The sequence below is a fragment of the Gossypium hirsutum genome, chromosome D05, assembly GCF_007990345.1.
Source record: "Gossypium hirsutum isolate 1008001.06 chromosome D05, Gossypium_hirsutum_v2.1, whole genome shotgun sequence".
In the NCBI taxonomy this organism is placed as follows: Eukaryota; Viridiplantae; Streptophyta; class Magnoliopsida; order Malvales; family Malvaceae; genus Gossypium; species Gossypium hirsutum.
The window spans coordinates 35929277-35990224 of record NC_053441.1 but is presented as its reverse complement, the minus strand read 5'-3'; the positions used below and the strand labels follow the sequence as shown (position 1 = coordinate 35990224).

At 34.4% G+C, this 60948-nt stretch overlaps 1 protein-coding gene and 1 long non-coding RNA gene across 3 annotated transcripts; both read right to left on the bottom strand.

Annotated features, from left to right (window-relative positions):
* Positions 1-2295: 2295 nt before the first annotated feature.
* Positions 2296-3111, bottom strand: LOC107902965 (uncharacterized). The gene is made up of 2 exons (XR_001685651.2): positions 2972-3111; positions 2296-2703 (listed from the first exon to the last, which is right to left on the bottom strand). It is a non-coding gene; the product is annotated as an uncharacterized lncRNA (long non-coding RNA).
* A 22862-nt stretch (positions 3112-25973) lies between these two features.
* Positions 25974-29262, bottom strand: LOC107902365 (uncharacterized). 2 transcript variants are annotated; one of them, XM_041092920.1, is made up of 5 exons: positions 28778-29262; positions 28123-28396; positions 27180-28016; positions 26894-26983; positions 25974-26700 (listed from the first exon to the last, which is right to left on the bottom strand). In XM_041092920.1, the coding sequence occupies exons 3-5, from the start codon at positions 27890-27892 to the stop codon at positions 26547-26549; spliced, it is 957 nt and encodes a 318-aa protein (XP_040948854.1). In that variant the 5' UTR covers positions 27893-28016; positions 28123-28396; positions 28778-29262; the 3' UTR covers positions 25974-26546. The 2 variants fall into 2 exon arrangements, with proteins under 2 accessions (XP_040948854.1, XP_040948855.1); XM_041092921.1 differs by having other exon boundaries at positions 27180-28035; positions 28123-29262.
* Between the last annotated feature and the right edge of the window lie 31686 nt (positions 29263-60948).

The following is a 60948-nucleotide window of genomic DNA, read 5'->3' as shown; positions in this document are numbered from 1 at the left end:
GAGAAGAAAATTCACTATGTCGAATTTGAATTAATTACAAGAGGAGTAGACTATGTCTATTTATAGGCTTGTAAAACCATATTCTAATAGGAGTGAAACACCTTATTCTAATCAATATCAAATAGATGGAGTTTAAGAAGGTTTAAAAAACCTTATTCTAAAATAAAATAAAAGAAGTATAATTCTATAGGGATTTTACTTTTATTTTATTTTACCACAGTATTTTATTTAAATAAGGATTCAGGCCACTTAATTCTAATAGTTTTCGATTATACGGTAATATTCCGTAACCTTATTTTGATGACGAAAATGGGTTAGGGGTGTTACATAATAAATGTAAATGGCATGTCATTGTAAGGTTAAACAGATGCAGAGTCGTGGGTGTTTAAGGGAAGATGAACTTAGATTACCAATGATTACCGAGATTTCACCGGTGCTACCGAGTTAATCAAATTTGCAAAAAAGAATCATAAGACATCACTCTAATTCGTGTTGAATAGAGATCTGTGAATTCTTTTAAAGTATCCATTGAACATAATGCCTTCGAAATTTCAAACGTAATTCCAAAAAGGATTATTGAGACAATAGTAAAAAATATGTTTAAGTTCCCAAATTGGTGATTGTGACAAGTTTTGAATATAGTCTAATCATAAACTAAGGTATGAGAATATGAGTAAAAGTAGGTATTGTCTAGAAGTAGAGATCATGAATCAGAATTAGTAAAAACTAATGGTATACAAAGAAAACTTTGAGGATTCTACAAATCACTTGAATTCATATATGGATTACATCATTGAGATTAAGGAAATAGAGTGCTTGCATGTATATTTATATATTGAAGTGAATCTGAACTGGATAAGTATGACTGTAACGTGAGCTTCCGATAATGTTTAGAAGTGATAAGAACATGAATATTGGGTATGATCCATGTTTGGATGTTGGATATGATGTAAGAATTTAAGATAATAATGGATTATTACAAATTCAATTAAAAAAAGTTTTGTAAGGATTTTTGAATGTTAATGGATTAATTATGAGATTGACGAGTGTGAACCGAAGTATGTCTAAGGCGGTCACCTAAAACTAAATATGAGCAGTATAGTAAATGACCAAGTGAAGGAGAATGCGAATGATAATTATGAAGTAACAACCTAAATGGATTAAAAAGATGTTTAACCAAACCATACTGAAATGAAACAAAAATGTTGCAATAACTTTTATAGTATTCAGATAGAGAGTAAGAATGAGACTACCTAGATTCAGAAAGTATTCAAGTGTGTTACTGATATTAAGTGAAGTTTAGAGTGTTGATATGAACATAAATTGAGAAGCAACTGAATAAGTGTGAATGAGAATATGAACTAATTATACTATGAGTAAAGGATTTAAATACGTTGAATAATTAATTTATATACGAGTGCGTCAATAATTGGAAACTTTCGAGAATTGTGTTTCAGGTAGCCTAATAAGTATATCGTTCTTGAAAAATAGTTGTAGGTCTAAATCTATAAAAATATTATGAGAATGCACCATCAACTGTAGGAAATTTCATAGTGTTAAATTGAAGGTATGATTAATGATATGAGATTCAATATTAAATGGGATATAATTTTGGATATCGTGAGTGAGATTTGAATAAGAATATGAAAATTCTAGAATTTGTTTAATTAAATTCAAAGACGATAGATGGAAAGACAATGAAAGATTGATGTGAAGACATATGAGACGAAGTTATGAGAGGTATATATTTGAATTCAAGGTAAACAGTGATCACTAAGGAAGGAATTAATAGACATATGTGAATAAGTTAGTGAATAAACGATATCATTGAGTTCCAAATGTTGTTATCCGTTTAGGAAGCTTAGTAGGCAACACATGTGGGAGACTAATAAAAAAAAGTTAGATTGGTATTGGAAGCTAAGATGTGGTTGTATTAAAATGGTAAATGAAGTGAGATTAAGCAAAGGATATAGACAAATTGATCATGTAAGATTAAACTAAAGGAAAGTTAGACTAAAGATTGAATTAGTTCATAAAATTGTAGAAACATCGAGGTAAAGAAGTGTTTATCATGGGTACAATATGAATATGGCAGTAATCTTCAAATCATTCTTCAGATCACATTGCTCCAAGCTCCATTAAAAGCCATTAAAGACTTAAACTGAGGTTAGAAGTGAGAATAATTGTAGTCATATTTGGGATAAAGATTTATAAAAATAATACGATATGAAATATGATTTGCATACAAGAATCATCAATTAAGTTCATCATTTAGTAAGTGTACTAGAAGAAAGATTAGGAATATAGTTAGTTATATATATCTTGAAGCACCAATTAAAGGTCTCTACAAAGTGGTTGGTATATTAAAAATCATTTATCTATTGCGAGATAAGAACACTGCTTCTTTTTTAGAGTAGTATTCACTAGATAAGAATCATGCCTAATGTAATAGGCCAATTTTGTCTTGGTTAAAAAAACAAATAACAAGCCCAAATTGTAACCCAATTACATTAGCCTAAAACTAAATTTAACCTAACCCAATAAAGCCCAAATCAATAACCCTGTACAGCCCAAAATTTTCAAAGAACAACAAACCCTAGCAGCAGTCTTCTTCCTAGCTTTGGCGTTGCAACAACCGTTTCCACGCACGTCGTTGCTCGCACGTTCAGCAACCCCGACGCACCCCTTTCACGATCTCCATACCTGCGGAAAAATAGATCCAAATAGGAGTACAGACAGAAAATTGTAAAAAGGGATAGGGGATATAAAAAGCGGATGGATTTATGTAATGGGGGTTAGCAAAATTTTGTATTGAAAATTAAAAAAAAATTACAGCAGAAAAACTTATTTTTGAAGGTGATAGATTTTGTTTTTCCTTTTGTTTTTTACTGTTTTTACTTTGTTTTTGTTTTTCTTTCGTTTATAAAAACAAAAAAAAAAGAATAAAGAAAGGGAGTAGAGGGAAACTTACCGGAGTGGCGTCGTTGAAGCCCCTTCATTTCGTTGCAATTGGAGCAGGGGAAGGGTTTTGAGGGCAGAGATACGGCGCAACTTCAAAGAAAGAAAGAAAATGGTTTTTAGGGTTGGAAAAGGGGTTTTATTTGATTTAAAAAACGGCGCCGTATTTGGTGTACCTGAATGCCCGTATGACCTGACCCAAAACCCGATTAGATCCGCATGTTTTAAGTTGATGGGTTATTTATAATTCGGGCCCTTCATGTTTCTATTATTTTCAAAATCGCTTCTTTTTATTAGTTTCAAAATTTTTCATGAAACATTATTAATGTTTTGATTTAATCCAATGTTGCGCAATGCTTTGGGTAGTTTGGGTAAATTGTTTTTTGGGCCTCCTCCACTTATGCATGTTTTAATTTGCTCTCTTTCTTGTTTTTTTTTTTGTTTTAGGAATTTAACCTTTAAATTCTGCCTTTTTTTTACTTAACCTTTAGTTTTTTTATTTTAGTTTTATTTATTTATTATTATTTTTAATACTGTTTATATTATTATTACTGTATTGTTATTAGTTTATTATTATATGATATATTATTATTATTATTATACTTATTTATATGCGCATATGCATATTAATACAGATTTATATATATTTTTTTAAAAACGTTTTAAATATATATTTTATATACATATTTTATTATTATTATTTTTACAGTTTTTTATATATAAATATACACATTTTTATTTCATAATATTTATACGTTTCCCATATTTTATAATTTATATATGTTTTTTTTATAATGTGTACATATATATTTTTATACTCTATTCAAAGCTATTATAAATATTTTCCATGTTTTTATATTTACTAATATATTATATTTATACTTTTTTTTTAAAATGTATGAATATATTTTATATGTGTTTTATTATTGTTTTATTCTTATGACTTATGTATTCATATAGATATATGCATTAACAATTTATAATGCTTATGCATTTTTTTCTCTCATATCCATATACATATTTGCAAAATTCATTTATATATCATACTTATGTATACATATAATTTAAATTAAAATTTTTGTTTCATATTGCATTCACATTTTTAACATATCTTTTAAAAATATATTTGATTTTGTCAAAACATTAAAATCATTTTTTATTTTTATTTTATTTTATTCAAAGGCTTTTAAAATATAAATGATATTCAAAGTTAGGGATTTTTGAGAAAATTGAGCCCTAATGTCTTGGGTTCCGATTTTATTCGTTAATTCCAAATAACCGAATATATTCATTATTCAAAATGCATAAGTTTAAAAATCATTTTCGGGAACTTAATTTGTGGTGTCCTAACGTATTGGGCAGACATTTTGCTTTCTCGAAATGAAGATTTTCTTTAAAAAACTAAAAAGTGATATTCAAAGTTCGGGGGTTATGAGAAATTGTACCCTAATGTATTGGGTCTCGATTTCTTTATCCAGCTTGAACAATTGATTATCCTTTTCAAGTTTCATCATTTGAGTTTTTTTTATGATATTTTTAAATCCTCGACACTAAGACATTAAATAATCAATTTGGTACCGATTTTTGGGCGTCACGAGGGTGCTAACCCTTCCTCGTGCGTAACTGACTCCCGAACCTATTTTCTCAAATTTCGTAGGCCAAAACTATTTTTTAGGTGAACCGATCACACCTCGATAAAGGATCGGTGACGACTCTAGTTTTTGTTTTTAAAGTCGACAACTAAATTTTTGTTTTATCAAAAAATGATTTCGACAGCTTGGCGACTCCACTGGGGACTTTCGAGAGTCGAGCCATAAATTGATTAGCTTTTGTCTTTTTGTCGAAAAGGTTTCAAATTTGTTTTAAATCACGATTTCCTCTTTTGCATTCCTTGATTTTTATCATGATATGTTTGTTTAATTGGTCTAAGTTTGTTAGTCTATTTGCATTTTGCATTGCATAGACGATTTTACCCCTCTAAGTGGGAGTGAGAAGCTATTCCTTCGTGAGGTTTTCACCTCTGTGTAGGATAGTGGATTACTTTCGGGATACATCCGTACTTATGTCTTCGTGAGATTTTCATCTCCGTTCAGCCATAGGGAAATGTATTCCCCTGAACCAAACTCGGTCCATATGAGCCTATAATGGGTTAGGATCGAGGAATTTACTGGTTCGGGTACCTTTGCTCTAGAAGCCAAACCTCATATAGTGAACTTGTAGGAACTCACCTTAGGTAGAATTACTTTTAACCTTAGTAGATACCTGACTAGGAGTTTTATTATTATTATTTATTGTATTGTATTGGATTTAATGTTTATACCTAATACTAACTTGTTGTGATTTGCTTTGATTGCATGACATTATGACTGCATAGCATTTCATCCTAAAAGGCGTTGATTCACGTTCAGTTGCTAAATAGAGAGCTTTTCATAAGAAAATAGGTTTCTTGATAAAGTGGATGACATTATGGTTGTCCGGATATGGTCCAAGAAAACGTGATAAGAGAAGGATGATAGTTTATGGAGGACTACACGATTCAAGGATATGGTTGTGACCCGGATATGGTCCGGATATGGTCCAAGGATTCAAGTTGACGAAGATTATTCAAGAGTCATCAAATGTCCCAACCTTTCTAAAAGAAGTTAATGAGCATGAGCGAACAAAGAGTTGTGACCCGGATCAAGCAAAAAGGAGTTAGTAGTGGCATCCATTGGAAATTTGTGAGTTTTATCTTAAACATGCGAATGAAGAAAGAGATCAATGTTTCTTAGAGTATAAAGGCGAGGCCGTATATATTTTTGCTTTATGTAAAGAAATTTGTATTCTAGTAAAGTTTTCTAAATGCAATTGAATCAGAATCAACGTCTCTTTTATGCATTCATTTCATGCATTTGCATTGCATGACATCATATGCATTAAAATCCATTAAAAAGCCCTAATTGGTTAAAATCATTCCTCAGTTAACCTGGAAACTAACCAGTCAACCCAACACCGTTATGGTACAAGAGCGAAATCAAAGAATATGGATCAAAGGTTGGAAAAGCTCGAGCAGTTCCAAAAAGAAATACAGGATCAACTTTAGCAGAAAATGCAAGAGCAGTTTGAGAAGATCCAGCAGAAAATGATGAACAAAATGGTAGAATCTCAAGGGAGTATGATATCACAGTTAACACGACTGTTGACTGAAGGAAATGATAAAGGAAAAAGCCCTATGGCTAATGTCGAAGAGGAAGGTGATGGCGGACCCCTGTATCCTCCAGGCTTTACTTCCCCACATGTGCAGCCCCAAACTGAAGTATACCCATGCAAATCTTCTGTCACCATTAGGCCTCAGCAGTTTTAGGCTGATGCTTCAAGGTCAATGAATTTCCAAGCTGGATCAGGCTCTAGCCCTGAGAATAATCTTGTCAACCCCATTATCCCTGACTTCGATGAGGCGGTCGAAAAAGGAAAGACAAAAGAGGAATTACCAAAACAACTAGAGGAAAGGTGGAAATAGATTGAAGAGAAATTCAGGGCGATGGAAAGCACTAAGAGATATGGTGAGATTGATGCTAAGGATTTGAGTTTGGTTCCAGACTTGGTGCTCCCTTACAAGTTCAAGATGCCAGAGTTCGAGAAGTATAACGGGACCAGTTGCCCTGAAGCCCACATCACCATGTTTTGTACGCGAATGACTGGGTATGTCAATAACGATCAACTATTAATACATTGCTTCTAGGATAGCCTCACAGGAGCAGCGTCTAAATGGTACAATCAATTGAGCCGTACCAGGATTAGTTCTTGGAGATATTTGGCACAGGCTTTTATGAAGCAATACAGTCATGTAGCAGAAATGGTTCCTGATAGAATTACCTTGCAAAGCATGGAGAAGAAGTAGAATGAAGGTTTTAGGCAGTACGCACAAAGGTGTTAGGAGATCACCGTCCAAGTTCAGCCACTGCTCTTGGAAAGAGAAATGTCAATGCTCTTTATAAATACATTGAAAGCCCCGTTCATCACACATATGTTAGGAAGTGCCACAAAAAGCTTTTCTGACATAGTCATGAATGGTGAAATGATTGAAAGCGCCATAAGAAGCGGAAAGATTGATGCTGGAGGACATAGCAGAAGGCAAGCCCTAAAAGAAAAAGAAAATGAGGTGAACAGTGTGAATTCGTTCAGCAAATCGATTACGGTGAATCAGCCAAGAAAGGTGGTTGCTAATCAGTAGGGTTCATCAAAACAAGAATCAGGTGTGAAGTAATATATTGAGAAGCTCCAGTTCACGCCAATTCCAATGTCATATAAGGAGCTGTATCAAAGCTTATTTGATGCACATGTTGTTTCCCCTTTTCATGTGAAGCCTCCACAGCCTCTGTACCCCAAATGGTACAATGCAAGTGCATAATGCGATTATCATGCGGGAACTACAAGGCACTCAATAGAGAATTGCACTACCTTCAAAAGGCTAGTTAAAAGAATGATTAACATGGGTGTTGTCAAGTTTGATGATTCATCATCCAGTACAAAAAATTCCACTACCCAATCATGTTGATGTATGAGGAAAAGTTAGAAAGTGTTCGTATCAATGCCATAGGCACAACTGAAGGAGGGACCCTGTTAGAGATCTGCCCTTATCAACTTGGAGATGTTCTAAATAATTAAACTGCGGAGGAAATTCCCGTAGTTTTTGGAGCCTACTCAAAGTAATGTTCGGAACACACTTGTTGCTTTTAGCCTAGAGGCAATAAGAATTCCTTTGTGAAATAGGTTCATATCTGAATGTCGTTATTTTAATGAAATGCATCCTTGCAATCATTTTTGAACCAATATTCTTTCATTCTTTTTTGAATAATTGTTCTTTCATTCTTTTGGATTTGCTTCCACATCATTCTTTCATTCATTCATAATCATATTGTACAAATTCATACATTCTTATGTGTATTTTTTGGTGCCTACTATAGGTCTCCAGATATCAATGATGTGAGTGACACTGCTACAGATTTAGAATCTCCTTTTAAGCGAGACATGTTTTAGAAAGATTTCATGACTTTGGAAATGACGTAGATTGTAGCTTACTCTGGACTTGTTGAGGATAGTAGAGTAAGAAGAGGACAAATTTACCTCATGAGGAGTCAGTGGAGATCGTGACCTCGAGGGAACATGCATAACCGGAGGAACGAAGTAAGACCTTGTTAAGTTACTTCAAGAGTTCAAAGATGTCTTCGTATGGTTATACCAGGACATGCCTATGTTAAGCACTGATATTGTAAAATGAGCAACACCACAACGTCAGAATTTTGCAGTATGTTCAAGATTAACATCATGAACGATGCAGTCAGAATTCTTTGCCAGGGTAATACATTTTTGTTGGATTTCATCTTAATTGAAGAGGAAGATTCAAAGTTTTCTCGTCATAGTTAAGTTTTGCCCCAAAAGGCTCTATGAGAGAAACCTGATGCCAAATAAGATTTTTCGCATACAAAATGAAAGTGGAAGATCTTATGGGGAAGACCTTATCTGGAATAACATTGATTCTGATTGAAAGGGATGACCAGGACTTGCCTAATCCTATGAGTGCAGATTCAATCCAAACAAAACAAAAAAAACAAAAAAAGAGGAAAAAAGAGAACAAAAGAAGAACAAAAAAAGTAAAAAGAAAAAGAAAAAAAAACCTCCACCGGGGCAATGTCTTTCTCTCTAGCTTATTACGGTTTTTCTATTGAAGTTGAAATTTTTTTTCTCTGGGTATTGGCTAAGCTGAAGTAGGATGAAGATCAAATCTCAATACGATCAGTTGAACTTAATTGAAGGAAAAAGGCTAAAAGCTATTCGTCACGGTCAGATGTACTAAAAACGGATGATGCGAGCTTACAACAAAAAAGTTCGACTCGAAGAATTCCACGAGGGAGACCTGGTATTGAAAAGATCCTTCCTCTTCAAAAGGATTTTAGAGAAAAATGAGTGCCAAAGTGGGAATATCCTTATGTTGTAAAGAAGACCTTTTTCGGAGGAGCACTGATATTAAGTGAGATGGATAGTAAAAAACTGGTTTAATCTTGTAAACTCAGATTCAATCAAGAAATATTTCACTTAAGAAAGGAGAAGACTAAGGTAAAAACCCGCAAAGGACACTTTGAGTGAAAAAAAAAGAGAAGAGAAAAAAAGAGATGTGAAAAAATGAAAATGAAAAATGGAAAAATGAAAATGGAGAGGCTAAGGTGAAAACCCGCAAAGGGCGCCTTGAGACCAAAGGGGATTTGAGTTGAAAACCCAAAAAGGGCGGCTCAAATTTTGGATCAAAATGAGGCATTAGGTGATCAGAGTTACTCGAATGTTGATCAGAATGGGGCATGTGGTGGTCTTGTAATACCTGAATCAGCAGGAAAGGGTATGCGACATCTTGGGGCATTGACAGAGTACTGTAGATCTTCTAAACACATGTCAAACTCAGAATGATCTTCAGCAAGTTTGTACAGAAAAGTTCAAGCTGTGATATCTGGGGCACCTGATTTTCATACTATTCATATTGAATTGCTTGTTCTGGGAATACTTCATTCTTTTTCAAAATACAAGTCAATTCCTCTTTTATTCTCAATATTCTTGATAATTTGTTCATTGCAAGTTATGCTTTCAAAGTAATTCCATTTTATTCATAGTTTTGTTCTTTTTTGCAAGCGTGTTGCATTAGAATAATGATTAATGGACTAATAAAACTTTCACAAGGGAGGTTTTGCATATTACTCTAGAAGTTTTTAAATAATACGGAACCTGAAACAAGACTTTTGTTTAGAACGCACCTGGTTTAAAGGTTGGAAATCTGAGAAGGAAGAGTCTAATTAAGACTATCTCTTTGGATTTTGTTGTCAAAAGCATTGATTGAACAAAGTGACAAGATGTTGTGTTGGTGACAAAGCGTCAATGAAAAAACAAGCAATGATCATTTGTGCATGAGCATTTGGTATAACCTTGGGAATGGTGTAAAGGACCAAAGAATCTTACATTCTACATCCTTGAATTGTGATAGGAAAGGATTGAGAAAATACCAGATTTTTCTATCCTTGGGTTACAACGGGAGAAAGATGGTACAAAATTTTGCGTCCCAGTGGATTGAACTTTGAAGTTCACAGTAGGGGGCAATTTGATTAAGTGTTTTTTCAGAGATGCTAGTTGAGCAAGAATGCGTTATAGCACATCAATGATAAAGCCTAAATAAACTTTGAGTAATGACAACCTAAGCTTTAAAGAGGAATTATTCTCGAAAAAAATGACATTCTGCATTCATTCAAATGTCATTCATACATGTCTAGTTAAGAGTATTTGATTCATTCTGATCATGACATCCTAATCGCTAGGCATAATTAGGTTCATAAATTGAATTATATAGGTCATGTTCCCTAGAGAACAAACCAGTGAAACTTCAGCTTTATCTCCCTGAGTAGCAGTGGAATAGGTTGAAAATAGCAGATCTTGTCTTCCTGTATTGGCAGCGAAGTATATCAAAGATACTAGCCTTGTCTCCTTGGGCAGCAGTTGAGTAGGTTGAAAATGGCAGATCTTGCCTTCCTGTATTGGCAGTGAAGCAGATCGAAGACATTAGTCTTATCGCCATGACGTTGCAATTAAAAAGATTGAAGCCACAAAGACGGATCTTATTTCCTTGGCAGTCTAGTGGAGCAGATTGAAGTCACGACGGCGAATCTTGTTTCCCCGACATTGCAATTATAAAGATTGAAGCCACAACGACGGATCTTACTTCCTTGGCAGTGCAGTGGAACAGATTGAAGTCACGACGGCGAATCTGGTTTCCCCGAAATTGCGATTAAAAAGATTGAAGCCACAACGGCGGATCTTACTTCCCTGGCAGTGCAGTGGAACAGATTGAAGCCACGACAGCGAGTCTTATTTCCCCGACATTGCAATTTAAAAGATTGAAGCCACACGGCAGATCTTATCTCCCTGGCGGTGCAGAGGAACAGATTGAAGCTACAACAGCGGACTGGTTCTCTCGACATTACGATTTAAAAGATTGAAGCCATAACGGCGGATCTTACCTCCCTGGCGGTGTAGCGGAATAGATTGAAGTCACAATGGCGAATCTTGTTTTCCCGACATTACAGTTAAATAAATTGAAGAAAATAATCCTATACCTATGAAGTTGCAGTAGGTCGGATTAAATCCCCATGACAGATCTCATCTTTTTGAAGTTACAGAAGAGAAAATCGCATCCAGTCTTATCTCCTTGAAGTTGTAGTGGAGCGGACTAGAGATAGCAAATTTTATTCTTTTGAGAAGCTACAAGATACAACTCCTATTTCTTGTTGTTGCAGTGATGTGGATTGAAACACCAGTTCTTATACATCTGAAGATGCAGTAGGATGGAATGAAGCTACTTGAAGGAAAAGAGCCCCGAAGTCCAACATGACCAGGCAAAATTGGTCATTTTTAAAGTCTTTGCTCTGTTCTAGTTACACGATAATGGGCAAAGAGGGGCAGCTGTAATAGGCCAATTTTGGCCTGGTTAGAAAAACAAATAACAAGCCCAAATTGTAACCCAATTACATTAGCCTAAAACTAAATTTAACCTAACCCAATAAAGCCCAAATCAATAACCCTGTACAGCCTAAAATTTTTCAAAGAACAACAAACCTTAGCAGCAGTCTTCTTCGCAGCCGCAGCAACCGTTTCCATGCACGTCGTTGCTCGCACGTTCAGCAACCCCGACGCACCCCTTTCACGATCTCCATACCTGCGGAAAAATAGATCCAAATAGGAGTACAGACAGAAAATTGTAAAAAGGGATAGGGGGATATAAAAAGCGGATGAATTTATGTAATGGGGGTTAGCAAAATTTTGTATTGAAAATTAAAAAAAATTACAGGAGAAAAACGTTTTTTGAAGGTGATAGATTTTGTTTTTCCTTTTGTTTTTTACTTTGTTTTTGTTTTTCTTTCGTTTATAAAAAAAAAGAATAAAGAAAGGGAGTAGAGGGATACTTATCGGAGTGGCGTCGTTGAAGCTCCTTCATTTCGTTGCCATTGGAGCAGGGGAAGGGTTTTGAGGGCAGAGATACGGCGCAACTCCAAAGAAAGAAAGAAAATGGTTTTTAGGGTTGGAAAAGGGGTTTTTATTTGATTTAAAAAACGGCGTCGTATTTGGTGTACCTGAATGCCCGTATGACCTAACCCAAAACCCGATTAGATCTGCACGTTTTAAGTTGATGGGTTATTTATAATTCGGGCCCTTCATGTTTTTATTATTTTCAAAATCGCTTCTTTTTATTATTTTCAAATTTTTTCATGAAACATTATTAATGTTTTGATTTAATCCAACGTTGCGCAATGCTTTGGGTGGTTTGGGTAAATTTTTTTTTGGGCCTCCTCCACTTACGCATGTTTTAATTTGCTCCCTTTCTTGTTTTTTTTTGTTTTAGGAATTTAACCTTTAAATTCTGCCTTTTTTTTACTTAACCTTTAGTTTTTTATTTTAGTTTTATTTATTTATTATTATTTTTAATACTTTTTATATTATTATTAATGTATTGTTATTAGTTTATTATTATCTGATATATTATTATTATACTTATTTATATGCGCATACGCATATTAATACATATTTATATATATTTTTAAAAACGTTTTAAATATATATTCTATATACATATTTTCTTATTATTATTATTTTTACAGTTTTTTTATATATAAATATACACATTTTTATTTCATAATATTTATACGTTTCCCATATTTTATAATTTATATATGGTTTTTTTATAATGTGTACATATATATTTTTATACTCTATTCAAAGCTCTTATAAATATTTTCCATGTTTTTATATTTACTAATATATTATATTTATACTTTTTTTTAAAATGTATGAATATATTTTATATGTGTTTTATTATTGTTTTATTCTTATGACTTATGTATTCATATAGATATATGCATTAACATTTTATAATGCTTATGCATTTTTTTTCTCTCATATCCATATACGTATTTGCAAAATTCATTTATATATCATATTTATGTATACATATAATTTAAATTAAAATTTTTTTTTCATATTGCATTCACATTTCTTAACATATCTTTTAAAAATATATTTTGATTTTGTCAAAACATTAAAATCATTTTTTTTTATTCAAAGGCTTTTAAAATATAAACGATATTCAAAGTTAGGGATTTTTGAGAAAATTGAGCCCTAACATCTTGGGTTCCGATTTTCTTCGTTAATTCCAAATAACCGAGAATATTCGTTATTCAAAACGCATAAGTTTAAAATCATTTTCGGGAACTTAATTTGTGGTGTCCTAATGTATTGGGCATGACATTTTGCTTTCTAGAAATGAAGATTTTCTTTAAAAAACTAAAAAGTGATATTCAAAGTTCGGGGGTTTTGAGAAATTGTACCCTAATGTATTGGGTCTCGATTTCTTTATCTAGCTTGAACAATTGATTATCCTTTTCAAGTTTCATCATTTGAATTTTTTTTAAGATCTTTTTAAATCCTCGACACTAAGACATTAAATAATCAATTTGGTACCAATTTTTGGGCGTTACGAGGGTGCTAACCCTTCCTCATGCGTAACTGACGCCCGAACCTATTTTCTCAAATTTCGTAGGCCAAAACTATTTTTTAGGTGAATCGATCACACCTTGATAAAGGAACGGTGGCGACTCCAGTTTTTGTTTTTAAAGTCGACAACTAAATTTTTGTTTTATCAAAAAATGGTTTCGACACGTAAAATTACAATAATAAAGAATTAAGTATAAAATGAGCAACAAAATATGTTTGAAGCATTATCGTGGGATAGTGCATCAGACTATACAAGGTTATGGAACGAGTTAGACCTATAGCCTACAGATTGGCTCTTCTACCAAAATCAATCAGAATCCACAATGTATTTCATGTTTCTATGCTTCAAAGTATCGATCAAACCCATCACATGTAATTTCAGTAGAATCGATTGAAGTCTAATCAGATTTGTTATATGAGAAAGAATTTGTAGATATATTGACTTGAGAAATGAAAGAATTAAGAAACAAATGAGTTTCATGATAACTTTAAGATATAGAGTTATTTTATTACTTTTAAGCTTATATTTCAATCAGTATAAGAGTGGTTTATAGTGTTTTCGTAGTTATTTTAATTATGTTTATGTTAGGTAGTTAATTTTTGAAACTTTTATTTTAATAATGTATTTTTGCCAAGTAAGATACTGAAAATGTGAATTTTTATCCTTGAAGGTGGCTAGTAAAACACTAGAAATGTAGAGAAATGAAGATACTGGATTTCAACATTTAAAGCTCTAATAATTAAGCAAAACCATAGCATCAAGTCTGACGGGAGCGGATTGGAGACCCCATATTTAAAGAACACTACATTAGATCTTTGGCTTAACCCATTTCTTAGTTAATAGTTGATGATATTGAGAATAATAAGGAATTAGACTCTGCAAAAATTTAATGGCCCAAATACCCATAAGAGGACACAAATAGAATATAAAGGGGAGTTGACCTAGCCCTCACATCTTTTGGGGGATATAAATACCTCATTGTCAAAATAGAAAAAGGGGGAGAGTCGTTTGGTACAAACAAAGAACACCCATTTTCAGAAAAATAGAAGCTGGAAAAGAAGAAGATAATAAGAGGAAGAAAGAGAATAACCATTTGAGGAGAATCACCTTAATTGGCTTGAAATCTCTTCACTTTTCTCTTTACATTTTGTTTCTTTTCTTATTTGCATCTTGGACCATAGTTGGGTTTAACTTAATTGTTTTTAATTTGGTATTTATGGACTAAACTTTTATTAGCTAGGATAATTATGGAACCTTAATATGCGATTATTGGTGCTTTGCTAAGTATGCTTAATGCAATATGAGATTTATTCAATCAAATGTTATTCATGTTTAATGCTTGCTATTGCTGATAAACATTAGTGGGTAATTAAGTTAATACTAATTATGAAAAGGTTGTAATTAATGGGTTTAAAACTTGAATGATTCATGTTTAATTTCTTTGACTTTATTTTTTTAATGATACAGACATATATTTTTACCTTGCATAATCTTGTAGGAATGATGCTTGAAAATGTATTCTTGACATTAAATTAACATAGCCATATGTTAGTTTAATTAAAGGATTGAAACATAGTGACTTCAAGAAAAGCCTATAAACTGTTCAATTCTAAATTAATAAGCTGTCATATTGTTATAGCATTGCTGCAACATTGCTACTAGTAGTTTCATATTAGGGGGAATTAATTATTCTAGCTCATCATTTCATCACTATCAATTTGTGTTACTGTTATTAAATTGCATTGAATATTTCTATGCATTTAATCAAATTTGTATTCCCTTCCCAAATTGCCAATTGTTAACTTTGCAATTTATGTTTTAAAATCAATTCCTGTGGAGACGATAAATCTATTATTTACTATATTACTTGTTAGCAATTGTGTATACTTGCATATAATAAGAAAATTCATGACATTTCATTATCGCGACATTTCATTAATTAAAGTGCTAGTGCGTAGTCACTGTTGGATCTAGTGCCCTAAGTGTAGTATTTTCGTCAATATACACTTGTAATTTTTTAAACAAACTGTTTGATAAAACAAATTCATTTATTACATTAATATACTTTGTATAATTTTCCTCACATGTTTTTTGCTCGCAAATCAAAATGAAAGTGAACGTTGCTTATTGGTTGTCTAAATGTTTAACTAATACTAAGCGATATTACATGGTCGGATTGTAATATGGAAAGACAACTTGTATTAGTAGACCGACCTAAAAATGTCCTTAGTCTAATCGAAAATGAGCAAACCTATTGAAAGACTAATATGTCGTCTATTAAGTCCTAGGGGAGATGCCTTGTCTTGGGCATCGAAGCGGATGACTCCCAGAAGATAAAGACATAGATATGACTGACTAGACTTACAGTACATCGGATAGGACCCAAACAGAATAAATCCTAAATTCATATATGGATTTATTCACTGTAACATTCATAGTGTGACATACCTAAATCCTGAGTGGCTGGCGAATTATGTACGTGTGACTCGTACACTTTGATACACTTTGATGTAAGTAAACACCTGAGTTCAAATAGATAAGGAACTGAAAACTGGTGCGCTGGGTGTATGAACTCTATAGTATTTAGCATCATTCACAACAGTGGAATCCATGCCTAAAACATGGGAAAATGATATCCTCTCATTGGCATTACATGAATGATGAAAAGTAAACGTGGCCATGGGTCGTCCGTCTTTGTGATGGATGACTTGATCACTACTTGATAGTGGTTGACTTTCCAAGAAAGAAGATATAATGGTTACTATGAGATAAAATAGAATCATATTGGGAGAACAAATATTATCCTAAAGAGATCAAGGATATCCTATGAGTGTAACACATTATGACAAGGTCATTGGACGAGAGTAGTTACTTTCATAATGGTATGTTGTTAGGGAAAGCTTAGTCACGATACTATAGTGGAATGAATTCGTGACTAAATGAGTTTATAATTAATAGGCAAAAAGATGGAACTTACTTATAAATCATTTGAGTCTCAACTTCATATATCCAATCGGTCCCTTTGCTAGCTCGTAACTAGAAATAAATTACGCGCTTGAGTAAAAATGAACGAAACGAATAGAAAAAGAGAAATTGGAAATAAAAAAATTGAATCGGGTTGGATCACATTACAGAGTACTTGGTAAAAAAAGTCCACAAAGTACTTGTAATTGGGCCCGATGTGTGAAAGGCCCAAAGCCCTTATATAACATTAAGGGGGAGAAAACCCTAGTATAAATACAAGAGAGAGTCGTTCACCCCTCTCCTAATCTAATTAGGATGTTGTTTTTCTATTTAAAATAAACTTCTACAACTTTAAAAGGGTTCTACCTTTCTCTTTCTATAAATAGATGAAACTGGTATAGCTATTAACACAACTTTAAGAGATTGTTATTCTACCGAAAAATAGAGAATTTATTCACAACTGTTACATTTATATTTTTCTAGAATAACAATTCTACCAGTTTCTATTAAAGAAGAGAGATTTTCTATCTTCACCCCAAAAGGAAAAAAATTTCTAGTTCTGTGTTTTGATTCAATCGATTTAAGCTCACACTCGAAGCAGTTCGTGGTACAATAATAGCGAAGAGTATTGTTTAGTTGAAAGTTCAAAAACATCAAGTATCCGCTTATCCAAGAAAATAGGTATGAATTTGGTTAAGGTTTATTACTATAAATATCACAAACCGGGTTGATTTCCAAAAATTTAATTTTCTGGTGTGCGAGAAAACCATTTTCAAACCATGTTTTTTCTATAGTCACAATATCGAAAAGGTTACCTGGGAATCCGAGGAGACAATGCAATCACTATAATCATATCTATTTTCAGGTCAATTTCACAGATGGAATTTCTTAAAGAAGGGGAGAAATGTAACGACTGATTCTCTTCAATGTCGAAAAGCCCGGTTCAAGGTTGAATTCTTGAAAACCAAGCAATTTAAAATTTCAAACAGAGAAGTTAGTAAGTCGAATGTGTGATTAACAAATAGAACCGAATAGTAATTAAATAAATTAAGTTGTTTATAATTTTTATAGGGACTAAATCGCAAAGTGAGTAAAACGAGGAATTTTTATTGAAGCCTTGAAATAAGTCATTGTTAAACAATTAACCCTAAATAAATAATAAGGGAGTAGTGGCCAACAACTTTGAAAATCGTTGGATCCTACTATTGCTTGATACAATGTATATATGTTGTATTGATATTTTGATATCATATTGAATTGTGTTATGATGGTGATAAATATGATTATGCCCCCTTAAACGATGTTAGACGTAGTTTGGGTATAGTTGATATGCCATAGGGTTGTAGAAACAGTGAATTACTATCTCCAATTCCTTGAGGATCATGGGAAAATACTATAAGCAATTGTCGTCGAGCAACCCGAGATGACAAAATAAAACAGTCCAAACAAATATTGAAAGCCATCATTGTCGAGCAACTCAGGATTGCATAATAAAATAGGTCTAATTCCCAGAGGGTCATACAGTTACTCATTATATAGATCTAAGTATTCATCCTAATGTCTATTGTTGAATAATAAGGGCTGAATGACTAAGTAATGAAATGATGGTAAACTTTTTTAAATGTTAAAATAAATATTGAATATGAAAAATGTAAGTATTGCAGATGATGATGTTTGATATGTTCAGATATTAAATACATCATGATGTAAGATTCAGAAATATTGAAATTAGTGTTGAATGAGAAAATTTTGGAATTATATGATTATTAATTTTGTAATAGAGTAAAGTAAAGTAGTTAATGTTATATTTGTATAATTGCTTTAATTTAATCTTAATATATATTGAATTTGAATTATATTAGCAGCACTAAGTATTCAATACTCAGCAGACAGTTATGTTGGTTTCCGTGTGTAGGTCTCGAATAAACGTTGTCATAAATTTGAAGCGGTTAAGCATCAAAATCAATAGCTCAACTCGAAAGTCAACTTATTACCTCTTTTGTATGTATATATGTTTGGTATATGCCATGTATCTAGGACAATGTATTGGCTTGAAAAAAAGCTAATTTTTGGTATTTTGGTTTAAGGTCTGAAAGTTGAAATTGATCTTGTAATTTAGAAGTTAGTATGCTTGATCTTATAGACTTTAATTTTGCAAATTGGTTGATTATATGTTTATGCATTAAATCCTAACCTTTGATGTTGTTGAGTGTGATTTCATGACGTGAATTGATGGTTATGCATTGATACTATGTTTGGACATGTTATAGGTATAGATTGGAATGAATTGTAGGATTTAAAATGTTCAAATTTGGAAAACTTACTATTTATTCTCGAGACAAGAAGAACATGTCTTGAGAATTTAAGAGTAAATTTGTCATTTTAAGGTGTTTTAGTAGGCTTAGTCTTAAAAGTAGCTTAAGAGGTGTCTCGAGACAAGGGCAAATCGAAGCTAAATTCATTTTGCCCTATTCTAGATCTCGAGACAATAACCCTTTATATTGTCTCGAGACAACCAATCATCAAAGCTAAAATATGGAAACAGGGGATACTTGTCTCAAACATGGAAGAAAAAATTCCCAAAAAAATTAAAATATGCTTGTCTCGAGACTTGGGGATCCTCGTATCGAGAAATAATGATAAAACTTGAAAATAGTGTTTGGATTCGAGTCCTAATTACCAAATTGACTTAGCCTAACCCTATAACTTGATAAATTAAATTATGAAACACTATAAATGTAAATTTCTGGTTAAAATGGGTGATTGAATTTATATGAATTATATTTGTGCACTGAATGATATGATTAAGTTAGCCTGAGTTGCTTCGGAAACATAATGTGACAACACACATTCGGATCTGACGACTAAGTCAAATGTGGTGTGTTACAAAATAACTAAACATGTGGTCCATTAAAAAAGTAAATTCTAAAATACATGAAACTACCAATACTTTTACAGATGAAAAAATACTTTTTAAAATCAATTAAAAATATTATTTCAAATGAAAAAATCTTTAGAGAAGATTATCATTTACTTAAAGTATGCCACTGAAAACTATTACTACTCACACATATACAAGTATCCTCTGATATTTAACATTCAAAGAAAACATGTGCCAAATCCTCAATACAACCACACCAATAACAAGTATGTGCAATGTTAACACCCTTCTCCCCAAGTCGGGTGTTACAAGGAAGAAACCCTCTCATACATAGCTGTAAAAAGTTTTTAACTTCGGGAGGAATTGGACAATTCCACACACATTTCCAAAGACCATCCCTTATGAGCACATTTTCATTTATATAGAGTCTTTTAGCAAGCCCATATCCTATTTTGACTGTGTACAAGCCTTTAGCATCAAAATGCCACACCATTTTATCACTTTTTTAATTAATAGCAATGGGTAGATTGAGAACTCGTGAAACATCAGTAGGGACTAACAACCCTTCAACGAGATCTTTATTTCAACTTAAACCATTCATCGAAACAAAATCACATGCCTTCATATTTTTTATACACCATTTTCTCAAGTCTGTTTCTTTTTTTCTTTGCAATTCTTTTACAAGTTGATTCGTTATTATTATTTTGTGGTATTCCATTTTAAGAAATTTAATAACATTTTAAGGGATCTATTGCGAAATGACCATTTATGCAATGGCAAATACGAGTTGTAAAGATACAAACTCACCAAATCTGCGAGCTCACCGAAATTTCGAGCTCATCAAATGTGTGGGCTCACCAAGATTGCAAGTTCATCAAATGTGCGAGCTCACCAACAGTGCTAGCTCATCAAAGCTGTGAAGTCACCAAAGGTGCGAGTTGTGTTAGGTGATCTTACACGCGAGCCCTTTTTCTCTGCAATTTTCCAACTTGCACTAAAACAATAATATTTTTTGATAAGATGTTTTGGTTGTTGATTAGACTAAAATCATCCAATAAGAGACAAGTTGTACTGTACAAGTTCCAAGACTTTCCTATAGATGTTCATGTAAACTTTAAGTTAGAATGAAAATTAGAAGTTTATAATCAGTTTACTTCTTTGTTTTGGTCTATTGCTTTTTGTCTCAATATATTCTTTCTTCAAATATCCAACAATTGGTATCTAAAACCACTTATCTTTGAGGGCCTGTTTTCATAAAAATATCTTTAGTAAGCTTGTCATCACTTCCACCCCCTGTTTTTATTGGAGAAAACTATTTGGCTAGTAAAAATAAAGACTTATCTTCAAACATTCGATCTTTGGGAGATCGTAAATGTAGAAATAGAGCTAGAAGATCTACAAGAAAATCCAACACTTGCTCAAATGAGACAACATTGTAAGGAATGTGCAAAAAACCATAAGGTAATGTCTTGCCTACAAAATGGTGTTTCAGACATGACCTTTACAAGAATTTTAACTTGTGACACTCCTAAGCAAGCTTGGGATAAGCTCAAGGAGGAGTTCTAGGGTTCATAGAAGATAAGGCAGCAACAGATGACCAATCTCAAATGAGATTTTGAAAATCTCAAAATCTCAAAAGGAAAGAATCTGAGATTGTAAAGAAATACAAAAAAATAGAATTGTGCTAGTGGTGAACTAGATAAGATTGCTCAGGGATCAGTTCATGTACAGTCGAGTAGTTAAGAAGGTGATTACCACACTTCTTGAGAGATATGAATCAAACATATCCTCACTAGAAGATTTAATGGATCTTTCAACCATCTCACTCTCTGAACTAATCAATGCTTTGTATGCCTAAGAACAAATAAGGGTAAGCAGAGAATAAGGGCACGCTGTGAGAGCATTTCAATCTAGAAATAGAGAAGGTTCAAGCCCCTTAAATTAGAAAGGAAAGAATAGATGGTCAGATTAGAAAGAAAAATAAAAAAGAGACAATGGTAAGAAAAAATATCCATCGTGCTCGTATTGTAAAAAGATGAGTCACCCTGATAAAGCCTGTTGATTCGGCCTAATGCTCAATGCAAAAACTATAACGAGTGGTCATGAAGAGAGAGTGTGCAATAATAAGGGGCACAAAGAACAACAAAATGTTCAGGCTCAAACAATAAAACCAAATTTAGAAGAATTGATGTTCGCTGCCTCCTACGAACCGTAGTTTGCTATACCTTACGAACCCTCCTACGAAGCGCAATTTGATATACCTTGCAAACCCTCCTACGAAGCCCAATCTGTTGTACCTTTCAAACCCTCCTACAAAGCCCAGTTCGCGGCACCATGAGAATCCTCCAACAAAGAAAAAAGAACTAGCTTGTTGATAGTGGTTGTACAAGTCACATGACTGCAGATGCAAGCATCTTGAAGAGCATTGACAAAAGTTTCCACTCTAAGGCGAAAGTTCGAAATGGCCATTATATCGAAGCAGTAGGAAAGGGGGATGTTTTAATTGAAAAACCATCAGGTATGAAACTTGTAATTGACGTTCTTTTAGTTTCTGACATAGATCAAAACTTGCTAAGTGTAGGTCAACTGCTCGAGAAAAAAAATATTTTGTGGTATTCAAGGAAAACAAATGTTTAATCCTTGATCCTAGTGGATACGAGTTCATATCAACAAAGATGGTTAATAGAAGTCTTGCTGTTAACTAGAACTTGGCAACTTCTTTAACATATACCAATTGTCTAGATGAAACCAAATTATGGCTCAAGAGAATGGGACATGTTGAATACATATCATTAAGCCAAATTTCCAAGAATAACTTGGTTAAAAATTTATCGAGTATGGTTGATCATGAAGATGTATGTGAAGTATGCCATCTTGGGAAATAGGCAAGGCTTTCATTTCCTACAAACAGAGCATGGCGAGCAAATGAAAAGTTGCACTTAGTACATACTGACATTTGCAGACCCATGAAAACAAGTTCACCAAGTGGAAGTAGGTACTTTGTGTTGTTTATTGATGATTTTACAAGGTTCTGTTAGATGTACTTCATGAAGAACAAGTTCGAAGTGGCTGATATCTTTTTAAAATTTAAAGCTATGGTAGAAAACCAAAGTGGTTCCAAGCTCAAGATGAGAAGATTAGATAATGAGGCAGAATACACCTCAGAAAAGTTTCAAAAATTCTATGAAGAGGTTAGTGTCCATCATTAGTTGAGCAATGTGTACACTCCATAACAAAATGGAGTAAGTGAAAGAAAAAAACAGAACTCTAGTGAATATGGCTCGTTGCTTGTTGTTTGAAATCAAACTGCCAAGTGATTTTTGGGTAGAAGCAGTAAATAATGTTGTTCACTTGCCATATAAACTGCCAATTAAAGCTGTTGAAGGAAAGAAAACATTCGAGGCCTGATATGGTTTTAAACCCTTTTTTTCTTACCTAAGAGTATTTGGTTGCACCTTTTTTATTCATGTTTCATGAGAGAGAAAAAACAAGCTAGACAGTAGATTGCAACCAGGGATTTTTATTGGATATTTCAGTGTTAAGAAATGTTATAGAATTTATAATCCTTTCTCCAAAAGGATGATTGTAAGGAGATATGTGAAGTTTGATGAAGAGAAAATCTAGATGTGGAATGCAATAGAGGAGGAGATGCACAAATAGGGGGTTTAAAACTTGACTTGCGAGCCACTAGAGATCAAATTGAAAATAATGCAGTTGACGACCATCCAGTGCGAGGAACCAGGTCAATCACTGAATTCTATCAAAGATGTATATGGCGAAGCTGGAACCAATTACCTTTGAAGAAGCAGCTCAAGAAGTTGAATGGTGAACTGCTATGAAGGAATAAATCAGCATGATAAAAAAATGAAACATAGGAGCTGGTAGACAGACTAGTTCACAAGAAAATAATTGGAGTTAAATGGGTGTTCAGAACCAAGATGAATCTTGATGGTCTTGTCAATAGATACAAAGCCAGATTAGTTGAAAAGGGGTTTAGCCAACAATATGAAGTGGATTTCATTGAAACCTTAACACTTGTTGTGAGGTTAGATACCGTAAGGCTACTACTAACACTTGTAGCTTAAAAAGGTTGGAGAATACATCAAATGGATGTGAAGTCAACCTTCTTGAAGGAAGAAATTTATGTTGATCAACCTTAAGGGTTCGTAGTGCTTGGATGTGAAGCACATGTATACAAACTAAAAAAATCTCTGTATGGCCTAAAGTAAGCACCAAGGATGTGATATGAAAGGATCGACAATCACCTAACAGTGCTAGTCTTTGAAAAAAGTATCAGCGAACCCACTCTATATGTGAAGAAAGTTGGTAATGAAACACTTCTCATTATATCATTGTCTGTTGATAATTTACTTGTGATTAATAATAGTGAATTGGTGGTTGATTTCAAAGAGCAAATGCAAGTGAAGTTTGAAATGTCAAACTTGGGAGAAATGACATACTTCCTCAGTCTGGAGATAATTCAAGCTTGCGGTACTATTTTTATAAATAAAAAAGGGTTCGCCCTGAAGATTTTATGAAGATACAATATGGAGAATTGTAAACTGACGAACACTCCTATCACACAAGGTGAGAAGTTCGCCAGCAATGAAAATGTTGAAAGAGTTGATGAAACAAGCTATAGAATCTTGGTTGGATGTCTGTTTTATTTGATTGTATCTAGACTTGACATAATGTTCGCTGTAAGTTTGTTGTCAAGGTACATGCATTGTTACAATGCGAACCACTATAGAGCAACAGAAAGGGTTCTGCGATACATAAGAGGAACCCTAAGCCATGAAGTGAAGTTTCTGAAGACTAAAAAGGTCAAACTACTTGGCTATTTAGATAGTGATTGGGCTGGGTCTACTAAAGATATAAAGAACACCTCAGGTTATTTCTCCACTCTAGGATCGAGTGTGTTCTATTGGAGCTCAAAGAAGTAGGAAACTGTAGCACGATCTAAACTAAGAGAAGGCAATAGAAATAAAGTGCGATAATTAGTCTGCTGCTGCAATTGCAAAAAATCTAATGTTCTATGGAAGAACAAAACACTTCAAAATTAAGTATCACTTTGTTAGAGAAGTTGAATAAGCTAAGAAAGTAACTTTGGTTCACTGCAGTTCGCAAGATCAATTAGCAAACATTTAAAAAAACCTTTTGGGAAGATGAAGTTCGAAAAGTTGCGTTATGATATTGGAGTCCAATGAGGAGTGTTGTGAAGTGACCATCCATGCAATGGCGAACACAGGTCGCAAAGATGTGAACTCACCAAAATTGCAAGCTCATCAAATGTTCGAGCTCAGCAAGGCTACGAGCTCACCAACAGTGCGAGCTCATCAAATTTGCAAAGTCACCAAAGGTGCGAGTTGTGGTAGGCGAGCTTATACATATGAGCCCTTTTTCTCTGCTAGTTGCCAAGTTGCATTGAAACAATAATATTTTTTGATGAGATGCTTTGGTTGCTGATTAGATTAAAATAAGCCAATAGAGAGGCAAGTTGTACTATACAAGTTCCAAGACTTGCCAAGTTGTAATAGTTTATTATTATTTTCAGCTTATTTAAGCAATAGATGTTCATATAAACTTTAAGTTGTAATGAAAATCAGAAGTTTATAATTTGTTTACTTCTTTGTTTTGTTCTATTGCTTTTTGTTTTAATACATTCTTCTTTCAAATATCCAATAGGTTTGTAAAAAAATAATTCTTTTTGGGAAGTTAGATGATATAACAATTATTTGGTGGAAAAAAAATATAAATATAAACTAACAGCAAAAAAATGCCATGTCATTTAACACACTTCCAAGGCATTTTTGTTGGAAAAAGAAGGCCTTTCCATTAATGTTTCAAACTTTCAAATCTTCCTTTAAGTTGAAATTCTGAGTTATAATGGATCAACTCTACTTCATTTCCACGTTCAACATCTCTAGTAAAATGATAGATATTTCGCAATTAACTGCTGCTATTGATTGATTATCACACCTGATCTTAGTTGCATCGGACCGAGTCCTACTTAAAGCTGCTAGCAATATCCATAACCAAATTGCTTGATTGGAAATGGTAGCTGCAACAACAATGTTATTCAACTTTTGTCGTTGGTTGAGTCACTGTTTATCATTTCTCAAGGCAAACCATTAATTCAGCTGGTGAAAGATTATAAATGAATAATCTTTTTTTATTTTTACTGGAGATTAGGAATAGATGGACTTTCTATAGGCTCGAAATATGGGCTTGGGCAAAAAAACGAGGCTCGTTTAAAAAACGGGCCAAGCTTCAGGCACCACTTTTTGGCCCGGGCCCGGCCCGGCCCGAATATAATAAATATATATTTTTTATTTTTATTTTTAATTTTAAAATACTTTTAAAATATTTTTTTAAATAATTTTTTAATGTTTATTTTAAAAATGGGCCGGGCCAGGCTTGGGCTTATGATATTTTTCCCCGGCCGGGCCTGGGCAAAATTTCAGGCCTATATTTCGGGCCGGGCCGAGCCGGGCCCGAGCCTAGGAGGCGGGCCAAAAAAATTTTCCAGGCCCGACCCAAACCAGGCCCAGCCCGGCCCATGGACAGGTCTACTCTTGGTCAATGAAATTTAAAAAGAAAGAAAGAATAGCCTATTCCTCCGTATCTCATATAGGTTTCATAATTATAGGAATTAGTTCGATGACTAATACAGGACCGGAGCTATTTTACAAATAATATCTCATGGCCTTATCGGGCCATGAGGAAATAAGTAGCCTGAGGTGCTCTTCATCATCAAAAGACCCTGCCCGGTCTCAATTCTTTAGGCTTTCGAAGCGCAAAAGGAAAACCACTTGATCTTTTAACGTATGTGTCTTGTCTCAGCGTTCTTTTCGTTGATCTGAAATGAATTTCAATACGATAAGGCGTAAACCTTGAAAGGAGACCGATGGTAAACCTTATGTCGAGTCTAACTAGCCATCAGGCATAGCAAACAGCAGATTAAGCTTTCCATAAACGCTTTCATCCAGCTTTCTCGTAGTCGTCATCCATGCTAACTAGACATTGACTTGAAGCCGATGGGAGCCTTTGCAGTTATTCGGAAGTCATGGTGATTAAATATCAAAAGCAGTTTGCAAACCTCCCAAAACAAAGGACAGATCTGGGGCAGGCTTTTTCTGACCGGTGCGGCCAAGGCTAGCTAGTTCTTGAACCGCAGTTTCATCTACAGCAGCAACACCAAAACCAACAACAGGAGGAACAGGTGCAGCGACTTGATTTTGAGGGTACTGACGAGGCCATGGGATGTTCCTTTTGTTGTTGTTGCTGCTTCTGTCCTTTTTCTATCGCAGAAACACATTTTCCATCTGACAAACTACAGTTTTCCAACATAAATTCGGTTGATAAGTTCCTTTAAGAGTTTGAAATCGTAGTTCATACTATACAACCCAAACTATATGCATCATGAGCAAAGAAGAGTGTACATTAAGCACAATATGAGTAATAAACTGCTTATTTCTAATGCCTGATACGCTTTAGCATATAACAAGGGACAAAGAGAAGCATACATGATACACTTCCAACCGTAGCAAACCGCCAACCAACAATTAGAACAGTAGCATGATGGCCATCCACACTTCCTCTGCTTCTTCTTTCTTCTGCAACAAAAAAGGTGGAATTTCCTCATTGAGAAAGCATTAGAGTTTGAAAATTGTAAGTGATTATATCAGGTTGAATGAATGATTGTATCAGGTTCACAAGAGCAACAGCTACATGGGATAAGCATGTATAACAAGTAAATACATGCTTGGCTATAGTAGGATTTTTTGTAGATAGAGCAAGCTGTTAACTTACATTGGAAAGTCGATGGAGTGTACACTGGCTACATTATCAACAGAATGATGAGCAGTGGTGTCTGAATTCCAGGATACCATGGGACGTGCAGGCTTTTCAATGACTTGTCCTTCGACGCTTCGGCCTGTTTTATCCTTGACAACATCATCTGATATCGAAGTTGCCTCACTCTTATCCGATTCAACTCCCTTTTTAACAGTGTCTCCCTGTAGAACAATAGCGAGTGGACTCAACTCAACAAACTCACCAGACTTGAAAAGTTCTCTAGATTTTGAGCTAAGAATATAATCTCTGGAGAAACTATTGTCCCCTAACTGAATGCTGAATAATGACTCACTAGACGGAAGACTCCAATCCATAGGAGTTATTGATTTACTTCTTGCAAAGACAGCAGAGGGAATCTTACTAGAGTCTAGCCCTCCTACTCGGTCCATCACTTGGACCAGTGGGGATTGCATCAATGTTGGTTCATGTGTCACACAAGAAACTTGAGATGCTAATGCGAGACTTGCATCTCCATCGGAAACATGATGTTTATGTTCAAGTGATTGTATTTGTGTAGCTTTCTGTTCAGGCTTAGGGCCGGATTTGGTCTTTGATAGATTTATATCCACTTCAAACTGATCATCTGTAGACAAACTAGATGAAGAAGTTAACGGTGAAGAGGATGACAAACTCCGCTTTTCAGCTGAAATGTGTATATTGCCTTCCATCCAATCCTTCTTTTCTTGAATTACTTCTGATTGTTTACTGCTGTCACCTAGATTTCAAAATTATGATTGTCTCCCCATCCCTTGCTAACCTCAGGATTAGTCTCAAAATGGTTCCTTCCAATCCCTGCAACCCCATTTATAACCTGTGGATAAGTATCTGGTCGATTACTGCTTCCAGTTTCGACATCTGGTTCTAATGATCTTCTTAAATGCATAAAGCTTTCACTAACCTTACTTGAATGCTCACTGCTTCCAGATTCATCATCAAGTTCTAAATGTTTGGTTGCATGCTTATTGGTTCCTTTTTCCACAGTCCCATGCCTACCGTTTCGGCTTTGATTTCGAGCGAAGAGTCCCTGATATTCCCCTGATTGTTTATTGCTTCCAATCCTATCAGTTTCCTCAATATCTGTTCTCGAGTACTCAATGTTTCCATTGCCATGATCCAAGTCCATAACTTCAAATGTTTCTTTGCGTTCGGACACATGCGCTTATATAATCATCCTACAAAATGAAAAACAGAAGGAAATTCCAACTTAGGTTTGCAATTTTCAGTAAGAGTTGAGAGGTTTTTCAAAGTTCATAGAATCTCTTGTAACATATCAAGAACTTTGTTGAGGGACAGATAGCTAAGTGGTAGCATACTCTTCGTCTTAGCTCACGGTATCGAGTCAGACCATACATAAATGCATATGGTTCGACTATTTAGACACAGTGAGGTGCTCCCAATCTGTAAAGCGGTTAGTGCTTTTGACAGAGTCGAAAGACAAAACTTCGTCCAAAAATAATACCAAAGCTTGTTGAGGGTCGGAGCCACAAACTTCAAATGAACAAAAGGAGGATAACTGGGTAAGGTTTTCAAAAGTGGAGAACATATATTCTTACCATACACGATATTCGGTAAGATTAAATCAGCAAAAATTATAATTTCATTCATCGCCTTCAATAGTTCAAATCCGATTTCCTAAAATCTGCATTCGGTAGCATGAAATTCATTGGAAGTTATATAGCATTTTCTTTACCAATTCTACAAAAACAAAGACAAATTTATCATCGGTTTTTAATAATTAAAAAAGAAAATATCTTTCCATTTTCCTATCACAATTTCATGAAAAAAATCCACCAAAAAAAAAAAAACTTCGTACAGATGAACAGCCCTTGTCGCTGAAATCAAAGTCGACGGCGGCCATCGCTTCAACTGTTCAAATATGGAAAGTTTCAAATTTGTTATCAAAACGGAAATTTAACTATTAACAATAAAATATTAAATCCAGATTTTCAAAAACAGATAAAGTTAGAAATTAGTAGAAATAGAAATGGTCAATTCAGAATCAAAATATCAGATTTTTTTGTTATTATTTTTCTCCCTAGTAAATCAAATTTTAATTTTTGCACAAAAAAGTATCAAAATGAAAGAAAAAGAAGTGTTATGATTTGCTATGGGTGGAAAAGCGACATTTTCTGAAATTCTGGTTTTATTTATATAACTAACTTTGCTTTTGGCGCCATCTTTTTTATTAAAATATTGAAAATACTTTAAACGATAAAGTTCAAAAAATTTTGATGATATTTTTATTATATTTAGGATTTTACCCCTTAACTTTATAATAATAATAATAATAAGTTATTTTAATCTTTCATTTAATTTTCACCTTTTTAGGCCTTTGAGCTTGCATTTTTTTATCAAATAGCTCCTAAATGGATAGAAAAGCTAACGTTTGTTAACTTTGCTAACGTAGAGTACACATGGATTGCAACGTGCATGACATGTCAGCATTTAATTAATTTTTTAAAATTTAAAAATTCAATAAGATATAAATGGTATTAAAAATATTTTTAAAATTTTTAAACAATTAATTAAATGTTGACGGGTTATTTATGTGGCAATTCATGTGTATGCCACATTAGCAAAGTTTAAAAAGTTAACTTTTCTATCCATTTTGGGGTTATTTGACAAAAAAGTAAGTTTATGGGCTAAGAAAGATAAAAAATTAAATGGAGGGCTAAAATGAATTTTTTAATTAGAGGGTCAAATAAGTCATTATGTCTTATATTTATAGATGACCTTTTATTCTTTAGTTTCTATTCAAATATGTTCTTATTTTAAATGAAAAATGAACAAAAGTACGAACATTTTAAATCATCAAACCTAGTTTCTATTTTTACATAAATCAGAAATTTTTAATTTAATCAAATTAAATCTATAATGATCTAGCTTTTAGTGGTATCGAGAAATAAGGTTTTGGGACCCCATTTCCGTAAATCGAGTCAGTAGATATTAAATTGAAATATTTATGGAGTTAGTATTTAGATGAATTGAAATTTGGTTTAGTAATTTAGCCGAAATTGTAGCTAATTAGGGCCTAGGGACTAAATTGTAAAAGTTCAATCACTATAGATTTTTAATTTGTAAATGACTTGGAGATTTAAATTGCAATTAACCAAATGTTTAAAATGGTAAATAAACCATTTTTCAATAGGAGATAGTGCATTATGATGACACCATCCACTAAATTATGATTAATGGTTAATTATACTAATTGGGTCCGTTTGTTTGCTAGTAAAATATTTTTCTTAAAATATTTTCATTGTTTTACGGTGTTTTTTTTTGTGGAAAATGAATTCCCAAAGGAAAACATTCTCCAAAACACAGGTAAAACCAATGCATTCTTAAGGAAAATATCTTGTTGACTTACATCCGTAAGACATTTTCCTTTCTTTTCTTCACTCTCATCACTGACTTGAACAACAGTCGTTCTCCCTTCCTCGTCATCTCTGTCAACTGGCCTCTGCCTCTCCTTGTCATCTCTGTCTGTTGGCCTCACCTCCTCATCTCTGCCTCGCCATCTTTGTCGGTCGACCGTTGTCCTTAGCAAGTCTTCTTTTCTTGTTTGCATTTCGAAGAAACCCTAAAGGAAAACAATATTTCCAATCCTATCAAGGTATATCATTGTCTTCTTCTTATCAAGGTTTTGCATTCAACATATATTTTTTATAGAAATGGCAACTATTTGCTTCATTCAAAATGGGTTTTTTTCAATTTTTAGATGAATTTATTATTTTCTCCTTACAGTCTTTTTTTTTACTTTGGGCTAAACTGATCTGTGTAAATCAATTAAAGTAAATGCTTGCCAATATATCTTGTACAACTCCCTTTTTTCTATACTTAGTGCTTTGGATGGCGTTTAGGTCGATGACTGCTTCCGGACGTACCAACGTCTAAAGTAGAAATCCTGCACAAAATATGTTAGACAGGCGGTGTCAGCAAGTATACAGGTCAAATAGTAATATAGTTACAACGAAGTAGGTGAGTACTTCAAGGATCCTACCCAAGGGAGGAAAGCACCAGATTAATCCTAACCTAAGCATAAATAAAAATAATTAGTACTTTAAATAAATTATATTGCGACTAAACATAAAGACAGAGATTTTAATAACTAAAGAAATAAAATAATATAAATAGAAAAACTTGAAAGATTTGCTATGGAAACTTAATCAGGTTTGAGCATGGGTGATTGGCTCACTTCGGTAATCATAATTAATTGTAGCTTCGGGTTCATTGTTCAATCAACTAGCCGATATCCTAATAGGATCTTCTAATCTTCCACTAGAATAACAAGTCGGGAAAAACTACTTATCTCTCGACCTCACAATCCAGACCAAGTCAGGGCTAAGGTATTCATGGATAGGCAATATCAATTTTGAGTTAATTCCCACCTAAATGACTTCCCAAGGTCATGAAGCCTAGGGTTTACGTTCTTTCTTTCCTAAACAACTGATCTGTTAAGAGAACCCTACAAAACAATTAATTAATCATACCTCAACTCGTTAATCCCCCGTAAATGGATTAGTTTCTCATGGATCTAATAAACATGATATAGAAAATAGACATAAATACTGCATTAAGAAAATAAATTTTAGAAGAAACCTGTATCGTATTGAAAGTGATGTCAAATCCATACAAAATTGATTGAGTTCCACAGATCGGATTTCCCAACAAAAGCAAAATAACCAAACTAAAAATAATCCAAAAGCCTAAGAAAAGAAAAAACTAAAGACTAAAACTAAGAAGAAAATTATACAATATGAAAGTTTTCCCTAACATGTGTTAAATGAGCCTATTTATAGAATTAGAGTGGTCATCGTCCTTAAGCTTAGGTCAACTGTCGTTCTAGTGCTTAATGTTTGATTGTACAGATCAAGACACCCCTGACTCGTAATTATTTCCTGTGCAGAGTCTTGTCGCGACACACCTGGTCATATTTTTGGCATATTCACGTTCCAATACATATTTGTTTCTTTTACAAAATAGAGTAAAACAAAACCACTCAAAAAGTATTAACATTAGAAACATTTAAAGCAGAAGCTATTCGAGTGCACAGAAATTGAATCCACATTTTTGCTTCAGGAAACATTATTGCTTGATTAAAAGAGGTTGGGATATCAGTACTTGGGCGACATTTCCATTCACCCCTCCCTTTTGTTAGGAAGTTTATAACATTATCCATATTTATATATTGAAAATGATCTAAATCAATTTCTTCTACAAAGTTTTTTTCGTAAAATGGAGCATTACAAAATTTTCAAATGACCCGAGGGGTAATTTTGACTTCCTTCCCTTGCACGGGTACCATTTCTCATGTTTGGCCTTCGGTTCTTTTGGACTCTTGGTCCTATAATGATGCGTAAAATTCCTGAAGTATAGGAACCAAGGCAGAGTCTTTTGGGATTGTATAGAAACTTTTTTGTAACACCCTTAACCCAAATCCGTCGCTAGAACAGGGTTACGAATAATTACCAGAGTTTACAAATCAAACAGATAAAAAATTTAAACATTTCATAACATATGCCATTCATGTCAGAAACCAATCATAATCATGCATATTATCCCTAAAACGAGCCCTCGAGACTCAAAATACACCTTAGAAACAAATCGGGACTAAATAAAAAATTTAGAGAATTTTTTAGAAACTTATAAATTTTTAAAACTGCAGGGGTCACATGGTCGTGTGGCTAGAACGTGTGGGCATTCGAAATAGGGACACACGACCGTGTCCCAGCCCGTGTCCGTGCCCGTGTAACTCACTGACTTAGGTCACACGGCCAAGCCAGACGCCCGTGTGAGCATACTGACTTGCACTCTTTAAAAGATACAGGGGACACACGACCGTGTCACCTGGCTATGTGTGACACACGACCAAGACACACGCTCGTGTCTCTGTGCGTGTGGACGAAAATAGGACATTTTACAAGCCACATTTCTCACCCAGTTTGACATCCACCTACACTCAAAATATTGCATATACACAAGTCATAATAGGCATTCAAAACAAGCCAAAGTCAAGCCTTAAACATGTAAAATCATCACATACAACCAATATGCCCTTAGGTACCTTAAATGACAATATGCAAACATGTCAACCATGTATCCAAATTTACCTAAGTGAATAAATACATATATGCATATTTAACTACCATTTACTTTTCATCCATCAAACATAAATCAATTCACATTTTAACCATATCAAATCACACATCAAACATGATAAGGCCATATATATATATACATTGCAAAATATACCAAAACACAAGCCAATTCAAAGGGCTAAAAACATAGCAAAACATGTTGTCTATCATTAGCCAAAATAACCTATACATGTCATTATAACCAAAATTAGATAACCAAATGTACCAAAAGAGTCGATGGGTAGTGTGATATAGCTCTAACAGCTTTCAACCTGAATGAGCTTCTAAACCACTATAAAACACGAAAAATAACACAGAGTAAGCATTTAAGCTTAGTAAGTTCGTATAACATAGAATCTAACTTACCATTTAACCACAATTTAGGTAAATAAACCAAAGCATATCTCAACTAAATTTGGCCAAAAGCTTAACACATATTCATCAACCAAGTTAGCCATGTAATTCATATAAAAACTGAGAATCATGTATGAGTTCAACAACTATTCAAATTCCATAAACATGTAACATCTATACCATGTATCCATATATCATATATAAACCATTTCCATGTAATTCATGTAAATACCTGTACTAGTTCGTATCAAACTCATATAAATTCATAACAGAAACTATGCCCGTTGAACCATTTGGAATATCGTTGGATACGCGGGTAGTACACACAAAGTGTACTGAACTGTAATCCATCAATTCCTGTACATGTATGCTCATACGAGCTGTAAACTGTAAGCTTCTCCCAGCTGAATAACGGTTGTAATGGCCCAATATTGCCTGGCCCAATAGATAATAAAAAACCAAATACCACAGTTGATGCGAGTCACAAAGGCCCAACTCAAGCTCAAGAACGTGATGGGCTCAAACTACCATAAGGCCCAATAACGAGGTCAAAGGCCAAGCAAATGCGGACGAAACTAAATGGAACCATTCAAGACGTCATTAGCAAGGTCTTAGATGCGTACATGAAAGAAAGAGAAAATCAAGATTCACTTTCTTGTTTTCAAGAAAATCAAGAAATCGAATCTTGGCCCAATTTTGCTGTTTGGAGCGATTTCAAGAATCAAAAAAATCAAGATTTTAAATCTTGGAAATCTTGGTCCAAGAAACTGAATCTTGCAGCCAAAGCGCATTGGATCTCCGTTACGAGCATCAACGAACCAATTTCGGTAGGAGATGGACTACAAGCCCAAGTTCTTGAAGGCAAGGCCCAATAAGATGATTCCAAGCCCAACCAAGAAGTCAAACCATACTTAGTTGAAAATCAGGCCAAATTGTTAAAGTGGCCCAATTTGTAAAAGATTTTAATTGTTTAAATATCTAGTTCAATTTTTAGACTTTAGGATTATTATATGTCAAAATTCAGCCCAAGCAGCCCATTAAAATGCCTTGGCCGAATTTCCCTCTTAATTTATTAATTAGGTTTTTTTTTAGTTTTCTAATGAGATTAGGAAATAGATAGAAGGCCTATTAATAGGCATGGCCGGCCACCCTATTAAACACATTACAATGCATTAAATTTTCATATTTTTTCTGTTTGCAAATTCTCTTGAGTTTTTCTCCAAGAATTTTCTCTTGAGTTTTCTTTAGAAGTAGTTTTAACAATCTTTTTTATTGTGGGAGCCATCTTCAGCCTTCTTCTTGCCATTTTTCTTTATTGGAGGGGAGATTAGAGCCGTTTGGAGGGAGTTGTGAAATCTTTATCGATTTCAAGGCTTCTTAGGACTTTATCTTTACTTTTCTTACTGTTCAATGTTCTTGTTTTAATTTTCTGCTTGTGTCGTTTTCTTTATCTAACTTGCTTAAATTCTCTTGTTGCATTCCAGCCCCGCTCAACATTCAAGAATTCGTTCGGCACCATCCTTGAACATCAAGAAACTTTTTGGGACATAAAGCCCTCTTTCTTGCCGTCCAAACCCCTATTTATTGTGTTGGTTATTTTAATCTCAGATCTGAATGGTTTTACATTGATCTTGCTGTTTCATTTCAGATTTCATTGTTCTTGTTCATTTCAACCAATTTCCAAAGTTCCAAATCTATCTTTGTGCAACATTGACAGCAAGAACTGTTCGTTAATCATAATTTTTAGATTTCTTGCTGCCCAAGAACTTTATTACCTATTCTGATTTGGTTTCTTAATCAATTGAGTTTAATTTGTTGTTTCATATTCTCCAGATCAGATTCGGTTTGGAGAGTCATTCTTGCTATTTAGATCTCATTTCTTGGCCTCCAAGGAACCATATTAATTCGTGTCCTATTTTTTAGCTGATTATCCATGGTTTTATGGTTTTCGTTTCAGATTTGGTACTAATAAGTTTGATTCCTTTGTTTCGTTTCAGATCTGATCGTCTAGAGTTTCGTAGGAGTTTCCTGTGACTTGACAACTCGATCTTGGTCCATGCGCAACCCTCTATCAATAGTTTATTAAACAGTCCAATTAACAGAAGCCCAAATTCAAACCTAAGCATGGCCCCAATTACAAACCCATTACAGCCCAAATCCCCAACCCGATTGCAGAAAAAGATCAACAGCAAGAAACCCTAGAAGATCTAGGCGCCGCAGCCAAGCCTTCCGCGACCAGCCTTAGTACGCTCCGCGCCACGTCACCCCAGCCACGTCCACTGCTCCGTACACCTGCCAACACAAACAAACACAGCAGCGCAAAAATAAAAGGACAACTTATTGTATTTTTATTTTTATTTTTATTTTATTTTCCTTTTTCGACTATAAAAGAAAAGGAAAATCCCTTTGTATTTTATTGGACACGGATTCAATAAAAAAAATCAAAATACCAAAAGGTGGTCTTTTCTGGGTTCTATTCTTTCTTTTATCCGCAGTTCTTCTTTTCGTTTTATATTCTGTTGATTGTTTATTAAAAAAGAAGGGGTAGCAATAAAGGGAAGGGGAAACGTACCTTGTGGCCGGACCTCCGCTGTCTCCGTCGTCATTGGAGTTTGGGCGAGGTTCGAGGGCCCCTGAGGACGACGCTTCATCGAAGCGGCGCAGAGAACCTTTAGGGTTCTTCAGTCTCTTTTTAGAAAGATGATAAGAGGCTGATTTGTTTAGGTTTTATTTTAGTTTATATATGGATGAAACGGCGCCGTTTTAAGCATGTTTCAGTAGCTTTAAAAACGACGCCATTCAACAGCCTCCGACCTGCCCAATGACCCGACCCGGGGAAGGATCCGCGCGTTTTTGTTAAATGGCTTATTTGCGCCACTAGTCCCTCGCTTTTATTGCGCGCTACAATCCAGTTATTTTATTTCTTCTTAAATTTAACCTCTTATTTCATTTTTGTTTCACTTTGATCCTTCTCATAACACAGTGTTTCGAGGTGTTGGGATTATTTCCCTTTTAGTCCCTCGTGTCATTTGCAGGTTGTAATCTAGTCCTTGTAATTTATTTTAATTCTGTTTGTGGCTTTTTAATTTTATTTTAATCACATTTTGACCCCGCATTTTATTTTTAATTTCTTTTGTTTCCTGTTAATTCGGTTCTAATTATGGTTGGATCCTTTTATTAATTAGTTCAATAATTAATTTGTTGTTATGTTATTCAGATTTATTTATCCTTTTTTATGTATATATATTTTACGTGCTATACTTTAATTTTTCTTATTATAATCATATGTATTAGTGTTAAATTTCATTATGTAGCCACAATATATTATTAGCGTCATAAATTTTTCATGTATTATTAGCTTAGATTTATTATGTATTTGTTTTAAAATTCATTATGCATCATAATTTAAAATTTGTTATGCATTATTATTATTTCTTCAAAAAAGTATTACGTATTAATATATGCATATATATATCGTGCATCAAAACCCAATTTAACATCATTATACATTTTATTGATTCAATGATTTATACTTATGCTTCAATGTATGTATAGTTTATTTTTTAAGAGAAAAAGGGGGAAGACCTTGTTTTATATTTGGCCTACTTCCATTTATTGATTATTGGTCATTCACTAATGTATATTATGAGTTATCCTTTTGCGTGATACATTGTCATTTCATGGAGCTTTATTCATCGAAAGGATTACATTTTATTTAAATATCAAAACTAATTCATTCAAAAGTCTTTCAAAATAGCGCGACACTTAGGATTTGGGATTTTCGAAAAGATTGTGTCCTAACTTACTGAATTCCAATCTTCCTCGGGACCAAAATAACCAAATATCTTTTTAATGCAAACATACAAATTTCAAATATAAAAACTCATTCTCGAAAATTCGATACGTTGTGTCCTAACTCATTGGATATGACATATTATTTTCTCGAGACGAGAATTCTTCCAACAATAAAAAAATAAAGGCAATATTCGATATTTAGGAATTTTGTGAAATCAAACCCTAACTTACTGGGTTTTGATTCTTTCATTTGACCCCAAATAGTCGGATATCCTTCTCAAAATGCACAGGTTTTAAAGTCAAACTTAAATTTGGAGGACTTGAAATGTTGCACTCTAACTTACTGAGTGTGACAATTTATTTCTTTGAAATAAGTGAGCCTTATCATCCAATTCATTTTATTCAAGATAAAAGGATCGTATTTTAAAATCTTTTCAAAATTTCGACTTTAAGACATTAAACAATCAATTCGGTACCAATTTTGGGCGTCACGAGGGTGGTAACCCTTCCTCGTGCGTAACCGACTCCCGAGCCTATTTTCTCAAAATTCGCAGACCTAAAATCATTTTCAAGATGATCCGATCACACCCCAATACAAGATCAATGGCGACTCCCATTTTATTTCTATTTTATTTTCAAAGTCGATCCCCGTTTTTTTCAAATTTAAAAAACGGTTTCGACAACGGTAAGCTCATAAGAGCTGAAATCAGTAACCCTAATGACATGTCATTTGTATCCTACGAATTTCTATGGTTCAAATGGGGCTCGGTAATCATCGTATGTCGTCGGATATGCGACCGGTATTCATTATGATGATAGAAAGTAACATACATCTAATTCAATCAAAGCATATAATTACACAATTTAATTACACGAACTTACCTCGATGAGTGTACGTAGATACGAAGGTGACTAATCTGATATTTTTCGTTTGCCCCAATCTAACTTCGCATGAGGTCTAAACAAATCTATACGAATGAATTTAACTCAATTCAATATAATTCATATTCAATTTAGTCCAACATATAATTTTGGAAAATTACCATTTTGCCCCTATACTTTTATTTTTTTACAATTTAGTCCTTATCTCATAAATATGGAAATTTGCACAATTTCATTACAACCCATCATAGCCGAACTATATACATGCTTATAATAGCCCAAATTTTTCACAAATTCAAAAATTTACCACAATTTATCACATTTTTCAACTTAATCCCTAATTGATAATTTCATCAAAAATTCCTCTACAAAAGTTGTTTATCTAACAACAACCATTCATTTTCTACCATTAAACTTCAAAACCCTAAAATTTTCATCAATGGTAAAACTCAAATAATTTAATAGTTTCACAAATTAGTCCCGGGGCTAGCTAGATTAAGCTACAACGATCCCTGAAACATAGAAATTATCAAAAATAAGACAAAACACATACCTAATTGAGCAAAAATCAACTTGCCGAAACTTCAAGCTTCCACTGCTAGGTTTTTCACTTTATAAATGGTGGAAGATGATGATAATGGATGTGAATTGTTTGTTTTATTTAATTAATTATAACCTTAATTTCTAATTTCCAAAATTAACATTAATAAACATGTACATCCACTATCAATATTATTGGGAAAATTACCATATAAAGACCTCCAAATTTAAGTTCCATAGCTATTAGACACCTTTAGCTATTAGAACACAACTTTTGTGCTTTACGCGATTTAGTCCTTTTTATCAAATTGAACATGTAAACGGTAAAATTTCTTAACGAAATTTTTATACAGACTGAAAACGAGTTGTTGCATTTCCCATCTATGATACCTAACAAAAGGCCAAATGTCCTAACAAAAGACCATCGATGGTTCAAATCCCCTCTCTTTAATGAACGTTTTCCCTGAAGTTCTACAAAATATTTTTCAACGTTCGAATTCGAGAAATTGGAGGGATTTAGAATTGTCGATGATTCTGGTTTTTTAGTTCTTCTAACCTGTATTGGAGGCATATTCAATACCATTTTGTGCTATAAACTAGTGAAATATCAAGCAATAATCTTAATGAAACAGTAAAAATAGGAAAAAGAATGCTTAACCTTGACTTCATTGAAGCTCTTGTTGCTTATCTCCGAGCATTTGACAATCCTACACCCAAATAAAGCTTGAGGAATAGCACTGGAGGTTTATGAATTTAGGGTTTGGACAAAAAAGAGTTTAAAGATGGAGAGTGTTTAAGAGGATTTAGTGTTTAAAAAAGGGTTAAAGTTTGGGTTAAAGTGTGTCTTAGTTAAAAAAATAAGGGTTTTTATTTTTAAAAATTGGCTAAAATAAAGGTTATACATCCGGGTTGCACGAACGGGTCCGGTCAACCCTATAGAAAATTGCAACGATGTTATGAGATAGGCGTTCCATGTCATGACATCCCTAGTAGTTTGTCGTTGTCACAACATTAGGGTTCGATGTTGCGATGCACTCTGAAATTTTGAAATTTTGAGTAAACTATCTTCGGTGTTGCGACACAAAGGTGTTGTGTCGCAACATCGAGATGATTTTTGTAATTCCTTTGATGCTAACTGCAGTGTTGTGGCACGAAAGTTCCGTGTTATGACACTGACTCTATTTTTTCCCAAAATTTCAATTTCCAGAGTGTTTCAGTTCCTATGAAACATAAATTCGATATAAATTAGAATCTAGACTAACAGTTGGTTAAATATACTTAAATTACATAAGATTAACATTTTAATTTTAAATTATCAAGTCTTGTTTTCAAATTCATCGATCAGCTTAATTACTTTATCCGGGGATGCTTCTTCAGTTTTATCGGTGTTCGTCTAGGATCCATCATTCCATTCCACCTTCCTTCACTTATCTCATTCTTGGAACTTGTTCGTTCGACCTGCACTAATCATAGAGAACACTTTCCGTGAGTCACAGTAGTTAGGTTTTTGATTAATTATTTTGTAACAGTGCTTTCCTAACTTTTCCCTATTTTCCCCATTCTGTTGGTGACCACATTTAAATGTTTCTATCTCACCATTAATCTTAATTGTTAATTCATTATTTTCTAGGTTAATGGTGGATCACGATGTCACTAAGAATGACCTTCCCAGCAGAATAGGTATTTCACGGTTTTCCTAGAAGTCTAAAATTACAAAGTCCACTAGGATGATAAAGTTCCTTACTTTAACAAATTCATCTTCAAGTACTCCATTCGGTCGTACTGAAGACCTATTGGCTAATTGTAGTGTGTTTTGTGTATTTTTAAAATCCCCTAACCTGAGCATTTCATAAATAGATAGAGGGATTAAATTAATGTTGGCTCCTAGATCACACAGAGCCTTACTAAAATGGATGTCCCCTACTTCTATAGGTATCTTAAAACTCCCTAGTTCTTTTAGTTTTGGGGGAATGTGTTTTGAAATGATCACACTACATCAGGCGCTTATGTTAGCTTGCTCTACTGCTTTTACTTTCCTATGCCTAGACATGATTGCTTTTAAATATTTACCATACTTAGGAACTTTTTCAATTCGATCAATTAAAGGCAAGTTAACAGATGTTTAACATCACAGCAATAATGTGCAAGCGTACACTGCCAATACAAGTATAGTAGACAGATATGAGTTTGTGGGATATCGAGCCCACGAGGATGGTTGTCTTTTGTCTATCAATGTTAGTGCAATAAATGGATAGAGACGAGATAAATTGTGAGTGTAGGTAGCGAAGTAAAAACTTGAAAACAATAAGATAAAATATGATAATGATAAACTGGGAACCCCAACGTGAATATTCAACAGAATACTAAGTGTTCACTAGGTATAAAAGGATAGGTGATTGTCGATGCAATAATTTGCAATAAATATCTTACAAAGCTTAACTTCTATATTTAATCTAAGACTTAAACATGCACATTAACCACACCTTCCTATGATGGAAATGAAACACTATTAAGAACAAATGGATTAAATTCCTCTAATCCTCAAGCAACTTCTGTTGTCATGCTTGTTAGCTTGAACTGTCGCTACACTTTCTAGTGTCAATGACCGCAATAAAACTTCCATACTAAAAAACATTCGCTATGCCCACTTTCTCCATCAACGTCTGTTGTCATGCTTGTTAGCTTGAACTGTCGCACGTCCCATCGCTATGCCCACTTTCTCCATCAACGTCAATCACCTGTAAAAAAATAGCAAAAGAAATAAACCACAGCAACAAGCAAAAGGGAGGGCTTTTGTTTTTGTATTTTTCGGTATAAAAACCGATGGTAAAGCAGATTTTGGGGGGGGTCTCTTTTTTTTCTCTATGAGATTTTGGAGGCTCTCTTCTTCTATTTTTTTGTAACAAAAAACAGATATCAATAAAAAGAAAAAAATTAAGTTTCAAGGTGATTTTTGGTTTTTTTATTTTCATTTTCTTAGATGTTTTAACCTTTTTAGTTTAATTTTTTTATTTATTCATATATATAACATATAGAAGTAAAAACAAAAAACAAAAAAATTTTACCTTTGAATTTTCCGGCCACCGTGTGCGGTGACCGGCGCGGCGGCGACGTGGCGGCCCTATTCGTCAGTTTCTGGGCTCTGGCCGGATGGTTGAGAGAAAAAGGAAAGGTTTTTTTTTTGAAATTTTTTTGTTTAAAATGGTGGTTGAAATGTTTCTTTTTTGAAGAAAATTGGGTTTAAATACCCTACGTAAAACGACGCCGTTTTGATAAGGTCAGGAAAGCCCCAAAACAATGTCGTTTTGGGCTCCTGACCCGAGACCCGACCCACCTGCCCCAGGTCATCCACGTGTTTTGACGGAAGGGCTAATTGTATGTTTAGCCCTTCCGCTTTTTAATGCTTTTTAAATTAGGTTCTTTTAATTTCTTTAAATTTTACCCAGAAATTTATTATGTTTTCAATTTAGTCCCTACTGGAACTCTGCATTTTGCAAGAATGGGATTATTTCCCTTTTGCCCCTCCTAGTTTTTCAGTTCATTTGATGTGGCCCTTTCTTTTTTATTTATTACATATTTGACCCACATTTTATTTTAAAATTTCAATTCGAGCCTTTTTCATTATTTTGGATATTTTACTAATAAATTTATTATATATTATTATTAAAACTATTATTATTATTATTATTAGCATCATTATTAAAATTATTAAATACCTTTTTTACTTCAAATTATATTATATGTGTATACATACATAGATTTTTACTTTTACAATTTTATTTATTTTTGTGTTGTTATTATTGCTTTATCTTATATTTATTTATGTGTTCATCATTATTTTTATGAAATGTTAGCCCTAGTTGTCTATTATTTCATGTATATTTGTTTTGTCATCTTTTATTTATTTATTTATCATTTTGTTGTGGTTATTCGTGTTATGTTTACATCGTCGTATTTATTATTGTTTTGCTACCCATATTAACATTGTGTTTTACGATTTTAAAATAAGAAAAATTTCGTGTTTATATTTGAGAAAGTCGTACCCTAACTTACTAGGTTTCGATTTTCACAATAAATCTAAGTACATGAATATTTTCAAACTAAAGTTTTTAAACGATCTCGAGAATTAAGAAAAGATCGTGTCCTAACTTACTGGGCATGATCTCTTTTCTAAACCCGAGATAATTAAATATCTTTTAAATAAGTAAATTTTCAGCATTTATTCTCGTATTGGGAATTCAATACGTTGTGTCCTAACGCATTGGATATGACACGTTGTTTTCTCGAGATGAGGATTTTTCTAAAAAATAATAAAGGCAATATTTTGCGTTTGGAAATTCGAGAAAGCGTGCCCTAATGTGCTGGGTTTCGATTTCTCGTTTAGCCAAATACCCTCTTAAAGTTTCAAAGTATGGGTTTTGGAAACCATAAGGTGATCTTGGTTTCGAGAGTTTAAAGTATCGTATCCTAATGTGCTGGATGTGATATTATTTCGGAATAAGATAATCTTAAATTCCAACCTATATTGTTTGAAAGTTTTAGGATCGTATTTTTAAAATTCTTTAAAGTTTTCAATTTTTGACATTAAGATATTGACTAATCAACTAGGTACCAATTTTTGGGCGTTACGAGGGTGCTAATCCTTCCGCGTACGTAACCGACTCCCGAACCCGTTTTTCTGAATTTTGTGGACCAAAATTGTTGTTTTAATAAAACTAAATCATTTATTAAAAACAACCACTTTTCAAGGTGATCCAATCACACCTTATCAAAAAGGATTGGTGGCGACTCCCGTTTTCGTTTTCAAAATCCAAGTCGACCCCGTTTTTCATACAAAAAAATGGTGTCAACAGCTTGGCGATTCCACTAGGGACCCAAAATAAGAGAGTCAAGCCACGAGTTGATTACTTTTTGTCTTTTTGCCGAAGATTGAAAATTTCATTTAAATTTACGATCCTTTCATTGCATTTCATTCGTCTTTATTACAATCTTCATTATTGTGGTTTATGATTGCTGTGTTGGCTTAAATTTTGTCATCTTTCTGCACATTTCATTGGATGACCTTTGGTCACACCCTTTTGAGTGGGAGTGAGAAGCTACTCTTTCGTGAGGTTTTCACCTCCGTGTAGGATAGTGGATCGCTTTCGGGATACATCCGTACCTATGTCTTCGTGAGATTTTCATCTCCGTGAAGCCATAGGGAAATGTATTCCCCTGAACCGAACTCGGTCTATATGAGCCTATAATGGGTGAAGATCGAGGAATCTCCTGGTTCGGGTACCCTTACTTTAGAGCCAAACCTCATGTAGTGAACCTTAGGAGCCCACCCTAGGTAGAACCACTTCGAACGTATTCGCCCGAATAGGTGTTCTATTTATTCTTGCTTGCTTTTGCTTTGTACTAACCTGTTTTATTTTTTTGTTATGATTGCATTGCATTATAAAAACAGGTGTTGATTCACGTTCGGTTGTTAAATAGAGAGCTTGTCATAAGGAAATGAGTTTCTTGATAAAGTGGATAATAATACGGTTGTCCGAATATGGTCCAAGAAAACGTGATAAGAGAAGGATGATAGTTTAATGGAGGACTACACGACCATTGCTCCATTGCCCGAGAATTCAAGATGACAAAGATTATTTGAGAGCCGCTGAACTTTCTTAAAGAGAAGCCAACGAGCGTCACGAGGATGAGTGATTAACGAGTCGTGGCCCGGATCAAGCAAAAGGGAGATAGAAGAGATGTCCTTTTGAAGAGTCCGTGAGATTTATCTTAAATCGCGAATAAAGAAAATGATCGTTGTCTTGGAATATAAGGGCAAAGCCGTATATATATATCCGCTTTATGTAAAGAGATTTGTTTTCTAGTAAAGTTCTTCTAATAGAATTGAATCAAAAATCAACGTCTCTTTTTTGCATTCATTTCATGCATTTGCATTACATGACATCATATGCATTAGATTTTTACAAAATGACCCTAATTAATTAAAATTATGATAGTTACCCTAGAAACCAACAAAAATCTGTCAACTAGATATCACTACGGTACCCGTCGCAAAACATTAGCAATGGATCAGATATTAGAGAGATTGGAACAGTTACAAAAGGAGATGCAAGATCAGATGCAAGAAAAACTAGCAAAAATGCAACAAGACATGGGAGAATCCCAAAGAGATTTACTGAGTCATTTAAAGCAGTTAATGGCTGGGGGCATGATAAGGGGAAGAGCCCTGTGGTAAATTCTGGAGAAGATCATGAAGACCCTGTCTATCCTCTGGGTTTTGCCCCAACTAATATCTAGGTGCAATAAGCGGTACATCCACAAAGGGTACTTGTCACCATCAGATCACAATACCAAGTCGGTGCCCCAGCATTGATAAACTTTCAAACAGGCTCAGGTTCTAATCCCGGGGATAATCCAACCAATCATGTAGTTCCTGATTTATATGAAATGGCAAAAATAGAAAAATCAAGAGTGGACCTACCAAAACAACTAGAAGACCGGTGTAAATGGCTAGAGGAGAAGTTTAAAGCCATGGAAAATGCCGATTACCATTAAGGAATGGACGCTAAAGATTTGAGCTTGGTACCTAATTTGGTGCTCCCTCCTAAATTCAAAATGTCAGAGTTCGAAAAGTATAACGGGACTAGTTGTCCTGAAGCTCATATCACTATGTTCTGCCGAAGGATGACAGGATACATCAACAATGATCAACTGTTGATTCACTACTTCCAAGACAGTTTGATCGGGTCAGCAGCAAGATGGTACAACCAATTGAGTCGGGCCAACATCCACTCATGGAAGGATTTGGCGCAGACTTTTATGAAGCAGTACAGCCATGTGATGGATATAGCACCTGATCGAATCACATTGCAGAATATGAAAAAGAAGCCCAGTGGGAGCTTCAGACAATATGCCCAAAGATGGAGAGAGATCGCGACACAAGTTCAACCATCTCTTTTAGAGAAAGAAACCACGATGCTTTTTATCAACACTCTGAAAGCACCGTTCATTAAACACATGTTAGAAAGTGCTACCATGAGCTTCTCAGATGTAGTGATGTCTGGTGAAATGATTGAAAACGCAATAAGAAGTGGGAAGATAGATGCGGGAGAATGCATCAAGAGATCAACCCCAAAGCACAAAGAAAATGAGGTGAACAACACAAGGGTTATGGTCGCTAACCAACAAAACTCATCAAGACAAGAATCCGGAATGAGACAAAACACTGAGAAGCTTAAGTTCACACCCATCCTGATGACATATAGAGAGTTGTATCAGAAGCTATTTGATGCGCATGTGGTATCTCCGTTCTACTCAGAGCCCGTACAACCTCCATACCTCAAATGGTACGACACAAATGCACAATACGATTATCATGCAAGAATTACGGGGCATTCCATAGAAAATTGCGTTACCTTTAAAAAATTGGTTGAAAGGCTTATCAGTATGGGCGTTGTCAAATTTGATGATTCCTCCAGTGCAGAAAATCCGCCACCCAATCATGATTGATGATGGAGTGAATGCAATATGTGAAGAAGTGTTGGGAGGCATTCACATCAATGCCGTACATGAAGACAACTGAAAAGGGACCTTGTTAGATATCTGCCCTTATAAACCTGGGAGTGTTCTAAATAGTTGGACTACAGAAGAAATCCCTGTAGTATTTAGAGCCTACCTAAAGTAATATTCAGAACACACTTTTTGCTTTCAGCCTAGAGGCAACAAGAACTCTTTTGTGAAATAGGCTCATGTCTGAACGTCATTATTTTAATGAAATACATCTTTGTGATCATTTTTGAGCCAATATTCTTTCATTCTTTATGAATAATTACTTTTGATTCTTCTGGATTTTCTTCCAAATCAATATTTCATTCATAATCATACTGTGCAGATAATCTTTCATTCATAATCATACTGTACAGATAATTATTCATAAATTCACACGTTCTTTGTATATTCTCTGGTACCTACAATAGGTCCCTAGATATCAATGACATGAGTGACGCTGCTACAGACTCAGAATCTCCTTTTGAGCGAGACATGTATCTAGAGGGATCTTATGACTTTGAAGATAACATAAATTTTAGCCTATTTCCGGACTTATTAAGGATGGTAGAACAAGATGGAAAACAGATCCTACCCTACAAATAATCAATGAAATCCATGACTTCTCCCTATGTGGGGCATGAAGGTCATTGAGTCGATCTCGCCGAAGGATTTTGGCGGTCATCGATTTATCTTTGTGGATAAAAGTCGCTTCATATGCCAATGTCACGAAGTCGACACTCAACAAATTTTTGAAAAATCATGTCAGTATGGAATGTCGAAAAGGATCATATCTGACAATGCACTAGATTTGAACAAGAGCACAATATCAGAAGTTTGCAGTCTGTTCAAGATTAAAACCATATCGCCCAAAAAGAGGACTGCATAAAAAAAAACTCTGTTGGGGCAACGCCTTTGTTTTTGGCTTATCGCGGTTTTACCCATTGAAGACAAGATTCTCTCTAAGATCTTGAATCTAATCTTGATTGAAGAGGAATGTTCAAAGTTATCCATCATGATCAAATGCACCAAAAGAAAATGATACGAGCTCACAAAAAAAGTTTACCCTAGAGAATTCCTTGAGAGGGACCTGGTATTGAAGAAGATCCTTCCCATACAAAAAGAACTTCATGCCAAGATGGGAAGAACCTTATGTGGAAGGCCTTATCTGGAAAAGCGTCAATCTTGATCAGAAGGGATAACAAGGACATGCCTAATCCTATGAGTTTAGATTCAATCAAAAAAATATTTCAAAAAAATAAAAAAAAAAAGAAGAAAAAAGAAAAGAAAAGGAAAGGCCAAGTCGAAAACCCGCAAAGGGTGCCTTGAGACCAAAGGGAATTTGAATTGAAAACCCGGAAAGGGCGGCTCAAATTTTTTATCAGAATGAGACAAAAGGTGATCAGAGTAGCTCAAATTTTGATCAGATTTGGGCATTTGGTGATCTTGTTATACCTGAATCAACAGGAAAAGGTAGGCGACATCTTGGGGCATCGACAAAGCCTTGTAGATCTCCTAAACGCATGTCAAACTCAGAATGGTCTTTCAAATTGCGATATGTATTCCCAATCAATTCCTATTGCGATATCTGGGGCATCTAGTTCTCATACTATTTATATTGAATTTTTTCTTGGAATACTTCATTCTCTTTCAAGATATGTATTCCCAATCAATTCCTTTGATATTCATATTCTCTTTGATAATTTATTCTATGTTTATTTATCGTTGATCTTTTTCAAGCATGTTGCATTGGAATAATGATTAATGGACTGGTAATACTTTCACAATGGAAGTTTTGCATATTACTCTAGAAGTTTCTAAATAATATAGGAACTTGAAACAGGACATTGTTTAGAAAGCACCAAGTTTAAAGGTTGAAATATCTAAGAAGGAAAAGTCTAAATTAAGATTATCCTTTTGGATTTTGTCGTCAAAACATTGATTGAACAAAATGACGAGATGTCCTGTCGGTGATAAGGCTTCAATGAACAAGCAATCAATGATCACCAAACAATAGAAAGAGGTTTCCTCAGAGAAAAAAGCCTTTATTTGTGCACGCACATTTAGTATGACACCTTGGGAACGGTGTAGGAGACTAAAAAGATTCGAATCCTGTATCCCCAAATTGCAGTGGGAGAAGATTTGGGAAAGAGCCAGATCTTATACTCAGCGGGAGAAAGATGATTCAAATTTTGCATCCAGTAGATTAAACCTTGAAGATTACAGTGGGGGCAATCCAGTTAAGTAAGAGATGAGTGTTACCTACCAAGCAAGATAGCATCCTGTCATTGGTAACGAAGCCTTGATGAAGATCGAGCAATAACAACTCAAACATTAAGGGATCATTTTCGTGACATTCTGCATTCATTCAAATGTCATTCAAACGTGTCTAGTTAGGAGCATTTGATTCATTCAGATCATGTCATCCTAATCACTAGGCACAATTAGGTCCATAAAATAGATTATACAGGTCATGTTCCCCAGAGAACAGATCAGTGAAGATAGCAGATAATGCCTTCCTGCACTAGCAGCGAAGCAGATCGAAGACACCAGCCTTGCCTTCCTGTACTGACAGTGGAGTAGACTGAAGATAGTAGATAATGCCTTCCTCTGCTAGCAGCGAAGCAGATCGAAGACACCAGCCTTGCCTTCCTGTACTGACAACGGAGCAGACTGAAGATAGCAGATCTTACCTTCCTGTACTGACGGTGAAGCAGATCGAAGACACCATAGTTTGCAATTAAAAAGATTGAAGCCACAACGGCGAATCTTACTTCTCTGGCGATGCAGTGGAAAAGATTGAAGCTACAACGGTGACTCTTGCTTCCCCGACATTGCAATTAAAAGATTGAGGCCACAACAGCGAATCTCACTTTCCCAGGTGGTGCAGTGGAACAGATTGAAGCTACAACAGCGAATCTCGCTTCCCCGACATATCAATTAAAAGATTGAGGCCACAACGGTGAATCTTACTTCCCAAGGCGGTGCAGCGGAACAGATTGAAGCTACGACGATGAATCTTGCTTCCCCGGTATTACAATTAAAAAGATTGAAGCCACAACGGCGAATCTTACTTCTCTGGCAGTACAGTGGAACAGATTGAAGCTACAACAGTGAATCTTGCTTCCCCGACATTACAATTAAAAGATTGAGGCCACAACGGCGAATCTTATTTCCTTGGCGGTGCAGTGGAACAAATTGAAGCTACAACGGCGAATATTGCTCCCCCGACATTGCAATTAAAAAGATTGAGACCACAACGGCAAATCTTACTTTCCAGTTGATGCAGTGGAACAGATTGAAGCTACAACGGCGAATCTTGCTTCCCCGACATTGCAATTAAAAAGATTGAAGCCACAACAGCGAATCTTACTTCCCAGGCGGTGCAGTGGAACAGATTGAAGCTACAACGGTGAATCTTGCTTCCCCGACATTGCAATTAAAAAGATTGAAGCCACAACGGTGAATCTTAGTTCTCAGGCGGTGCAGTGGAATAGATTAAAGATACAACGGTGAATCTTGCTTCCCCGACATTGCAATTAAAAAGATTGAAGCCACAACGGTGAATCTTACTTCCCAGGCGGTGCAGTGGAATAGATTGAAGCTACAACAGCGAATCTTCTTTCCTCGACATTGCAATTAAAAAGATTGAAGCCACAACAGCGAATCTTACTTCCCAGACGATGCAGTGGAATAGATTGAAGCTACTACGGCGAATCTTACTTCCCCGACATTGCAGTGGAGCAGATTGAAAAAGCCAATCCTATCTCCCTGAAGTTGCAGTGGAGCGGATTAAAACCACAGATCTTATCTCTCTGAAGTTGCAGTAGGTCAGATCACATCCAGTCTTATCTCCCTGAAGTTGCAATGGAGTAGACAGAAGAAGCTAATCCTATCTCCCTGAAGTTGCAGTGGAATGGATTAAAATGATGAATCCTATACCTCTGAAGTTGCAGTAGGTCGGATTAAAACTATCATAGCAAGTTTTATCTCCCTGACGTTGCAGTGGAACAGACTAAAATCACAAATCTTGTCCCCCTAAAGTTGCTGCGAAGAAGATTTAAGCTACAAGTCAGCTTTCCCTGAAGTGCAGTAGAGTCGATTGAAGCGACAAGACATAGAGGACTGGAATAAGGCTACTTAAAGAAGAGAAGCGTCAAGAGAAGTTAAGACTCGGCGAGACCGGGTAAATTTGGTCTTTCTTAGTCTTTGCTTCATTCCCGTTACACGACAATGAAACAAAGAGGGGCAACTGTACAGCCCAAATTTACTCGGGGCCCAAATGCCAAACTCAAATAGCCCAATAACCCATTTGGCCCAAAACCCCAATATCCAACGTACCCAACCACCCTGGCCCAATTAACAACACCCTAGCCCAAACCCATAACAGAAAAAAACAAAAAATTTCAAACCCTAGGCGCCGCACCCAGGGCCTTCTGCCGCCGCAGCTAGCATCTGTCGAAGTCGGCCACTTCCTCTACCACCGCCGTACGTCCAATCGCTATGCCCACTTGCTCCATCAACGTCAATCACCTGCAAACAAATAGCAAAAGAAATAAACCACAGCAACAAGCAAAATGGGGCCTTTTTTGTATTTTTCAGTATAAAAACCGATGGTAAAGCAGATTTTGGGAGGCCTCTTTTTTTTTCTCTACGAGATTTTGGAGGCTCTCTTCTTCCGTTTTTTGTAACAAAAAACAGATATCAATAAAAAGAAAAAAATTAAGTTTCAAGGTGATTTTTGGTTTTTTTATTTTCGTTTTCTTAGATGTTTTAATCTTTTTTATTTTAATTTTTTATTTATTAATATATATAACATATAGAAGTAAAAATAAAAAACAAAAAATTTACCTTTGAATTTTTCGGCCACCATGTACAGTGACCGGCGCGGCGATGACGTGGCGGCCCTGTTCTCCGGTTTCTGGGCTCTGGCCGGATGGTTGAGAGAAAAAGGAAGGGTTTTTTTTGAAATTTTTTTTGTTTAAGATGGTAGCTGAAATGTTTTTTTTTTGAAGAAAATTGGGTTTAAATACTCTACGTAAAACGGCGTCGTTTTGATAGGGTCAGGAAAGCCCCAAAACGACGTCGTTTTGGGCTCCTGACCTGTGACCCGACCCGCCTGCCCCAGGGGATCCGCGTGTTTTGACGGAAGGGCTAATTACATGTTTAGCCCTTCCGCTTTTTAATGCCTTTTAAATTAGGTTCTTTTAATTTCTTTGAATTTTACCCAGAAATTTATTATGTTTTCGATTTAGTCCCTACTAGAACTCTGCGTTTTGCAAGAATGGGATTATTTCCCTTTTGCCCCTCCTAGTTTTTCAGCGCGTTTGATGTGGCCCTTCCTTTTTTATTTATTACAAATTTGACCCAAATTTTGTTTTAAAATTTCAATTCGATCCTTTTTCGTTATTTTGGATATTTTACTAATAAATTTATTATATATTACTATTAAAACTATTATTATTATTATTAGCATCATTATTAATATTATTAAATACCTTTTTTACTTCAAATTATGTTATATGTGTATAAATACATAGATTTTTACTTTTACAATTTCATTTATTTTTGTGTTGTTCTTATTGCTTTATCTTATATTTATTTATGTGTTCATCATTATTTTTATGAAATGTTAGCCCTAGTTGTCTATTATTTCATGTATATTTGTTTTGTCATCTTTTATTTATTTATTTATCATTTTGTTGTGGTTATTCATGTTATGTTTACATCGTCGTATTTATTATTGTTTTGCTACCCATATTAACATTGTGTTTTACGATTTTAAAATAAGAAAAATTTCGTGTTTAGATTTGAGAAAGTCGTACCCTAACTTACTGGGTTTCGATTTTCACAATAAATCTAAATACACGAATATTTTCAAACTCAAGTTTTTAAACGATCTCGAGAATTAAGAAAAGATCGTATCCTAACTTACTGGGTATGATCTCTTTTCTAAACCCGAGATAATTAAATATCTTTTAAATAAGTAAATTTTTGGCATTTATTCTCGCATTGGATATGACACGTTATTTTCTCAAGATGGGGATTTTTCTAAAAAATAATAAAGGCAATATTTTGCGTTTGAAAATTCGAGAAAGCGTGCTCTAATGTGCTGGGGTTCGATTTCTCGTTTAGCCAAATAGCCAAATACCCTCTTAAAGTTTCAAAGTATGGGTTTTGGAAACCATAAGGTGATCTTGGTTTCTAGAGTTTAAAGTATCGTATCCTAATGTGCTGGATGTGATATTCTTTCAGAATAAGAGAATCTTAAATTCCAACCCATATTGTTCGAAAGTTTTAGGATCGTATTTTTAAAATTCTTTAAAGTTTTCAATTTTTGACATTAAGACATTAACTAATCAATTAGGTACCAATTTTTGGGCGTTACGAGGGTGCTAATCCTTCCTCGTACGTAACCGACTCCCGAACCTGTTTTTCTGAATTTCGTGGACCAAGATTGTTGTTTTAATAAAACTAAATCGTTTATTAAAAGCAACCACTTTTCAAGGTGATCCGATCACACCTTATCAAAAAGGATTGGTGGCGACTCCTGTTTTCGTTTTCAAAATCCAAGTCGACCCCGTTTTTCATCCAAATATGTAATTCACTAACACATTCTAGTGTACACAATGTTTAATTGATGAAATCATTTAATTGAGCTAAATTTCATGTTCATTCCAAATTTTCTTCTAAATCCATAAATGTTTCCACTTACCATTTACCTAATCAATTTCTCGAACTAAGCTATCACACAACAATAATACATCACCTATGCTTCATGAATTCAATATTCGATTCTTATCACCATCAAATTCATGTCATTCGAATACTTAAAGTTTATTCAAGCATATATTATTACGTTTCATATACCAAACATATGTCAAAATTATAAATACACAGTCAATTCATTTGAAATTTATTTGACTAGAAAATTAACCTCAAAATTTATAACATTCCATTACTTAAGATATGCCATAAAACACTCCATTAACATAAACTAACACCATGACCGAATTTTCATTATGCTATTTATTACCCTTTTTCAGAATCACATTGCAAAATATTACAAATATGTATATATTTGAATACTATAATTATGCATCAACTTTCCAACATAAGTTAATTCATGAACCACTCATGACATCATGACAAATATACGACACACATATGCTATGAAACTTTATTTTCTCTCATGAGTTTACCATGACCAGTAATGTACCAATATAAGCATCACTCCTATTTCAATGTTTATTGATGATAATCAGACATATAATCAATTATACACAATTCATTCATATACTTTATTGTCCTCCTCCTCCTCTCCATTCCACATCCTTTATGTATATAACATGCATAAATAGCATTATACGTAATTTCACTATTCACTTATATTTAAATTCAAAGCTATCTATTTGAGTCCGAGTCACTAAATCATTTTTATCTGAACCTATAGAGCTCCAAATTAAGATCTGTTAAATTTCCCTGAAAATAAACTCACATATATTCTTACAATAAAATTTTCAGAATTTTTGACTTGGCCAATTATTACAGTTTATTCTTTAAAGTCACCCTTGTTTCACTGCTCAACATCTCTGACCTCTCTTTACTAAAAATGAATTATCTCATTGTACAGATTTCATATGATATTTCTGTTTATTTCCATTGAAAATAGACTCATAAAGGATTCTAGGAATATAAAATATAACTCATAATTTTTTTTTTACAATTTTTAATTATTTTCCAAAGTCAGAACAAGGGATTCTGAAATCAATCTGACACTGTCTTACTAAAATTTAAATATCTCAAAATTTATAACTCTTTTACTTATCTATTTCTTCCATATGAAAATAAACTGAATAATCTTGAATTTAATATTTTTTTCAAGATTTAATTCACTTTACACTATTTTTGGTAATTTTCCAAAGTGATACCATTGCATGCTGTCCATATACCTTTTATTGCAAATTTTATTCAATCATGTTTTCTTTGCATTAATTCTCACTTACACTCACATAACACTAAAGTATATTCATAATTAGCCATGCCAATAGCTATTCATCATCAATTATTTACAAATTTTCATTGAAACACTTGTTCCATGTCAACTTCACTCAAGTTTGACCACATATCGCTCACATTGCCCACCACATATTCATATTCATTTGCACTTAATCATTTTCCGGTTGAACACTTAGGAATATTATTGGATGCGTCAGAAATTTGCACATAAGTGCCACTCTTGTAGAAAAAGCTACATCACATCAGTTTTCACATAAAAGCTCGTTCTCGAGCTATTCACTTTCATGGGTCTGCTCATAGAAGCTGTCAGTCTTTTGTTACTACTTAGTGCTGCTCACACAAGCTGTCAAGTATCCGCAACATATGCCGGTATACCCAGCCACTGGTAGAACTTAAGACCAACACCCGAGTTCACATTAATCACAGTTTCGCATCGCGGGCCTGCTCACACAAGCTGTTAGTCATTTGTTACTACTCAGTGCTGCTCACACAAGCTGTCAGGTATCCGCAACATATGCCAGTATACCTAGCCACTGGTAGAACTTATGACCAACGCCCGAATCCACTTTATTCACAATTTCACATAGATCTCTAATGACATGCCACTTGTATCCCATTCTATTCCTAAGGTTCAACCGAGAAAATTTCTCACACTTTATTATTTTGTAAATTCTATTCGATATTCAATCACATATATCATAAAATATATCTTTCGTCTACATATCATAACATATATCAGAACATAAAATCATAAATAAAAATTGATGCATTATTTACATAAAAACTTACTTTAGTGCAACAATATAGAAACTTAGAAATTTAGTCTTCAATTTTTTTTTCTGATCAAGGTCGACTCCACTTCTTTCTTGATCTATAATAACATATTTAGCTTATATAAAATTCACATTATTCAATCCAGTCCAAAAATCATATTTAGGAAAATTACATTTTTGCCCCTAAAGTTTCACAACAGTACGATTTTTCCCCTGGGCTCGGAAATTAAACTTTATTCCTTTTTCTTATATTTTATGACATGCTGAACATTTTTCCCTTCTATGGAAACATCAAATTCTTTCTCTAACATGCATTTATGAACAATAATAATTTTTACTGATTATGTTGTTTCACTTATTTTCACTAAAAATCGCTTAGCAAAAATTGTTTAACATAATTTCAAGCTTCATATTTTACCATAAAACATCAAAATAAACACATTTCACCTATGGGTATCTTTCCAAATATAAACCCTAGATTAAATTATTGCTAGAATAAGCTAAATTAAGCTACCGAGACTTCAAAAACGTAAAGAACATTAAAAACGGAACTTGGAATCACTTACTATGGAGCTTGGAAGCTTGAAAACCCTAACCATGGTTTCCCCCTTGCTATTTTCGTTCATCATGGAGAAGATGGACAAATTTTTTGCTATTTTGGCCTTTTTAATTCTTTTAATTACTAAATAACAAAAATGCCCCCAACTTAAAAATATCCTATTTCACTTATCTCTTGTCCATTTTTGTCCAAAAAGTTAACTAATGTTCTAATTACCATTTAAGGACCTCCAATTTAAAATTTCATAACAATTGGACACTTCTAACATGTAGAACTCGACTTTTGCACTTTTTACAATTTAGTCCTTTTGGCTAAATTGAGTGCCCAAACGTCGAAATTTTTGAACGAAATTTTTACGAAATCATTCTGTGAAGTTATAGACCATTAAATATAATAAAAAATAATTTTTTCCTCATCAAATTTGTGGTCCCAAAACCACTGTTTCGACTAGGCCAAAAATCGAGCTATTACAAAGTTGATCTGCGTCCCTTTAACGTCGGTTCACCCGTAGGAGACTTAAGCTGCCATAGCCGAAAAGCTTCAAAAGATAGGTTGAAAAAGATAATAACTCCCAAAAACCCTCTCCATTTTTTTTTCTTTTTACGTGAATATTTATCTTTTTCCAAATAGCACAGGTGTCACTTCATTAGAATCATAATGCCTCTATACGTACAAGTTGGTTATACCAGACTGGACAACTTACACATTTTTGTTCTTACCCGAATAACTGTCAAGTGCGGTGACAATTCTGGCCGCAATCTGGAAATGCTCATCCAGCAACATCGGTACCAAAACATGACAAAATTAAGGATAAATAGGCTAAGATCCACTAAGTTATAAAATGCAATTTACTAAACTGAAAATGCTAAAATATGTGCTAAAGATAACTAAATGGGAACAAATTAGCCAATAAGTAGGGAGAAAGAATATGTTGTTTCTAGTACTATCACACACCCCAAACTTGATTTTTTACTTGTCCTCAAGTAAAACAAAAACTAGCAAGGCTACACAAGAATTCACTAAGGCAAATGATCATTCTAGCAACTTGAATCACCTAAAATCCCAATGAGTAATTCACATTCAGATGATAGAATATTGGATCGACAATACATAAGTAAGAATGAATAAGATTGCAACTTCATCAAAACCAGCATCATGTCTCAAATCCTAAATTCTATCTACCAATACATTATTTATTGTACAATACTAAGTATATATGAAGATCATAAATATATGTCTCTTTTTTTGTGAATAAGGGATATCGTTGCATTATTGTACCCTTGTTCCTAAGAAGTAACGATGGAGTGCAACAAACACCCAGGGAGTACGTAATTGCGTTGACACACACTCATGAAGTGACAGCTTTTAGCCAGATTCATTTTTCTAATGCTTGCATTGGAATGTTCCCTCTTTAACATTTCACAATACACCCACTTTGGAGTGTCTCTTGTTTATAACTATATATATATAAGCAGCTGTAAAAGGCATATTCATTCAAGATTCAAGGAATGCTACTAGTCATCCATTACTATTGCAACCTCAATCATTCATCAAAGAATTGAAGATACAACATTCAGTCAAATTTATCTAACTCATTTATTGATAATTCACATTATTTAAGAATTAAGCATTGAATCTAACAAAAATTTTCAAACACATTTGCATTAACCACAAATAAACCTTGCATGTTTCATTAAACTTTTTTGTTTTTTGAAATGTCGGTGTATTTCCAAACCCCATATGCATTCCCCCAAACTTAAATTTCACATTGTCCTCAATGCACTAAAATTAAAATACAATGACAATAAAAATGCAATGACAATGTGCACTAACAAAATAAAAATTACGGCTACCTGCAATGCATGAACAATACAGCAAAAAAAAGGTGAAAATAACCTAGCTCAGTTTTCCACAACCACAGATGTGGATATATGATGTTTCTTTTTACTCCTATTTTTCTCTCTCTTCTTGCGTTTTTTGTCTTTGGAGCGCTTTTTAGCTTTCGGCTCTACCCCGGCATCATCTTTTGCTTCCTCTGTAGCTTCCACTAGTCTACCTCCATCTTGCTCCAAATTATTAGTAGTTCCACCAAAAAACTTGGGTGTAGTGACAATGTTCTGAGTAGATTCTTTCTCAGCATCTTCTTCCCCGTCCTTCTCATTCACATCTACAACAAGGAATTCCTCCTCTCCAACAGTAACTTCCTCCTCAGCATTTTTTTAATCGATCCTCTCATTCTTGCCATATTTTTTTAGTGAAAAAGTTTAAAGTTGTAAAGGTATGAGCTTGGGGAAGAGAAAGTGAATAAAAATGGCTGCTTTGTATGTGTTACAGTCGGCACAGAGGAAAGGGGGTTTATACCGAGTGAAGGAATAAGATGGAAAGGTGTGAATTTTGTGAAGGGATATAAAGCTGGCGGGAATAAATATGTCCAATGAATTGCGTCCACTCAGACAGATCAGACGGCTTGGTCACTTTTTATCAAACGGTGGGATTGGAAATTTCTGATATGCCTTCATTCTTGATGAGGCATAAGTGACAGAACAATAGTATGAACTGCGTTGACAATAAAGCCCAAGTACGTCGACAATGGCACCTAATTATTCTACAAAAAAAAAAGAAGTAAAACAAACTTAAACAAAAACAAAAAATCAAATCAAATCAAATTAGATAATAATAAATTCAATAAAAATTAAAATTTTTTGACCAATTTAATGGTCCCTGCCTATTTTTTATTAATATTCCCAAAATAGTGTTTCAACAACTGTCCATTCACTTTGAACTAGTGTCCATCATGTAAATGTCTGATTGTGACTGCACCATGAGGAAATACTTTGAAAACTTTGAAAGGTCCAGACCAACGTGAGCGTAATTTACTCGAGTGCAATTTTAGTCTAGAATTGAATAATAAAACTTGTTGACCCACGATAAATTGTCACTACAAAATAATTCTGTCATGCCATCATTTGGTCTTTTCCTTGTAAATTGCAGCACTTTCATAGGCATTTCGCCTAATCTCCTCTAGTTAAGTGATATCCACCAACCTTTTCTTTCCAGCAGCTTCATAGTCCATATTCACTTGCTTAATTGCCCACATTACTTTGTGCTACAGTTCAATTGGCAAGTGACATGCTTTCCCAAAAACCAATTTATACAGTGACATCCCGCCATCTAGTCTGGAAGACCAATCTTTCCTTGAAGGGTTCACAACCTTTTTAAAAATGTTCTTAATTTGTCGATTTGATATCCATTAGTTTGCGTATGATAAGTAGTAGCCATTTTATAATTAAATCCATAGTGTTGCTGCCACTTGGTTGCAATGAAAGTGTGTACCATAATCAGTAATCAACGCCTTTGGTGTGCCAAAGCGGGTGAGTATATGCTTGTGAAAAAATTTAAGCGCTGTCTTTGCATAATCCTTTCGGACTGTAACAGCTTCAACCCACTTTGAGACTTAGTCAACGGCTACTAATAAATACAGATTTCCAAATAACTTGGAAATGGTCCCATAACATCCATACCCCAAACAGCGAACAATTCAACCTCCATAATTAGCTGCTGCAACACTTCATTGCATTGGGATATAGAACCAGTGAGTTGACACCTATCGCATTTATTCACAAAATTATGGGTGTCTTTGAAAAATTAAGGCCAGTACAATCCTAATTGGAGAACCTTAGCAACAGTTCGCATGCCATCGAAATGACCTCCATAAGGGGCATCATGCCTGTGCTTCAGGATTGAAAGCATCTCCTCTTCCGTAACACAACACCGAATGATGTTATCATTGCATACCTTGAATAAATATGGTTCGGTCCAATGATACTTCACTACTTTACGAAGAAATCTTTCTTTTTATGGCATGTGACACCCAATGTGAGTTTTCCACACACTAGATAATTAACCAAATCTGTATACCAAGGGGTTGCATCTACAGCAAATAACTTCTCATCTAGGAATGCATCGACAATTTAAAAGAGGTTTCCATCTTCACTACAAACTTCCAATTGAGACAGATGGTCTACAACTTGATTCTCTCAACCTTTATAGTCTTTTATCTCGATGTCGAATTCTTACAACAGTAAGTTCCAGTGTATCAGTCTCGGTTTTGCATCTTTCTTTGTAAAAAGATATCTCAACACCGAGTGATCAGTAAATACAGTAACCTTTGCACCGACAAGATAAGAATGAAACTTGTCAAAAGAAAAGATTACAGCCAACAATCCTTTTTCTGTAGTGGCATAATTGATTTGAGCCTCTATAAGAGTTTTGCTAGCATAATAAATGGCGTGAAATCTACTTATGTTAAAAATGAACTTATATGTGTTGTTGATGAACCTAATAACTTGTGAGCTTGGTGGTGATTGAATAGGCTTTCACTAAGCTATTGGTCTTGGTAATGATATCATGCTTATTCTATAAAGTGTACTAATGAAATGGTAAGTTATGTTTAAGTTTATATGAGCTTACTAAGAACTAGTTTCTTATATAGTTACTTTCCTTTGTTTTATAGAAATTCAGAAACTCGATCAATTGGAAGCTCGTTGGAGACCTATCACACTATCTAGCAACCATTTCGATAGTTTTTGAGTATTTTGGCCAAGGTTAATAATGGCATGTATAGGATCTTTTGTAATCGTAGTTTCTGAATGTGTTAATGGTGATTTGGTATGTTTATGCTTGTGAAGTTTATGTTTGAATTTGATGAACATTTAATGCTTGTTTAAGTTAGGTCATTTTGGCCATTCTTAAGTACTTGTATATAAGGCTCTTTTGGTATGTATGTGATGGTTTGGAAATGGTCATTTGTGGTATCATGTAGTGGTTAAATGAATTAGGTTTGTATGCTTGCAGCATGGAAATATTGACTTGTTTTGGTATAATTGTGGTGCCTTTGAATGCCACTAATACTGCTAGAAAGAACATATGTTTTCACCCTACTTATTGGTTAATTTGTTCCCATTTAGTTATCTTTAGCACATATTTTAGCATTTTCAGTTTAGTAATTTACATTTTATTACTCAGTGGATCTTAGTTTATCTATCCTTAATTTTTTCATGTTTTGTTATTGATGTCACTACATGAGTATTTTCAGATTGCGCCCGGAATTATCGCTGCACCTA

Bases quoted from the DNA above. Each gene is read 5' to 3' on its own strand.
- LOC107902365 (XM_041092921.1), bottom strand. From the start codon at position 27,892: ATGGAAGGCAATATACACATTTCAGCTGAAAAGCGGAGTTTGTCATCC. The intron at 26,984-27,179 runs GTAAGTTAACAG...TTTTTGTTGCAG, and splicing joins CACTCCATCGACTTTCCAAT to AAGAAAGAAGAAGCAGAGGA. The intron at 26,701-26,893 runs GTATGCTTCTCT...GGAAAACTGTAG, and splicing joins TACGGTTGGAAGTGTATCAT to TTTGTCAGATGGAAAATGTG.